At 32.9% G+C, this 72089-nt stretch overlaps 1 protein-coding gene across 1 annotated transcript; it reads left to right on the top strand.

The window, feature by feature from the left end:
- Nucleotides 1–12250: 12250 nt before the first annotated feature.
- On the top strand, nt 12251–49414 carry LOC112128044. The gene is made up of 4 exons (XM_024229803.1): nt 12251–12374; nt 13311–13444; nt 40575–40779; nt 49072–49414. The coding sequence occupies exons 1-4, from the start codon at nt 12293–12295 to the stop codon at nt 49155–49157; spliced, it is 507 nt and encodes a 168-aa protein (XP_024085571.1). The 5' UTR covers nt 12251–12292; the 3' UTR covers nt 49158–49414.
- The last annotated feature ends 22675 nt before the right edge of the window (nt 49415–72089 follow it).

Raw genomic sequence — 72089 nt, 5'->3', positions numbered from 1 at the left:
AAAAGCACACAGATCAATTTTATCATACATAAAAATGTCTGTCTGTCCTGCGGTGAGTAAAAATGGAATTCCATTGCCTACCACTGACCTTGTGCGTTATCTTGGACTTTTCATGGATAAACGACTGACTTGGAATCCCCATACAAGACTAANGATTCCAATTCCCAGAGTCTCCAATCAATCCAATCTAAAATTCTTCGTCAAATTATAAATGCTCCTTTTTACGTTTCAAATTACACTATCCATAAAGACCTACACATCCCGTTTGTACACTTCCTCATCAAAACTCGATATAAAAAATTTCATCAATCACTGAACACACACAGTAATCTATTCGTAAGAAATTTATCACTTCCAACCCTACCTGAAAATCCTCCAAGACGATTGAAGCGAAAGTGGCCCCGAGATCTTTTCATTGTGTGAAGACTGAACAAGATGTAAGTGAGAAGGAGTGTTACCACTGGGCAACTTCTCCTACAAGAGCCTCAAATGATAATTCAACATATACGAACATATGTACTTAATACATCTCTTGTAGTTGTAATACCAAATAAATGTAATAAAAAAAAAGTTTTCTTAATTTCAATTTTTAAACTAAAAAATGCCACTTAGTGCTGAAGATGTTGCGCGTGGTGTGGCACTTATTGATAATGTACAGGTATGTGTCTATTGCCATCGAAGTTCCCAACGAAACACTGCGAAACGCCATTAGCGTTTCGAGAAACTGGGTCCTATCATACATGGCGCGGTTCTGGACAGCCTCGAGTTACAGAACCACAGGACCGTGTTTTTTGACTGAGAATTTTGCGAAACCGGCACCTTACGTTGTTCAAGCGATTCATCAACTTCAGGAAGTTTGAGGTCTCCAAATTTCTGAACGCACTACTAGAAGAAGATTAACTCAGTATGGGCTGACGACTTTTCGCCCCGTAAGAGGACCAGAAGTAACCAGAACACACAGAAAACTTGAGAATTTTCTCGAGAACACAGCCGTTGGTCTTTAGACGATTTGTCTGCTGTACTTTTTATAGATGAGTGTAGATTTACACTACGATCTTCATATAGGCGTGAAAGAATGTGGAGAAGGCGAAATGAAAGGTTCGCTTAGGTTTATGGAAAACCAAGCTTGTATTTTTCCCCAGAGCCACACTTTTCAACATAATTCAGTGATGGTGTGGGTGGGTGTTTCAATGGAAAGTAGCACAGAGTCGAGGCTCTTTGACGGCCACTTGCTTTGTGGATGAAATTTTGGAACATCATCCTATCCTCGATGAAATCAACGAAAATCCTATTCGAAGGCACTTGTCATTCGCATAGTACAAACGTACCTTGAACAGTATAACATCGGTCTTATCCTGGCTAGCCCATTCTCCTGACTTGAACCCCATTAAACATTTATGGGGCAACCTCAAAAGACGAGCAACAGCACGTCCATCACTTCGTGATACTCCGCGATCTTGAAAGGACTGTTCTTGAAGAATGGGCTAACCTCCAGCAAAAAGACATTTCCAGACTGGTAGAAAATATGCCGAGGCATCTTCGAGATTTAATTAAGGCAAGAGGAGGAAATACGCGGTACTGAAATGTTAATTAAAAATCTAAAACAAAATTAAAACAAATTTTATCTGTCCTTCTTTTTTTAATTTTTGATTGTCCTTAGAAATTTACATTTTCTGTTAACGTTTTTGTTAAAAACGCGAAACTTTGATTAATATATAAAAATATATACAAATCAAGTTATATTACAAGTTTTTTGCTGTCAATGTGTGTGTGTGTGTGTGTGTGTGTGTGTGTGTGTGTGTGTGTGTGTGTTTGTTGAATGTGATGTTTATTGTTTCACGAATATACCGCATTTTTTCGACTTTTTTCTTGTCATTTCTTTGGTAGCTACCTTTGCGCCTATGTGTTTTTTTGTATAAAAATTCTGTCACTGATGGCGGTCGAAATATGTATTTAACTGAATGTTTAAGCCAAGTAAAAAATGGTATTTTTCTTTTTTTAATACATATTTTGTACAGGTTTTTTTGTATGGGGTATGTTTTTCTACTTGAGTTAAGCGGTGTTTTTTTGTGTGTTAAGTTGCTGTGTTAGCGTTAGTGTACACAAGTTTGTCCGATTATTGTACATACTTTATTAGTACCTTAACCTGGCTAGATGTATGAAAATCGGAACAATAAAAAAAACCCATATTTAATCCATCAAATACGCCCAAAAACAAAGGTAACGGCGAGACACACGCAAGCTATACCTTTAATAGAGGTTTGAAATAATTGCAAAGACACACTGAAGATGGTAAAGTCGTCTGACCTAAAACTTAACTTACAAATTGCTTAATTACATCCATTAATTACCATCAGTGTTAATTACAAACTAATTTGTTATTAGTTTGAGATTCTTTTTTAAACGAAAATTGTTGTCATTACTTACGAATGGATAATATGGAATACTTAATAATATGGAATAAATACGAATTTAATAACAAATACCTTGCAATTAATTAGTACAAAATATGGAATAATAAAGATATGTTTTTAGCATTACTAAATATACAATACGTTCATAAACGAAAATTTTTAACCAAACGAATGAAGTTTTTTATTTATTTATGTAATTTCAGCAAAGTTTCAAATGAAGTCTATTAATATTGTAAATCAAATCAATTTATGAAAAACCTCATAAAATATCATGTATTTAACATTGCATACGTTGCAAAACTTGATGATATCAGTTAAATTGTCATAAAACTGTTAAAGTGTTTTATTGTTCAACTATTACTTTACAAAATCATTCGTTTAATATAAAGATGTTATGTGTTGACAATTGAAACAGATTGCACTGGCGTGCAGCCAAAGCGTTTACCATTGCCTGGAGAAAAAGGGTAGGTCCATATTGAAAAGCAAAATATCTATAAGTTGGTTCCCTTTAGAGAGAAACAACCTCCGTAGTTACAAGTACCTGTTCAATACGGAAAATTCTATCTCTATTTTCAAGAGCCAATTTTTCACAAGTGTAACTGTTTCCAGAGGAAAAACTACTTATGTGCCTCAATTCCATCTCGGATTTATTTCTTAGGGGAAACGGTCAAGCTTTTATTTTAAACGAGACTTTTTGACAAGTAACTTCTAATTAGTGTCTTTGTTATTAATAAATAGGAAAAAATACCAATCAGCAAAATAAAATATAAAAACTATTTAAATAATTTTTTAAACTTAATAATTGATACAAAATAAAGTAATAAGTTATAGATGTCCCTTCTTGGTTTTAATACACAGGTTACAGTTTATACTTTTTAATATTATAATAATTATCTGACATCATTTGTTATACAAAGCGTTCTGTTATCTGTGAGCATTCCATCGGTGAGGTAAATGTTTGTTTAGCATGTGTGGTTAACATAGTCAACGGAATACTCTCTCTTTCTCTTCCTCTTGAAATACAGGCAGATGAACATAGACGGACACTCAGGAAAATAATCAATCTATATCGAAAAGGTCAAATGAATTAAAACAAAAATAATTAAATAATTCACACTACCAAATAATAAAATATTAACCGAAAGTAGTTTAAACAGTTACATACTGTTTTTTGTGGTCTCAATCATTTCTCCCTCACTATCTCCAACCCTCTCGCTCTTTCTCACTTTCATTTTTTTATTCATTGGACGCTGCATCACTCTCTTGTCCTTTCTCACACTTTTCATTCACTTTTTTGCCAGCCATTTTTTCGTCTCTCTCTCTCTCTTTCTCTCTCTCACTCTCTCTCTCTATGTATCTTTATCTCTCTCTCCCTCTCTCTCTCGCGCGCGTGTGTGTCTGTTCGGAACAAATATAACAAGTTCAAAACCAATTAACTCACTCGACTAGTTGGATCTGGAATGGATTTAACTCATTTGTTTTATTTTTAATCTAAGTAGAGCAAAGGATTAGTACACTCGATAAATACTAAATAATTAAAGATGTGATTACGTTAGGTCAAATAATAATCTTTGTATCTAGTTATTATAGAAAATAAACAAATAAATACAACTGTCCTGTTTTATTGACTTTGAGTGTATTTCCTACTTTTCATTTGTATAAAGTTCTTTTTTAGCAAAAGAAAGTTAACAAGCAATTCTACAAAGTCAACCATTAATATATTTTTTTATTGCAGAAGTGAATATGGAGAAAAGCTCATTGCCTTATTTTTATTTGATTTGTCATCAAGGAATTAGGGCCACCATGGCAAGGATTTGGTCGGTGCTCTCGGATGTCATCGATTTTGAAAAAGATCAGAGGAGACGAGCTTTCATTGCATTGATTTTAGAAAAGATCAGAGGGTATCCAGACGATTTCCAAAGAGGTCTGCCTTAAAGGGCTCGGTGCCCTTTCCACCGAATCAAATCAAAGGGCCACCGATATTAGATCTAAGATAAAATCTAATTCTGACATCTCGACGAGCAAGGTCCTGGAACGACGGACGTTTCCTATTGAAAGTTTTCCTTCATTTGCACCCTATTGTCGCCCTTACTACTCACAACGCCCACCCTCAGAGCACCCTTGTCGACCAAACCCATAGAGATAAGTTGGAGACGGACAATTGCATAAATCATCAGGCAACTTTAAGTGTTTTTGCTTTACATTAGCTATTTGCTTATTAACAACTATAAATTTATTTGATGAAAAGCGTATAAAGTTTAGAGGAAAAAGAAAATGAATGTTTTTTCCCAAAAATTAAACTATTATGCCGATTTGAAAAATAAAAAAAACTGTAAAATTTTTGGCTAGATTTCGAAGAATAAATTCACTACATCAAGACTTTAAGCGAAGCCTTAATATTTTATAAAATTTATGAACATTTACTTAAAATTCTGAAACTCACAGAAATATTTCTAGATATTTGTTCTTTTGTTCCTAAGTTCCCGTCTTGTTTTGGTTTTTCTCTCTTTTTATTCAATTTTAAAATGTGCGGTATCCAAGTTACCTCAGTTCCATTTGAATATCATTAAGTATTCTCCAACAGTTTTAACTTGTAGTGGATTGTATACCTGAATGGCCAAATTGATTTTGAGACTTCGTAATTTATATAACTTTTTTCTTCTTTTTTCATGAAATTTTATTTTCGTCAAAGTTCTTTAAAATTTAAAGTTCGTCTTAATTTAATTCAATAACGTTTTTTCTGTACTGTATTTAAAAACAGTAAAATGGAAAAGTTCAATAGAAAAACAATATTTGTATTTCTTTCAATTAATTATTCTTTTTGTGTAAGGTCTTAGTTGAGATGATAAAGCCAGTGTCACGAGCGGGATTCGAACCCATGACCTTGGGTTAAATCCGCCGCTGCTCTAGCCACATGAGCTATCGTGATTTCGATCCATTCGGACACCAACTCCCCATCTCCAGCCTTTCCAATTTTCCCATTTTTAGAGCACCAGATTTTTCATCTCAACCAAGACCTTTGATAAAATGCATAATTAATTAAAATACGTTTATTAATTTAATTCAATATGACCATTGAATTACTTTAAAAAATAAATTCAAACTTTTTACGATTGTCAAATTCATTAAATCACTGAATGTTTTGTTATTATACTCGACGTGTCTGGTTTTTCTCCTCAAAGGTTTACATTACGTCTAATTTTGCTGAGGCGACCAATATTTAAGTGTAATGAAATAAAAATTTCAAGGTAAATATGGAAAGAACGTGTACTGGGCGAGGAATAGAAATAATACGGTATTAGTATCTTTTTTTATTATTTCAAGAGCCAGACCTTATCTAACGGAGTAAATATTTAATTCAACGGCCCTAGGCGAGCTTGTTTTTGTTTATTTTTGCTCGAACTCGCCGTCCAATTAAGCTCAGTTTGTGTACAGCCGACCTGTGTCGCCTATGCTGAATTTCCACACTGGAAAAAACCTCTTCGCGATAACAACGAAAGGATGTTGTCGGAACAAATGGTTTAATTAAAATTTGTAAATTCATTAGGTGGGTGATCTAAATCTCAAACAGCAAAATTAACCCGGCCATCGCAACAGTAATGAAAACAATTCACTTACCCAATTCGAAGTGTGCGTTCAATGTCGAAATAGAAAAGTCATTCAAATGCATTAAACGCACAATTTTTTGGTTGTATATATAGTGTGGGGTTTTTGTTGGTCGACAAACAGCTAAGGTCATCGTCAGCCCACTGCGAGTTTTCCTTCTTTTTCTGGTCTTTCGTGCGTATTTTGTTTTAAACTACCTTGATTTGAGCGTCTCCTTCTGGTCACTGACTCTCTGCTTTATATGTATACTACGTTGATATCCTAAAATACCAGTCTGTCGTTTGCACCTTAGGTCTCTTTACGGCCAGAAGGTGCCCTTGCGTTATTCTTCTGTCACATACGGGAAGTCTTGTATGGCCTTTTCCATTTTCGACCCGTTTTCTATGGACCAGGGACCGACGTCTTTCTTAACCTACCACAGTTTGGCAGGATTATGTCTATTTTTTACGAACTCACCAGTGTTTTAATTCTCCTTTTACCGTATTTGAAATTATCGTTTTAAATCTGCTGGTTATTTGTGAATAAATTTAGAAATTTATTCATAACGTTTTATTTTCCAGGATATTAATAACAAATTTGGTTTGATGTTTATTTAAATGATTTGTAATAATATATACTCATTAACATTGTGAAATGCAGTGTGTTTCCTCTCAAAAACACTTTTGAATGAAACACTGGACAAACCGTGATCTAATTAAAACTCTAATTTCAACGTCAATATTATGCTAATGAATAGTCGTTTGTAACACTAGCGTAGAAATAAATTGCTGAAGATCTCTGTAGCATGCATATTAACGCCTGCTGGGAAAACGAGCCTGTTTTTTATATTTTCGCTTTTTCACAAGCTGGCTATTTTTTCCGAATAATGGGCAATTCGTGATCAGTTTTGTTTTATTTAAAACGGCCTACAATAATTCGCGACAAAATAAAAAATAAATCATGACATTAGGACAATACTAATTTTCGGTTTGCATTCTAAGTCACTTTTGACAATAAGAAGTACTTCTACTTTCTATTATTTCAAAACCCTACTACGAATTAATTATTAAGCTTACTGGAGAAGTTAGTTCAAATAAGTTTAAACCATTACTTGCCCGCCTTGCCAGCCATTATGTCAATATGCCTATTATTCAATTCAATCAATTTGTCTATTATTTGTTTTTAGTGATTAACTTTTACTGTGTGTTGGTTCCAAATTAATATATTAATTTTAATTGATTAATTAAGTTTATTTTTTACATATTAAACCAATTTTCAGATAATGATGTTGATTGGGATTCGGGTTGTGGTCTTCAAACATACAATGTTATTATATCAACGCCCAAGCTTTCGACAAGTTTTATTGCCTTCTTCAGGGGATCTACAGAGACATAAGTACATAATCATTTAGATAGTTATAAATTGAATAAATCGTAATAAAATATCAGTTTTCTGTTACTTACAGATACAAAGTCAAATCGTAAACACATTGCACATTCCACGATATGTATACAAACAAACTATATACATATATAATAAATAAATAAATAAAAACCTCTTCTTAACAGCCTCTTACATATATAGGCATTTTTTTTAAAAACCAGTAACAATTACTTAATAAATAATATTCTTTTGGTACATAAGTATCACAGGCGTTTTGACTAGAAAATTTTTTTCATTTTTCTAGTCAAAACGCTTGTGATATTTATGTACCAAAAGAATATTATTTATTAAGTAATTGTTACTGGTTTTAAAAAAATGCCTATATATGTAAGAGGCTGTTAAGAAGAGGTTTTTATTTATTTATTTATTTATTATATATGTATATAGTTTGTTTGTATACAACATCGTATGAAAGCTGGTTGATCGCACAATTTTCAGATAGCACTAATAAACGTAAAGTAAAAAAAAGGGGGTTATCATTAATAAAGAATCAGTTGATCCTTTGAGCAAAAAAGAGAATGAAATGTTTTTTCGTTCATACATAGTTGTTGGTATTTTTGTTAAACCAAATTGTAATTTGGTTTTGTAACTTATTACCAATGATTATTCACGTATTGGGCGTTTCTTGTCATTTTCATGTTATCAGGTTTGGTCTTTCAGCTCTCATTTCAAGAGCCTTCGACACTAGATTAAGTTATATATATATTTTTTTAGTTTTGCATGTTTTTAAGAGATTCAGATTTGTATGTCGATATCTTTGATTAATTAAATCACTTATTTGAGGCACTCATTTCGTCAGTCCGTTCAGTGTTTTAATGATCTGAATAATGACCAGTGGTTATTGATTTGTGTTCATAAATCACCTCACCTGTAACTACTTTTTAAAGGTTGTCAATTACCACTCTTTTTGTGCTATTTCGGACAGTTTTATTATTAGTCAGGGTAAATGGTTTTGTATCTCTTGTATCTGTATTATGATTTTATTTTTCTGCCAGAGTGTTTTCAAGCTACCGATTTTTTTAATCAGAAATATTTCAATGCTTTTTGTTGTAATAAGTGCAAATAATTTATATTATTTATTAAGTACATTACTTTTTTAGTATCATACAATCTTACCCTCAATTTAAAAATGCGTTGTGCTGAAATGCATTTGACTAACTAAACTATAAATACGTACACCAATATAATCGAAGATTTCTGTCTGTCCTAACGATTCTAAATATTTAATTACAAACTTCGAAGAAAACCGATGACCACAGATTTGAACTAGGAACAAAACAGTAAATCGATTAGGAAACATGACTATCCTAAATACGCTTTTTTTCAGCTGAAACCGAAATCTGAGGAAACAAAAGTTGATTTATTAAATCGGCCAGTCCATTTTTTTATTCTTTAGCTGTTTGTATTTGTTGTACAAATATACCTTTTAATGTGTCTTCTCAAAAACAATTTTTCCGAAAATTGGTTTTCCTGCGGGCATGGTTATTTTTTTATTGTTCTAAATCTTTTTGCTAAAATTTCTAAACTTTTTTCTGTGTGAATTATAAACACACGAAAGGATTAATTTATTGTTAATTACAGTGCGAATACAGTCACAATTAAAACGTGGCTAAAAAAAAGAACGCATTTTTAAATCTGCATTCAAACATATGGCGCGTATAAAATTTTCTTCCTCCCCATATGTGTGTCTCCGGATAAGGGGATTTAAGCTTCTATGTAATTTGTTGCGCCAGCAAACTTTCCCCTCTTTCGTCCTTTTAGAACGGAAGATTATTATCGAACCCTTCAAATAGGTTGTTGTATTTTATCATTCAGCAAAAATGACTTCGTCCCAGATTTTCTTATTAATTAAGTTTTTATTTTATGTACTAGGTCGAAGTGTTTTACTTTGAGATGGTAATGTCGAGACTTCTAATATAAGGGCCGAACCATCTTCAGTTATTACTGCAATTTATTCAGGGACACTGATTACATGAGTCTTCTTTTATTCTACTGCGACATAAAGTATTGATTTCTTTATTTCCATACATTGTGTTTGGAATTTGTGAAGTTTCTCATCCTTAATTTTCCTTTGCGCTATTATCATCTTTCCGATGAAACTACTTTTTTTTCTGTGAGAGTGTCAACACGTTTCTGTTTCAGTTTTCCAATCTTTTGAGGGGATAATGGAATTAGCAATATCCGTTATTGGAATATTATATGTATATATATCCGTTATAGAGCCCTGAGGAAAGTGAAATAAAACACTGAAAGCTTGGCGTAGTTTCAAGATCAGAACATTTATTAGACCACATNTAAATTGCACCTTTTTTTATAATTAGTAATCACTTTGTTGTCATTCCTTATATCGTTTATATTGGACTGTACTATTTTTCCATATATATATCATCATCAGCGACTCGTCAGTAAACATAACAGCATTCCAATTGGTGTTCTCTTCTAGACGCTCGCTGCACCATATTCTTAGGGATGGTTAGTGTTTACATGCGGCACAAGGTTAAGCGCAAAATGTTAATTTTCGGAAGAGGCAAGAAGGATAAGTCGGCATGTCTGTATGATTAGTCGATGGATGTGGTGGCTTCTACATCGAACCTCACGGTGTTCACACTATACAGTGACCAGAGGTGAGTCTCTCCTAACTTGAGAATCTAAACATGTGAAAAGGCTTATGTGCCAGGTGCACGTTAAAGAATCTCATTGTCTGATGCCATTGCGACCCCCAATAAGAAACATAAATTCACCATATTCTCATGAGTTGCTGGTGGCAAGCTGTTGCTGCACTTGGTCTCGAAGGGTAAAACGGCCAACTTCTCACAGACGATTACGAATGGATTATGTTTATATAGGCCTTGCCAAAATATATTGTACTAAATCTAAATATCATTTACGATCTTGCGGGCGCATTGGAAAGTGTTCCGTCTTGCAGCAGTAATAATACCTTCTGTCCTCCTTTAGCTCTTGATGCGCTGAGAACCACTACTATCCTCCTATTGGGTCTTCCAGCATCTCGGAATCGGGCTAACCCCAGGAGACAACGCACTGAGAAATACCAACTCATTCTACGATATCTACTCGCCTGTCACCTCGATGCCTCATTCTCACAATAATATTGCCAACTTCTAGATGGTCTCTTTCCATGTATTAAGAGAATACAACTGGATTAAAGTGGGAAAAAGAAGAGAAAAGGTGTTCGTTTACAAAATGAATAATCTTCACGTTTACTATACTTACGGAAATCTGTTATTAAAACTGAGGAATAATATTAGTTAGTTTTTTTTCGTATTTTCTATTTTGTTTTATCCAACTAACAAGAATATGTCGTTTAAATTAAATAATTAAAACTAATAGAATAAGAATAAATTATAAATATCCCTATTTATTTTTGAGCAGTTTATACATATTACGCATGTATAGCTACTTAACAAAGTACTTTGTACAACTGTTATATTTAACAAATAATCATCATTATACGTAAAGTCATAAGTTTAGACACCTGTTAGGGTTTTTTATGAAACGAGAATTTGATACCAAGAAGAGAACCATAAGTCCATTAACACATTAATGCGACAGTCAGTAGGAAATATCAAATACCGATTGTCTTCAAATCACAGTAAACCAAAAAATATACATTTTTTAACAGTAAAAAATATTCAGAAGTGCTCCTATATTTTCTAATTTAAATATATGTACCTTTATACATAAATTTTATTTGAATTAAATTGAAAACAATTAGAGGTTTGTACGCGATAAATATCATATTTACGTGTAGGTGTATAGCCGTCATTAAATTTTAGGAGTAACCAGTCACTAATGAAATCTCATCTCATATGACATGAGATACATAAATAATTAATGAATTTTGTCAATACGAGTATAAATATTTTGGAACTTTTGTATGTAACCTGTATTAACATTTATTTTTTCAATCTTGTTTTCTTACGTTGAAAACATTGATAACCGTTTAAACAAAATTGACCGAATGATTCGTATCTTTTATTCTGTTACTCTTTAGTCAGCCGGTTGTGGCTCCCAGCAGAATATTTTTAGTGACTTATAATGCATGGGTATCCAAATTAAACTTTATTTGTGGTTTCACAATTGCACAAATAATCTACAAACTGTACCCAATTGTTGTGTTAGTTACGAACTGTCACTCAATTTATCCCATTTAGGTAAAAATAGTTTAAATTTAGATTAAAAAATGTTCTTTTTCAGTTGTGATGTCGAATTAAGGCAAATACGATATTTTTTATAATCACAAATATTTCCTTCCCAGAATTGCACTTCCCGATTTTCTCCAAGTGATAACGGGACATGGGATGAAGTGGCAACAGCCTGCGTGGATAATAGTTTAGATAACTCAAATAGTAGGTAACAATACCGTTGTTAACTCACTACTATTTATTAAACACAGGGAGGGATGATCTACGGCGTCCGGCGGATCAACCCACCCACAGGACTTTCTCGTCACATGGTATCAATTAGGGGCGGGACCGAGACACGGACCTATGTCCCTGATTTATCGCCCGGGGTACACGGAGGCACGGATTGTTTTCTAGAAACGTCCCGTTCTGAAACATTTTCAACAAAAGAAAAAATCTGGGTTTGGTAGGGTAGATGCTTGTTCTACATTTCCAACAATGATTGTCCTATTTGTTAAAAATTCCACTAACCGTCATATTTAAGCTAATTATCGGTTTAAAATTTGAAAATAGATAGATAATTTGAATTAATCTGTATAGAGATTTATTTACCAGCTGAAATCTTACAAAATCAAAATATTTTTGAAAATAATAGTTTTTCTTGTCAACTAGGGCTTTCTCGCAAAGCTTTCTTTCAACGAGAGAAGGATGGCTCATCGGTTAGTACGACTCTCAGGGATTTTGGTCGAAATGACTCCCCTTCGGGAAAACGTTCTTTCACTAGCTAAAGGTAAAACACGTCTTTTAGCCGCAGGCCTCTTTTATACTCTAATTTGTCGGGATCTTATAAATGGCCCTTGGGAATACTTGTCGGTTGTTCTTTCTAAATTGGCTTTCAAACTAAATCACACATCAGGAAGGTGATTTATTTCTTAACAACATTTTAACTCCTATCTTTTAAATCATTTACATAAATCATCATTTAGCGATGTTAAAAATAGTATAACATGTATTGCTTCTTAATTTGTTTTACAGTTTAAATGGCAACGATTTGAGAGGACTCAACGATAATACGAATTAATTTACAGGGTTTTTTTGTCAACAATATTTATTTTTTCATTTATTAAATTTCATTACGAGAATATTAAAATATTTATAAAATAGTTCATTAAAAAAATTTTAAAAATATATTTACGGCTGATGAAATTAATTACTACAACTAATAATATAGAGAATGGTAAAATTGAAAGCGTCTTAGATTATCGAATAGCAGGTCATTCACAAAACGATGTATATACTACAAGTATTTATTGTTAAAGTAAAGTTAAATGGGTTTTTCGTGAACATTTTCCAATCTACATCGACAATAATGTTTTTCAGGAGTAATTCAGAAATCGTGAGATGCTGTCTGGTGTGTTGTAGGTTTCAGAAAAACATTTTCTTTAACGTGCCAACGTTTCGATCTTTATTGAGGTCATCTTCACGGCTCAAAGTGTTTGTCTTCTGTGTAATTGTGCCATTCTTGCGTGTCGTGTTGAGAGTACCCGTTTTTCAGGAGGTATGGTACACAAATGGAGATATGCTAAAGAGGACGCAAAGGGCCCCGCCACTTTACCTCAAATATGCATATGTACGCAAATTACTTATTGTTAGAAAATATCATGTCAAATAAATAAAAAACAATTTCAACATGTATTTATTTATATGGTTTTTGTTTTGTTTACAGAGTTACCTAAAAGAGAACCAATAATAAAGACTCAGTTCGATCGTTACGACGTGGGCGATTTTCTCAGAGCGAACTGCTCGACAGCGCCGTCGAAACCTTCGGCGAGCCTCAGTTTCTTCCTAAACGACAATCCCGTAAGTTTATTTTTCCATTACGATAACTAATAACCCAATTGTCTTCGTTTACAGCGTATTTGTTGAGTTTTTATCTGGGAAAAGTACTCTGCCTCGCACGGGAATAAAGTCAAGCTTTGGGGCGAAACAATAGACGTCGCAGAGTCTTTGAAAGCACCGCGCTTTTCGCTATGGGGTGGGCCTTTTTTGTGTTTTTAAACAATGAGACCTTAACCTTTGTCCTCCGCAATCCGTTTAAGGAAAGTAACAGTTCAAAACATTTGGGCTCTAGTTGTTGCAGTCTTTGCTAATAAATAAAAAGGGGAGAGCTTGATTTTTACCATGTACTTTCTTCAGCTATTGTGTCAGAAAACCGGAATATTGAAAAATTCTAGTCTAATATTTAAATATCATAGTAATGTTAAAAATCCGCCTGCTGAGCAAGAAAACATTTGTACATAAGGTATAGTTTTAGAAAATAATTCACTGCTTAATAATGTATGTTTTTTTATAATACGTCATTTTGTTACTACAATTTTACAAAATGCCTGGAATATGATTTTTTTCAATTGCCTGCATTATTATAAATATAATATAACAATAATCTCTCCATAACAATAAATTTGAAAAATATATAAAAACGTGAAAAATACATCATCCTAACTCGTCTGTTTTAAAGTTTGATACTTGAGAATTTCGTTCGTGAACCGTCGTCCCGTCTGCCTAAAGCACGTACATTATAATTAAGCCACTTTTCCAGAAAAAATGGACGATTGTTGAAATATTCGACGTGAATTTTTGTTTGTAAAAGTATGGTCGTTTATTCACGCTTTCCTTTGGTTTTAAATTATTGTTTAATCAGAACGGGGGAATGTTGAAGCCAATCGTTTAAAAAAAATTAACGAATAGGAAAACTGAACACAATTTTAACCTACTTTTAGCATATATTCTTTTCTCTGGTTAAAAGAATAATATTATTCTAAAACTAAAATTAAATTGTCATTGTATTTATTACAAAAACGTGAAAAACTCGAAAAAACTGTGCGCCTGTCTCTCTTTTAATGTAAAGTATATATTTCAATATACTAACCACAAAGTTGCAATTAATTTGAGGAACGTAGTAAGGAAAAATCCAACTAAGCGGTATTATTTAAATTTTGTAAAGTGATAACTTCGTTCGTAAATTCCTATCATCTGCCTAAAGCACGTACTTTCAACAAAATACTTTTCGCAGAAAAAGATAGTTGATGGTTTTATAAAATATTCATCGAGAATTGTCGTTAGTAAAAGTAAAATACTAACACGTTTGTTTTGCTTTAATATATGTTTCCTTCTCGGAAACCTACTAAAATGTATATTGGAATGTTTGTACCACACAAATAAATCTTTAATAAATTTTCTACGAGACAAATCAATAGCAAATATGGATGGTTTGCGGAATAATGTAAATACGGAAAAGGTACCTACATAAAGTTTTCTGTTATGTACTACAGAAATAAAATAATTGTTTTTTTATATTTTTTTTTAAGTTTCTTTGCGGTTTATTTTTATGCGAGGGGTTGAGATAGGAAGTTAGTGTCCGAGTGGATCGAAGTCACGATAGCTCAGGTGGTAGAGTAGCGGCGTATCTAGCCGAAGGTCGTGGGTTCGAATCCCGCTCGTGACATTGACTTTTTTATCTCAACTAAAATCCTTAATTAATTGAAAGATATTAACTGGTCAAGGGGACCACGAAAACTAGTGAATTTATGCGTACACTTCCAATTGAAGCTCACATTTTTTTGTTGATAATTTCTAAGTATTTAATCATTTTTGCCGGTATACTTATTTTCCTTAAATTACAATTTATGAAACCGATTTTTCTTTGTTCGTCATACGACAATAAAACTAAAAATTTCATTACTTATAAAAGTGATTGAACTGTGAAATTTTCCCATGTCAATTTACGATATATAGGGTACAACCATGCCGGAATAACGCCGGTATCTTTTATGCCGCTTATATCCTCAAAATAGCGAATGAAAGCAATAAAAAACGTTGGTTTAGGGCGAGATAAAACTCGCTGATCTCCCAGATTGTAAGGGATAGGAGGTTGAAATGTGACCATCCTTGAGATAAACGATGTCGTTTAATGAAGCAGTAAACATTAGCCCAACTTTACACAACGTTCACTCCACCGATTGCGAATGAAATCGATCAGAAGGGAAAGAAATGATAACTCGTACCATAGTAAAAAAAATTATTAAAAATCCTTTTTACACTTTTAGCTGTTTTAAATCAGACAAATAAAATTTTACCGCCGTTATCTTTTTGACTGGTACAGTGTTTTATGTTGTAACCGATCCATGTAAACTGTATTAATTTTGTGTTGATGAACTCTTTAGTATTAAATATGTTAAGTTTAAAGTTGTCCAAGTTTCGAGTATGTTCACGTTGGTTCTGTTTTAGAATACTCGCCGGTATTGATGAGATTATTTGATGACTGTTTGTGGGCAAGTCTATTATTTGTTATGTGTATTTGAGACTACATTAGGACTGAGTCGGTCTTCAAGGAAATGTGAGATCGCTTGTAAAAACTTAAATGTCATTCTGTAGACATATTTTATTAAGATTATTTTACCCTGATGATGACCTTAAAATATGGCGAAAGCTTGGCAGTAACAACTAAATTTGTTTTTTTATTCAAGACGATGTTCGTTTTAAAATGTTCACTGGCTTCATTGTATATATAAAATAATACAATTACAATCTCGTCTTATAACATTTAAAAGTTTGTTTAAAAATTATTTTACTAATTGATTTTATAGTTTTAAACATGATTAATTGTATAAAACTATTACGATCGATTTCTTTAAACCATTGTAAAACGAATTATATCACCCAGCTACTGTCATCTCTTGGGAAGCGGCCGAACTAGCGATTTCCTTTCTACGACAACAATGCCTCTGAATAAATTAAACTTTATACTCATAATTATGTATTTATACAACAGTCGTCAATAATTAGAAAATTGTAAAAACGATCTAAAACTTTAAAAATAAGGTTTTGTGAGCTGTCTTTACATAAATATTCTCGTACTTTCCTCTCTGCCTTCTCCCTCCCTCCCTCACTCCCTCACTCTCTGTCTGTCTGTCTGTCTCTTTGTCTCTGTCTCTGTCTCTCTCTCTCTCTCTCTCTCTCTCTCTCTCTCTCCTCTCTCCCTCTCTCTCCTCTCTCTCCCTCTCTCTCCCTCTCTCTCTCCTTTCTCTCCTCTCTCTCCTTTCTCTCCTCTCTCTCTCTCACTCTCTCTCTTTCTCACTCTATCTCTCTCTCTCTCTCTCTTCTTCCTTCTCTCTTTGTTGAACTTTGTATGTCGGTATGTCGATCCCTTCTCTGTAAGAACTATTATAAAATAGTTTCATTAAATATATTTCATACGTTTCAATAATTTTTTTTCGAAACAATATAAAACTATTTTACTATGGAGTAGATTATTTTCATACAATTTATACGCTTTATCCTTTCACATTTCGATCGAATATAGAAAGAATATTATGTAAATACTCTCAAAAAAGACATTAACTTATTATGATTCAAAGTTGTTAAAAGTTTCCCTAAAAAAATTGCAGGCCTTCTAATCTTGTGTTAAGTAATAACCAAGTAGATGAAGTGTTATTATACCATTAGTGACTCCGGTTCCGACCTCTTAGCCATAGCCATTGATTATGATATAAAGAGAAGAGAACGTTCTGAGTTGCTTCGTAATTAATCTACGGGGGCAGTGAGTCACACGTTAATGTGCCGAGTGGACACAAGCGAGTTATGATTTATGTTTAATGCCCATTTGAGACTAATGCCGCAGGCCGGCAAAGGCCGTCTCCTGATAATCAGTCGGCGACTAATCAGCTAAGTGTTGGGTAGAATGGTGATTAATGACGATTTCCTTGCGTCCAACACCATAAATCTAATATTTCGTATCGTTGATACAAATTATAGCATTTTCTTTATTGTTGTCCGTACTGGTTATTATGAGATTCGAAATAGCCGGGTTATCAATTGTAAAATAATACAGTTTGCTATTTTATAGAATTTAATAGTAGAATATTTATAAGAAATATACCTACTTAACTAACGACGTAGTCCTTTTTTTAGAGAAAAAAATCCAATTCTTTGTGTTCACGATTCTTGCGTGAAGAAAGAGAAAGGTCTACAGTATTAATTTTTTTTTTATATAAGAAAAATCAAATTCTTTGTACACAGTTGGATTAAAAATGTAAAAGGAGCTTTGCCGATGAAATGAAGGTCGTTGTAAAGAAATGTTTGTATTTCTCTAATTACTCGATTGTTACCATAAAAAACCAATATATCGTTCGAATGGCTATAAAAAAATAAATGAATTGCTGTTAACGCATAATTATGTACTACTATCAATTGATACATTAAGGACCATACAGAATATGTTTTTCTGATTAATGAAAAGAATGTGATGAAATCCTTCATCACAAAAAACCTTTTGTTTAGAATAAATATCAATTAAATTATAATAACGTTTGCGCTTTGGCCCCTCAGCATTTACAATTCAATTCAAATCCTCCAAAAAGAACAAAATTAACGATTTTGGGTTTAAGAATCCCAAACAAGGTAAGCATTTTTATCAAAATAAAATAAAAACATGAATTGTGAGAAATAAGAAAAACATTTTTAACACATTCCCTAATCTATGGATTGTTTTAAAATTGATATTCGTAGTGTGTGATGTCAATAAAATTGACTAACAATCCCCCCGGCTTAGAAAAAAATATTATATATAGTTGGAACGGGTATGAAAGCTGCATACTCACTAGCCGGAAATAACAGGAATGTTAATTTTCAACCGTTCTCTACTCAATTACGATTGAATTACGAGTGAGTGCCATCTGGTTTGCATGCTACCGCAACAGGTCAATAATCCTCCATGGGGGATTTAATGATGTTAAGTTTTCAAACCTATTAACCGAACGGGGTAAAAATATGAAAATAATTAAATTAATTAAATCTTATTTATGTTCAGTAAATGACCGTTATAATTAAATTAGTTTGAAGATTGCGATATTCGGACAGGTATACTTTTACCCGTTTTGTACATTTGAATAGAATCTGAGCTGCTGTCTTTCTACCCGTAGCCAGCCTTGAGGATGTAAGTGAATGTGGCGAAATGTCGGCATTCTGAAATACGTAGTTTTTCTTTTCTTTTATTCATATCTACCTGCCAGAAAATCTCAATCTTTAAATGAATTTAATTCTTATTTACTAAATTGCATAACTCTTTTTCTTTTACCAACCATTACGCCTCACTAGATGGGCCAATAATATTATTACCATGATGCTACCAGAAATATATTTTTAGCAGTGTAGTACATTAATTTTATTGTATTTTCTATGCTATCGACCAGCCTTTGCTCAATAATAGTTTCGTGGATCAGAGCTGTGGTCAAAGTTCCTGGACTTGATTGTGATTAGGGAAGGGAAAAAATTATTAACCAAATGGTATGTGAAACGAACCAATTCTGATAGGGGTTACATTATTCATTTGCTTATTCATTCAAAATAAAAACTAATATTGCGTACAACGTGATAAATAGCGCACTAAAACTGATTGATATTTGTTCCTATAAGGAAATCAAAATGAAAATGCAATCAATGGTAATGGGTATCTAACGTCATTAATAAACAGCGTAGTGAACAAGTACAAAACAATCCCCACCAGAAGAAGAAAGATTTTATCGCCCTACAACATACATTGCAGAAACAAATTAAACCGATTATTTTAAACAAAAATCAATAACATAAAATAAGTATTTAAATTTAAAAACAAGTTAGGAAAAAACTTCTATACTAAAGTGAAATGTAAAGAACCACTGCTAAAAAACTCTAATGGTCTGTATTGCACTCAATGTCCCGCTGTTTATTATGGGGAAACCAAGCAGTATCTCTCAAAGGGTGTCAGGTATCATCAGTATAACTGTAATGATATTGAGAGGCCAGAGCTGCATACTCAAAACATAAGCATAGTAGGCATCATAACTTCGATTTTGACAAAGTGGAGATTATGACTAAGCATAAAACAGGTAGTAAAGAAATGATGTACATTCATCAAGATAATAAATCTAAATCCTGAGTGTAACCTATTTATCTGTAAGTGTAATTTATAGTTGTATTTTCGAACAAGACAAGCCCCCTCCTGAAATTGAAACAAGATACATTAGTAAAAAATAAAGGAATAAAGTAGAAATAAGTCCTAAAACTAAAAGTTATTTACATATTTATTTAATAAAAACAGGCTATGACTAACCTTTAGTATTAAGAGAAAAAGAGTTGAATCAGTAGTGGTAGTGTGTATAACCTCCCACAAAGGATAAACCTAAAGGATTATGTTCTAGTTATCGTTCATGTGTCATATCTGATAAATTTATTTTAGTATTTTATTTGTTTATTATTAGAGTTAAGTTGCATACATATGTATATAGTTAAAATAGTAGTGAAGATGTATGTTTTTTGTTATTTAACATGTAAAAAGTTTTTAAATTTTGACTACATACCTGTAACTTAGGCTGTAAGTTGTCAAGAATCTGTTATATATCTGTATGAGTGCAAAATTAATTAAGATGGTTCTCTGTATACCTTGAAGAAGACGGAATTCATCGACGAATTTAAAGAAAGCTAAAAAAAAGACTGCAACCCTAATCGACGAGACCATTATTAATTTTAGGTCACAGAAGCATTAAAAGTTAAACGTAATAACGTAATAAATAACCATATAAAAATCATATATTAACCGTTTCTATAAGTATTTCTAATGTTTAAAATATAATATTACTACAGCCTTTCTAAAAATAGAACCTGTTTTCTAGTTTGTGTAACACAAATACAATGACGAAGGCTGAGTGGACTAGTGATCTTTGATAAACTATTGACAGGAGATTTATCAAACTGCCATTAACGGTCCACCTGTTATCGTTGACAACTTTGACTAAGATGGACTTGTAAGTTAAGTTGTAATGTAACAAAATCGTTTAAATTTATCGCGTACTTAAGGAACCTCGGGCATCATCTGCCGAAAGCCCCCTCCGACAATGGAAAGAGTTGGGGACTCTTCTGATCGAGATTGAAAAGGCTACCAATTTGTGGAGTGTTTACACTTTGGTTTTCTTTTTACCTTATTATTATTATTTTTGGTTTGCATCTTTCTTATTAAAGCATTTTTTTTTAAACTAAATTTTTTTTTTCGTGGAGAAACATGTAAAAATATCCATTCTTTAGGGTGACCTCTTCCTTTTTTTTAATTAATTCATTATTACGTCATTAAGCAAAATTTGCGTAGTTAAATCGGATTTTGGAAGGAATTGGAGGGGGACACGTTTTAGGTGAAAAAAAGATTTCCAGACAAATGACAGCTATCATTTTAGGCTATCAATTTTGACCTGCATAACGAAGTTTATGTATGTATTGTTTATTAATACAAAACAAAACTTTCTTACGGTCATTAACAACAAAAACATTGTTTCGGTCTTTAAGATGTTGGAGTGCCTGAAATAATGATAAAATAAAAATAACCAAATTTTAAAAAAAGCAATGTATGTATTGTATATTATTGCAAAAACAGCGCTTTTACTATGTTTTCCTATTACCTTACCTTTACCTATTTACTAAGGCTTGTTTTTATAAAACTGATTATATTGAATATCAAACCAATCGTACGAGGTTTTCATTAACTTCATGTATAATAATAAACAAATACTATCAATGCGAAATTAGAGACAAAAAACCCACCACATGGTTTTGAACGAAAAATTAGCCAACTTTGGAAATGCATATTTTCCCATCCTTTTAAGTCAAGAAGGGTTGTAAATTGTCCAAAATAATACAATTTGTTATTTAATTGTTAAAGTACTTATTAAAAGTATGCCTACTCAAGTTTTCTAACCGGACCAGCTGAATCTGATGTGGTTAACGATGAAGTCTTTTTTCGAAAAAAAAGATTCCCGACTCTTTTTTTTTTTAGAAAAGTCTTGCGTGAAGAAAGCGAAATATCTAAAGGGTTAAGAAAAAATTAAGTTGATTTATATTTTTTTACAGGAGAAACATCAAATTCTTTGTGCAACATACCCTTTTTACAGAAGAAGATACTCTGCATTTTTTTATGCATTAATCCTTTTTTGTATTGAAACAGTTGGTGTTTTATTTTATTTTTAATATTATTTTTCTAACTGAAAAATCCGCAAAAACCACGTTTCTAGTTAAAAAAAAGTAAGAATTGTGGCTTCTGTTCTTTTTTTGGAAAACCTCGGAACAAAGCTTGTAGAGCGTCAAATTTTCAAAACCACGACGGCTCACAATTTATGCATTCGTAAACATGAGAAAGAGGGTGATCGGATTTTTCCATGAGCACGTAAAAAACTACTTTTTATGCCCAAAAATTACTTGAAAACGGTTGAAAAATCGGGCAAAATGGAAGGTGACCAATTGAAAGGTTATTAGGTTATTTCCTATCAATTGCTAAAAGGCGACGCTCCAGGACGATTTTCGGGCTCCACAGCTCAATTTCGTTTTTACTAAAAAGTGCAAAAATTAACATGTTCTTGAATTTTTGAATTTAATGTTGAATAACTGATGTTAGAAAATCATTTATACAAGCTATCTTCTACTCGTGAAAAGTTTCTAAAAATGAGACCTAGCGCAATGTTGGCCATTTTTCGTGCAAAAACCAGGTTGGTTTTTATGGGCAGTTTATGTATGTTGAATTGGAATTGAGGACCGCTAAGTTTCGAAGCGATGAATCGCCACTCTACCCAATGCAACACGACGCCCCTTTTGTCATCTTTTAAATATATTTTCTATCTTCAAAATGGATGCGTGATTCTTGTGAAGTCACATCACAATTTATAAGTTCGTAGGGGTCGAGTTTTTGTATAAACATTTTTTTTTTTCATTGGTCCGAACAGACTTTTGTACATCGTTCTTTTTTATTTTTAGTTGATATAATGTTTTGAATGTAGTAAAATATATTAGTACCACTATGAGTATTATTTTTGAATGTTCAAATGATAAAGTCAAAATAAATATTTCAGTATTACCTTGCCAATAAGCATTTTTATGATTCAATGAATGCTCCATACGCATTTATCCAACTTTTTAAATATTAAAATGTACGGTTAAAAAATTCATATTTTTTCTTTGTGCACTGTTGTTCTCTGTGACTGATATCACATTTATCAATTCACTGTAAAAATTAAAAATTCCTTTGTTTCCATTCTACCGTCTAAGTTTACGTGATGGTTGATTTAAAAACATGAAAACACTCCAAATAAAATTGTTCCTAAGTAATCTAGAGAACTTATGAAATAGTTTAAATTTAAAAATGGTTTAAACGGACATCAATTTAATTTCGATTATCAGGTCGCGTTATGCTGATTGATAAAGACTTGATTGCGGATTTATCAAACCTGCCACATCGTATGGACTGAATTCTGATTGCTACTATTGTCAAATATAAGCTCAACCCGGTACACCACATCGGTGGGACATTTCCCTCTCCAAAATAAGTCCCCGAAGAAGTACCAAGGAAAGTGCTTAGTCTTATAAGAAAAGCGCACTTTCATAATTACGGTTATAATTTATTGACGTTCCACAATAGATCTATTTAGGTCGCGGTGGAGGAAAGGCTTGTATATCATAATTCTATATCAACACCCTCAACCCAATAAAAAAATATTAAAAAAAAGCTAATCGGCTTTAAGATTTTTTTTTTTTTTTTTTTTAGAAAACTTTATTGATCTTATATTCATTACAGTTTTGATAACAGCAGTATATAGTAGTATACATGTATACTAATTCGCATGTAACATGATCCAAGGTGTAGTTCATTAACTACCCTACATCAGAATATATTATATATTTGCTATAACTTTATAGAGGAACGTATACATATATATTAAACTATAAAATAGAAGGAAGAGAGATAACAACAGCATAATAAATAATTTATAACAACAATAATATTTAACAACAAGGTTCCACCATTTGCTACGGAGTGGTGGTAGAGTCATCTATAAGGAAGTCCTGTGGCAGCTTTCTCTTGAGGCGTCGGCGAGAAGGATGAGGTGGAAGTTGTGTCGCAATTTGAGCAATCAATGGGTTAGCGTGGTCAGACATCCTTGTGTTTAATGCTAAGTATGCGTTTCTCACAACGTGCTCCACCATTGGGATATGTAGATCACGGTGCAATGTGCTGTTGCGCACGTACCACGGGGCGCCTGTGATGAGTCGTAGTACTCTATTTTGTGTCACCTGGATTTTGTTCAAGTGTGATTTAGCTGTCGCTCCCCAGAGTTCGCAGGAGTAAGTCCAAATGGGCCTAATTAGCGACAGATATAAGAGTCTCTTAGTGCTCAAAGTAAGAGGAGATTGAGTGCCTAACAGATGTTTCAGCTGTCTTATTCTTTGGCGAACTTTAGTGACCAATTGCTTTATATGTTCGCTCCAAGTAAGTTTCGAGTCTAATTGGACGCCTAGATAGCGCACGCAGTTGCTGCTTGGGATTGGCATTCCATTCAGGACCATCGTCTCCTCAAAGCTTTTGCGACATATTGTAAATGGTACAACTATTGATTTAGTGGTATTAACTTTAACTCTCCATTTGATGCACCAACTTGATATCTCGTTTAGGAGCAGTTGGAGGTCTTTAAGTACTAAGAAAAATTTCTATATATACTAAAAAACACATAAATCATTCGAGCTTAATAAACTTAATTCTTCAAGTGATAATATTTTTTATTAAAATGTAGTTTGTAGATTAATCTAAACTCCAACACTAATTATACATATATAACTATACTTATATTATATATAACTACTAATATATTTTCTCCAACTACTCCGAATAAATTGTTGCTGCAAAAGTTTATTAATATGATAAAAAATTAATCAATAAATAGACAAATCAGCAATATCTCACTGGCACTCTCAACACGACACCCAAGAATGGCACAATTACGCTGAAAACAACACTTTGAGTGAGTAGAAATATTTTGATTGTATATAATTTTTTTTTTTTGCATTGTATAAATTCACTTTTTTCCACATCGTACACGTATTTGTTAAATTTAAACAACGTTTGTAAATCCCAGGCCCTGAAGATGATCTCAATAAAGATCGAAACGTGGGCTCGATAAAGAAAATGTTTTTCTGAAACCTACGTCACACCAAACCGCATCTCACGATTTCTGAATAATCATATAATATAAAGACGCTTATGTGGTGGAAAACTTGAGACATTAACTTCTTTTGTGTGGTGAACTGGTCGAAGGTCGATATTTTTCACATTGATAAATAATTATGATTTATAGACATGTCAGTAAATTTGTAGGCCATTTAATCCTTGAACTTCACAACAATGAAAAAGACCACGAAATTTTAAAAACTTAGGAAATATATTTAATAAAAAATACATAAAAAACAGGTTCAAAATTGATTATCTTTACTTTGATTTGCTATTTTTTAAACCCGATGAAAGTAAAAAAACTATTCTAATTTGGATCCCTATCTTTCTATATTCTAATAAAGTGAAAAATAATATTTTATGCTTAGTTTATGAATATTTTAAATTTTTATTTCGCTATACTATTAATTCTATTAGAATATAATATAAATATTTATTGTCGTATTATATATTGTGTGTAGACACGTCGAGTCACAAATAAATTAATAAATTTGAATTTAAAATAATTTCCAAATTGTCGCAATAAATTATCAGGCTTTGATATGGCTTTAAGGAACTAAAAAATTCTTTAGATCATAATACAATTTTTCCTGTAAGTTTATCTTCAAATCCCTTCAGAACTGAGCAAACTAATCGTTTTGATACTAGCAGGGAGAGAATTGAAAATGTAAATTCCCACGTGTGAATCACATTTATTAGACCATCGGCTACTATTATAACTGATTTATTAGACCTAATCTACAATCATTCTTGCAGTGAGTATTGTAAGAATGAATTATCAAATTAGCAAGGAAAAGAATTTGATCTTTTTAAATGAATATGACATTTCTATAGATGCTCGAAGAAATAGAAATAACCCTGCCAAACTGTGGCAGATTAAGAAAGAAGTCGGTCCCTGGTCCACGGAGAACTGTTCGAAAAGGGAAAAGGCCATACAGACAAGACTACGCATAGGTCATACAAGAATAACGCACGGGCACCTTCTGACCGGAAAGCAACCGCGTAGGTACCCGTTATGTACGGATAGAATTGTAGAAGGCTTGATGTATAAAGAAAATATTTTGGCATCATCGGACCTGTGCGTAGTCTTGGGGTACGGCAGCGGGCATAGATCGCTGTTCCGGTACCTTAGGGCTATAGGGAGTTTTAAATGTATATAGTTTTGTTATATGTGTTTGTGTTGTGTCTGAGTTTGACTTTATGTTAATTTATTGGAATGAATTAATTTATTGGCATGAAAGTAAGGGGTGATTTAACCCGCCCCGAGGAATATCGAGTACTCTGGGGTGAGTGTGTAATGTCTGGAGAGTAAAAGTAAGTTATTAGCGAGAGTGGAGAGGGTTTACCCCCGCCCCGAGGAATATCGAGTACTCTGGGGGAGTGAATGTGACCAGACATCTATGTTTCTATCGAGTGTTGTGTTTGTATTAATTTATTGTAAAGAATGTAATTTATTAGTATAGAAAGGAAGGGGTTGCTTTATATATGTATACGGTTTAAATAAACATTCTTACTGACCCGGCCCAAGACAATTCCATATTCCATTTACATCGAATCTAACATTGATATCTTTTATATTCATGTGTTGTATAGATGTTTTATTATAGTTAATTATAATAAAAAGATAAAAATTGTATAGTACAATGTCTCTTCTTGCAAAAGGAGAATATTCCAGAGCCGGGGGCCCTTCTCAATCTCAAACATCAAGAGCTTTCAGTAAACTCAATTAAACTATCTCTATAACCGGCGGTAACTGGATAGCCGATATTTCATTAAGCGTTTAAACAAAGGGGCTATTGGCAAACAATGAAGGTTTGTCTTCCGGACTCAGTTTCCCTTCCTCGACATAAATCATTAGATGTTGTTAATTGGGCTAATTGAATGTGTAAAAAATTGTATTGTTATATAAAAGAAAAACATTATATTTATATTTCTGTTATAAAATGTATCCGTTGAAAAAGTGAAAGTGTTATAATAAAAACAACTGTATATGTGGAACAGTTTACTCCTTCAAATTACACACTCCTTATAGTCCTCATAATATTTTTTAACTCCAATCTACTCACATATCTTCATTAGAATCGTTGTGTTGATTTTGATTTTGCATTGCCTTTTTTGAATTATAATTGGAAGTTTTAATTCTGTCACTGCTTAGCCAAATACAAGATTGGTTCTGAATGCTTATTATATATTTATAATTAGTTAATGTTTATATTTATTTTTGTACTCTTTAAATTGGTTTTTAATTATTACTTTTTTTTTAATCTTAGTAATTGTGCAATTTTCTTTCTCAGCTAATTTTCCTTTTTTAATGTATATTTTATTACAAATATAAAATTTAAGTTTTAGTTTTTTCATTTGAACAAATTTGTATTTTTGCTAGCACAATATTTTATCTATTGTCGTTTGGGCATCTGCCAGTTTAAATAAATAAATAAATAAATTACAAAGCCGAATAGATAATGAACATAAACTTTGTTAATTTAATAGAAGAGATACTAATATAAAATATAGCATTGGTTAAAATAAATATCATACATGTTCATCTTTTCCATAATAAGACGGTGGCTTACATCACCTGATTAATCTTTGCTGACGTTAATGGTTGACCGCTCGCCTTCATATCATCATTTGTTTTGACAAATTGAAGACGGAATAGAGGAACAATTTTACTTATACATGTTTATCATCATTATCTTTTATAGCATTTGTGTAAGCAATTAAAGATATGTCCTTAGTAGTTAGAAAGGCTGTAGCCAATAAGCCAACTTATACTATTATATTCGTTATCTTTTCCAATGAGAATCTAGGTCAGCATTTTATATCGGCCACGTCCACCAGAGTTTTGCTTCAATTGTCGTGGCTTACATTTGGAACAAGGGCGTTGCTGTTCCGCACAATCATCTCGCCTTGAAATCTCTTGCTAATTTGATAGTCGAAGGGTCAAATTGGTTGCAAAACTCCTTATCGCAACACAATTGACGCTGTCGAGGAGAACTACAATTTCGCTTATATCCATCCGACATTGGAATATGGCTAAGCAAATGATTGACTCTGGTCTCGGAAAGTATTCTAACTTTTTCTATACTTGTTATTTCTCAGATATTCATATCGATTTTTCATAATGATAATGCTTAAATATCTTCCATCTTAGAATACAATTTAAATGTAGAGCATTCAGTACTTTTTAATCAGTTTTTTCGTGTATAAGAAGCAATAGTAGCAAAAAAAAATAAAAACCGCCTGGATGTGAGGTTAGGGGCTCCTCCTATTTGCCAATCTTGCATTGTTCAGAGTTCGATTTCCTGCATAGCCTATGACTTTTTACTTGAAAATAAGAAGAAAAATATTGTAAAGTGATTTGATCTCGTTTAAAGTGATTGCAATGTCCGCGACCCTGATGGGAAATTCGTTTCTGATCACTGATGTTTTGATAAATCAGATCTCTATTAAGGAACTGGTTTTCGAAATACCATATATTGACCGAAACCACTTGGATGACATTTTGATTAATACGGTTTTTATAATGTATTTATTGTTTAATTTGTTATCATGTTAATAAACTGTTTTGGCAACAATTTTTTTGGGAGAAGATGGAGACAACATTATCAGTCATATATAGTATAAGTATATAATTCGAATTTAGATTAATCTACAGACTAGATTTTAATATTTATTTGTTTTTCAGTAGACATAACTTTCGATTAACAAAAAGCTTTTTTTATTTGTGTTTCAGAATTTTTTTCTCTTTTTCTGCAAAATTCCCCTCATGAAGAACTGTTTCTGTGATAGTTGAAATCTGTTCACTAAATACAACACATTTCTACACGAGAAGAACGAAGAACAACATGGAATTCTATGAACAGATTTCAATTACACATGGACACCAAGCAGAATATTCTGAAGCACATCGCTAGCAATGAAAAGAAACTTGCATCTGCTATCAATCAGAGAACCTTTTTGTTGAAATGCATCAATGTAAGGCCCTGAAGATGATCTCAAATCAAAATGTTTGCAAGATTAAAAAAAAAGTTTTTCTAAACCTATGACAAATCAGACCGCATTTCTAATAATCTCTAAATAATCGTAAAACATAATTTTCAATAATTTCCTTGTGGGGTCAATACGTTTTACATCAGTGGCAAGGAGAGTGTAACAGCCAAGCGAGCATTTATGAAAATTAAATTTTTAAAAACTGTAGACAGTTGTAATATAGTGTTCCTCCAAAAACTATATAAATAATTTGTTTTGTATCTAAAAGTTAATCAGGTAAAAATTAATTATATACAAAATACCATTTTGTAACCTTTTGACACAATACAATTAACTTCTTAACTACGAGCGCGATTCAGCTTTAAAAAGATACAGTCGATGAATTAGACATTAAGGGAATAATTGAACAAAATCGTGTTTATAACGGGCTAGTAACGAACAGTAAGCAACGAATCGATTTTTTGGCCTAAAGGTCAATTTTATTCAGTTATAGCTTTGAAATAATTTTGCTGAATTTATACCAATTTACAAAAATAAAAAATAAAAAAAAATAAAATAATAATTATTATTATTACGCGTTTTCTTTCTGATAAAACAAGTAATTCAATAAAAACTTATTTTTATTTTATGAAAAAATTACATTTTTTTATTAGCCAATTTTTGTTTCACTTAATGCAATGTTAATAGAACAATCGTTAGTTGTAACGATGGTTCACAACATTTTTTTTTTCAAATATTGTACATATAAATGCACTAATTAAAGTATTTATTACTTTTAAGAAGAAAACAAGGCTAGCATCATCTTATTTAAATTAATGTCAATCTGTAAAGCCATAAAACATAAACATTCCTTTAAGAATAATAAAAAAATTAATTTGCGGTTTACTAAATTAAGTTAGTGGGCTAGTTAAACGCAACATAAATTGCTATGTTACTACGGAATATTTTGACGAATGATGTTTTTTTAAACACATTGTTTTAATATGTAATTTATTACTTTTGGATGGCGACTTGTACGTGCTTAAGTACAGCTTATAATCATTCCATGCTTATAAGGGTTGATGTGAGGGATGTTCATGTCTCTGTGTATGCGTACATAAAAGAACATCTACCATATTTCGTAATAATTTACTTTTAAACCGTTCTAATATGGTAATATTACTTCTTTTGACACAACCCCAGTATGTCAAACATACATATAGGTTATAAAATATATAATTTCTGTAAATCATGATCTTATTTTGTGTTGACAACTAAGAATTCTTTCGCAGGATAGAAAGTTGCCTGTTTTTGTAGTCAAGTTTTTCCAATTTGATATACTACCTAACGTCTTCTCTAAATTTGGGCTAACCTGTGGGATGGAACTGTTTTACAGTTGAAGGCTATTTGTTTGTTTATTGCGATTACCTAATTTTTCGTTTATTGGAGGTAAAATTTACGAATTTTATTTACTGGATGGTGTTCATCACCATTTACTGTTCGATAACTATTTCCAAAGAGGGTAAATGTATTTTAAAAATGGAATCGATCCTTTGACCTGGGTTAAGGAATTGACTAAAAAAATATTAAGTTTAAATTTAAGGAGTTTATATTTTTATTTAATTTAATAAGAGTTTCAACTAAAACGCCGACACATTGACATTTAATCTAGTAATCATTAATGAACATCTGACTTGAACCCGAGGCGATTTTGATATTCTGATTTATGATTAGTACGGCGTCTTGGATTGTTACAATAGCCTACTCAGATAAATTACAAAATATCCTATTATGAAACTGTATAAAATTAACGTTTTCCAACAGTATAAAATACGAGTGAATCTTTGGAAAACTTGTTGTTTTAGGGGTCTTTGAAACGGAAGAAATTTAGTTTTAATTAGGACGCAAAGAAGAATAAGTATGGGATGGCGAGAGGGGATGAATCACGATCGCTGCCTCCCCCGCAGATTCTTGAATTCCTCCCCATTCACAAATCCTTGAGAAAAGCTTAATTACAGCTTTGGCACTGGGGGAAAGGGAAAGCGCAATCCTCCTGTCAGAGGGGTTGGAATGTTATTTGGCCAATTAGTATTCTGGGGTCACTTTCTAATTAAACTGAGGTTTTTATCTTTTTCCAGCCTCGCTCCCTTTTCCCTCAGGAGAAGATCTTAATATTTGCTCCAATAACATTAGCACCGAAACTGTTTGTTCACCTCCCGTTAATCCCTAAGAGACCTGCTTTAACTTTTAATTCGGCGTCCATAATTATTAGATTAATTTAGTTTTTGTTTATTTCTACTTTTGTGTTAATTTTTTTAGAAGCCTTTGCATTGAAGTTTTATTTAGTTAATGTACATTTTAAGTTCAAAATAATTTAATCACGTGGTAAATTAGAAAATAAAACCACATAAGAGTCCAAATAATAGCGGATAAAAATTATATCTAATTGACGTATTTGTAATGAATTTCATTCCAGAGCATGAGAGAATATATTAAAGGAGTTCAGTTTTTATTCTCATTTAATTCTTAGTCTAAAACCTTTAAGCATTTATTAATTTTTGTCTTATTTTGCGCCGGAAATAAATCTCAAAAAATTTAAAGGTATCAACGAATTTCGTTCGACTACGGTAGGAAGTTCTTGAAATATTCTGCACCACTTAAAATTCAACGTTGCACAAATTGCCGTCTTATGCGTCACCTAGAAAACCTTTGGCCGCACACCGGTTTCCGCCTTTATTGAATCTCTCAAAAATAAACGGGATCGTTCCGGCTAAGGAAAGCCCCTCCATTTAAATGCAAATTTAGGGTAAGCTCCTGGGGACCTGGACATCCTTAATTGGTAAGAAAGGGAGGCCTGGGTGACAAAACAGTGCGCTTTGTCTTAACATTTTGAGACCATTATTAAAATAACTTAGAAAGTTAAGTTAGAATCTTATAATATTCCCAACAGCGCGTACAGTACCTAGAAAAAATATTACAATACAAAGCAATGAAAGTTGTATTAATAATTAGGGTATAAAATAAAATCAACGCTGTGTTAAAGATTAGAATATGATTCAATCTTATTTGAAGGTAAACAACTAATTAAACCATGTAAATTATTAAAAAAATTACCATTAAAACCAAATATCTGATTTAGATGCATTGACTTGTAGGAACGTTCTTTCTCGTACATAAGCTCATTTCCATAATGGTACCCACATGGGGCTGCTAAGGTCATTGGAATACCGATACCGGTAACACTATTTTGATGACATTAGGTCAAAAATATTGGGCAAGTGGGGGTTCTGTCCGACACGGCGTTGTGGACCCGAGAAAAAAATATTTTAAGTAACTTAAATAATTTAAAAAATAGAGTTTTCTGCCTGATTTTAACATTTATTTCAAAGTTGTCATATATCAATCGATTTATGTTGTACATAAGATGGGAAGATTATATTTTGTATCGTATTAAATGAGATTATATACTTCAATTCGGTCTCGTTTAAAGCACACTTTAATGCTCTTGAATAGGAATTTTTATATTAAAAAATAAAAACCACGTCATTTTTATCTCCGATTTCCGGTGTTTCTCCTAAAAAGCAATAACTAGCCTGGAGTTTTTCAATGTCTTCAGTCAACCCGAATTACATTACGACCTTTTGAAATCTGGAGTTTTCTACTATGACTCGATAAATGTGAAAAATTAGGATGAAATCTAAAAAGAGCAAAAGGTTTTATTTTATATATTTGGTTGTGATTTATTTACGTACGTCTGGGTTTGTGCGATTACCTCTAGGTTGTGGGCTTCAAAACACTTCCAAAGTTTCTTGTCAATCGGTGGAGTCATTTCATACGATCACCACCTTAGTTAGCCGATATTAGTTCTCCGTCTGTTTTGTAACCAGAGTTCAAACAATTTTTGTAAAACTTTTTATATAGTGTGTAGAGATTAGTGACCGTTAATCGATAGTTATTCAGATATCGTGAGATGCGGTCGGGTGTGATGTAGGTGTGATGTATAAATTCACTTTTCCACATCCTAAATGTAATTGTTAAATGTAAACATTGTTTGTAAATCCCAGGCCCTGAAGATGATCTCAATAAAAGATCGAAACGTTGGCACGTTAAAGAAAATGTTTTTCTGAAACCTACATCACACCCGACCGCATCTCACGATATCTGAATAACTTTTTGTATAGTACCTTATCTCATATAATACGATTTTATAGTACACATTATTTCATAACTTCAATACATCTATCGACATGTCACGCGATTTTCATATTATTTTATTACCTTATATAAAAATCGAATCGGTTGTATATAGTAATCTTGGAATATATACCGAACAAAAACATAAATGTGAATAAATATTTTTTTCTAGGATCGTAAAGAATCTAGTACCAACAAAAATGTTTAATTAAATGTTTTTATCCCGCGCCAATTGCTTGTCAATGGTATTTTCCCCAAAATGGTTTTAAAGATTTCCATAGTGATTCTTTACAAGATCCATGGATAGTTCTGGTCGGCAATAGATTCGAGCATTGCCTTCCTTGAATTTTTTTTTCTTTTTTGTTTATTTTTTTCACAAATATTTAGATAAGATGATTCATTGTAATGTCACATTTCAATCCACATCTATTCCTGAATTTTTATTTCAAATTAAACACTACGATTGCACAGAATACTCAGATGTCAGAAATACAAATTAATAGTGTCTTATAGATTCGATTTAAATGCAAATCGAACAAGATTTTCCACAAGGTACGAGCGGACCGAACAAGTAAATCCAATTCGACAATACTACAAACTACCCAAACCGACAATAGCAACTGGCTATTAACAAAACATTCAAAACTCTATTTAATTATATGGGGTATGGACTGCGACATTTAATTAACCATAAAATGGTTGGAATGATAGTTTAATTGTATTAGATCTATTTAGAAATATAAATCTATCGTTTATTCAATTTAGTTTGTAAGAATGTAGTTTTATACCACGAAAGAATAATAGTCAAAGTATGATGCGATAATGCAAGAGATATTGTATAGAGATTTATTTTATAATTGACAAAATCCATTCTTGATTTACTTAAATTTTGCGATATACAAATGTTTAAATTAATTTGTTAAGTTGTACTGAAAATATGTTTATAATTATTGCTATTATGCGTTATTAATATTACCAATAATACACCCGTATGGAGGAAAATGAGCAAAAATTAAATGAAATTGCTTCCATTTAAATAAAGGATATTCAAATTTCAAAAATAAACTGTACCAAACTGGCAAAGCGATGCGCTCAATTTATATGCAAATCCATGTTAATATCCAAGAGCCCCTCTACAACGCTTTAAACCCGTTAATTGATAAGAACGAGATAGCCGACAGTAGGGAAGAATGCCCATTTAGCGTATAAAGGATCTGAAAATATTTAAAATAAAAGGATTAAATAGAATAAAAGAAAATGTATGTAATACAAATAAATCAATCGATGGGTTTGGTTGTGCTGACTATCTACGGGAGTGATTTTTTTAAAATTTCAAATTTCAGTAGTTTTATACATATCATCCCAACTGCCAGCTCATATTATTTACACTCGCCTAACTTACTAACTGAAGCAAATATGTCAAATTAACTTGCACTGTAGTTACTCCCAAACACTTCTACAACCCCTTCATGTTTATTAACAAGCGAAAAAGATTAATTTGTTACACAAATTTTTGATGCATTTTCATTGACAAATCAAGTTTCTCTTAGTTCGGATGCTGACTTTGATATTATCACACTTTCACTTTACCTCGGATCTACTTTTACATTGAATATCTAGCCATAACTACGTGCTAAACAATACAAAAGTAGCATTATACTGTACTTAAATTGTCATATGCAAAAATTCTTTGGACGTTTTATCGCAATACATCTTACATTTTATGATATTTCAATTAATTAAGGTTTTTAGTTGAGATGAAAAAATCATTGTCACGAGCGGGATTCGAACCTACGATCTTCGGTTAGATACGCATGCTGCTCGACCACTTGAGCTATCGTGATCTCGATCCAAACGGACACTATCTTCCCATCTCAACCCCACCTTTTGAATTTTCCCTCCTTTCTGCCATTTTTCGAGTGGATCGAGGTCACTTTAGCTCAAGTGGTAGAGCAGTTGCGTATCTAGCCAAAGATCGTGGGTTCGAATCCCGCTGTTGACACTGATTTTTTATCTCAACTAAAAACCTTAATTAATGGAAATATCTTAATTGGTCAAGCGGACCACGAAACTAGTGAATTACAATTTATGTTGAATCGGCACTCGATTTCTTATTCGGTTCGTCTAAAATGGCGAGTGTTCATTTTTGGTTAAAGATGAGACAAGGTATATATATTTGTACAAAATATTGAATAACGATAATACTAATATAATAATATAAGTACTAATCATTCTAGATATCCTATTTAAATCAAAATGTATTACATAGTCAATTACTCCTCCTCAAATTATAAATGCATATGTTAGATGGATGTTAGCGTAAAACTATTATCAATTAAATACACTATTTTACCGATTATTCGTCATGTACTGTGTAGTAATGTCCGAATGACTGCACTTGTTGCAGCCGCGGGAGTCGATGGGACAACCTGGCGGAAAGTCTCATTCTATTTGCATTTAAATCGAATCGATAAGACGGTTTGCTAATTCGGATTTCTGCCTGTTCTGTTCAAATGTCTCGTATATTTGGAAATAAGGAGGCCTGGCGTAAAAGAAAATATTCCCCTTTTAAACGTACAGTCTTCTTAAGAATTTAATGTTGGCAGTGATAATTGTTTGGGTATGATGATGATATAAATTATCCATGTTACTTTATTACAACACATTATTGTGGTTTTTGCACTATTTGACATTTCTACTAGTATATTGCTACTATTGGTGGTAGAATGTTTGTAATATAATCAATAGGCGTATTCACGATGTTTTTTGGGTGTTCACTGGAATAAAGATATCTCCAATGAGATCGTGAACGCCCCTTTTTTTCTTAGCAAGTTAAACCTTAATTTTTCCGAAATGTTGCGCCTGGCGATTGGTAGAACCAAAAATAAAGTTATAGCAGTTCTTGAAGGCTTGTTGCTGTTTGTTTTGGTTTTCTCTTGTGTTAAATTGTAAGATGTCAGAAGTTGATAAAAAAAGGAAAATTAATTATCTCTTTAATTCAAAATGCTATCTATGCATTGGAAATATACTAACAAATGACACGCTTCAATTCGTGCCGGCATACCTACCTTGTATACTAACGTCTAACAGCCTACAACTTTATAGGATAGGGGATGTATCTATTATGAATGGGAGTATAAGGGAAGGTCAGAAATTAACAAAAGAAATGTATTGGTCTGATTTAATTAATGCGCACTTAAGAATTAAAGTACGTGTAAACAAAAAACAGCTGTTAAATTCATGGCTGCCATGTTGGTTATGTACGCCCTAACGGATAGCAATGTGACTATATTTTCAACCTGACATCTAACATTGGCCCTGGCCTGATAGATCGAGCAACTAGGCGATTCTTACAATTCTACGTCATCATTTTTCTCGATCTAACAGGACCTAACAAAGTTAACAGGCTTAACACAAAGTTCGTGAATACCCCTATTATTGTATACTATCGGAGAACAAGTTGTGTTGTCGATGTTACTACGTGATATAAAATATTTCGCAAATTTTCCAGAATAAAGATTTTTTTGGATCTAAATTAGAGAGGTAGCAGTTCCACTTAGTGTTACGCCAAGCATGGACTTCTTTTTTCAACGATGTTTTGCAGCCGATTTAACAAGTTTTAAGTAACCGAGACCTACGATTTTTATATAGATGTTTAATTTTGTTTGTAGAGCGTATAAATATTTTAATAGAAAAGGGGATGTTTCTCTTATGAATGACAATATAAGGGCCGGTCAGAAATTAACAAAAGAAATGTATTGGTCTGATTTAATTAATGTGTACTTAAGAAGGAAAGTACGTGTAAACAAAAAACACTGTCCAATTCATGGCTGTCACGTTGGTCACCTACGCCCTAACGCATAGACTACATTTTCAACCTGACATCTAACATTGGCCTTGGCCTGTTAGATCGTGCAATGTTAACTAACCGATTCTTACAAGGCTACGTCATAATTTTTCTCGATATAATACGAACTAACAGATTTAACAGGGTTAACAGAAATATCGTGAATGCCCCTAATGCAAGCGACCGTAATATTGTCTGATTTTTCTCAGCAAATAAGTGTTTTTTTTGTTTAGTATAAATAAATAAAACCATTCAATATTTAGACTATTGTAATGCCCTGTCATTGGGTGTATTTCAACCCGTTGTTTGATTCCACGTTAGTACAACCCCTTGGGAAAAACTTGTACACTCAAATTTCTACTTCTGCAAAATTAATACATTTTCCCTTGAACAAAGTTAGCTGTGGATCGAAACAAGTAATAATCTAACTGAACAAAGTTTAGCCTACATGGTGGGTATGGTTGATCTCATGAATACCTAACTTTTTCTTGGTCTGACGGGCAGTGTAGTATAGCTGAATGTTACCTTGCTTGAAAAGAACTTCTTTACGTTTAGCCCGAGGTCGGATAATGCTGTAACAATTTCATGAACGTTATGTCTAGTTGCAATCTAGTTTATGTTTGATGGGACACGAATCAAGAAAAAACGCGTGGAACGGTTGTGCTAAAAACACGCATACCATATTTTTTTAAACAACCCTTTTAAAGCAATTTAACAAACCGTTTGAACACGCTAATGCCGAATTCCGATATCAATATTCGGAAGGAATCTCATTTTTTAAATCTTTTGAAAATGTCATATAATTTTTTTAATATTCTTTTACTGCCAGTATGCTGTTGTGTTATGCTCTTTTGGCCTTAAATATTTATCTATTCTATCGGAAATATACTACCGATTTTCCTGGAAGATTTCCTTTTATTTAAAAGGAATATAATTCCGCTCATGTGTATGTATTCTATGGGTTTATGTAGTTCACGAACGGTTTTTTAGGTAACTTAAAACCTTTTTACTTGCTCTTTCATAACATTTGTAAAGGATCTGTTCTGTTTTCTCTCTTCCACATTGTGCATCTTAAAAGACGTATTTTACTGGAGCATATCATGTAAATATACATGTAAGGATTTTTAGATACTTTCTGTAGAGTACGAATTTCACTTTCTCCTAATAGATGTGTCCCCTAGTAGTCATTCTGCATGCCTCACGGCTTGTATAAATGGCCATAATTTCTTGTGTACATTAGCGGCCAAACATTCCAGTTCTTTCTTTTTTTCCAGTTTCTAGGGTTTGAGTCTATGATTCCAAAGGTCCGTGTTGCTTTGGTGCTATGATGATTGTTTGACAAAACCCTGAATCTCCTTTGTAGATACGAAATCACTGACCATGATCTCTGGTTTCGAGTCTCTTCAGAGAATATAATATATTTTGTACACAAAGGTGATTATAGCCCTTATATAGCGGTCATAATTGACCATATTTGTTTGAATCAATTATTCTTTTTACCTAAGGTCTTGGTTGAAATGTCACGAGAAGGATTCGAACCCACGGACATTAGGCTAATACGCCGCTGCTTTAACCGTATTGAGTCGAAGGTCGTGGGTTAGAACCCCGCTCGAGACACTAACTTTTTCATCTCAACCAAGACCTTAGATAAAAAGAATAATTAATGGAGTTAAATTGTAATTTATAACGTACAATAAAATTTGATGGAATATATAATAACTCCATAGGAGATTTTTTCACTGGGTGTCCGGGCTGAAAAACCTGTGGTTAGGTCGTTTCCAATTAGTTGTCTATCTATCAAAACTTACAAGTTTAAAGTATAATTAATTAATATTGTCGTACCGATCGCACATGAAAACGAAAAAAGACGATTCATCCAAAGCTCCAATCTTGAGGTGAGAGGTCTTTCTACCCTAGGTCAAATTCATTGGGTTCTTTTATTTTGATGGTAGACCACTCGAACCAGGGACCTTTACCTTACAGTGATGAACGCAGGTTATTTTTTTCCGTCTTGTTTGTATTAGTTGTTGTGTTTGAGCGACGCAGAAATAGACGAAATTATTTATTAATAAGGGTCTTATGACAATTTTTCTTTGAGGTTGCTTTGGTTTTTATTGACAGTAAATAATGTATCTGGACCATACAGCCACTTCTGCATGTGTCAGGGGTCAGCGCTCTCCGAAGGTTCTAGCATCGCAACTGGTGAGCCAGGATATAAGACCGGCCTGTACCACGGAAAAATCAAAATGAGGAATTAGTGAGGAGGTGAGAGTATTGAGGCACAAAATGACAGACAAAGTTGTTATGGTTACAGTCTTGCGTTCGGGATACTTAAAGTGAGAGTAGTGACATGGATCTGGAGTATGAGTTCGTAGGTGGATTTCGAGGAGTTCATCATCAGAAGAATTTGCATCCAGCTATCCAAATCTACGACCCAGCGCGATAATCTTGAGTTTGAGCGCGTTTGAAGGCTGAGCAATAATCCTATGGCGCCACCATCGAAGTGGAACGCTTATTTAATTAAACCCTTTTTCTCATTAAGGCCTGTGTATCTTTTTGAGTAAGATATCCCGGGGCACAAGAGAAGCGATATTTGTGCCAATAAAGCGAACGAGACTGTAATTGTTGTTAACACTGCTGAACTCATTGAAATCATAAAATCGCTAATATGAGAGTAATTTATTACTTAATTCTTAAGAATTTTCTACGAACTCTCAGATCGCGTCTTCAGGGCTGCTAGGAGCTTAGTTTTCGTTTTATTGCGTTTTGTTTGTGTCAAAAACATGAATTAAAAAAGGAAGAAAGAACCATTTTTAGCGCAAAATCAATGACATATTCACTGCAGATGCCTGAAAGTTACATGATATTTTATAAATAGAAAAACTTCTTCAAAAAGATTAAGAAAAAAGCTTTTGAAAGCACAAAAAAGAAAGTAGAATAATACTGCAATTCGTTGCAGCGTTACTTTCTTATTGGTTAATGGGAAATGATAGGAATATAACGAGTTCATAAATTTATACGTTTACAAAGGATGGTGGATAAAAAATTGAAGATACAAAATATTTCAAGACTTCTAAATATTTTTTATCTAAATATTTTGAAGCAGCTCTGGGGGAATAATTCTGCAGCAGGGAAAAGTAATGAATTGAATGAAATATTCCTAAAATGTGTCCTAGCTGCTTAATTCACATTGTTTTTTAGCCATATAAAAATATTAATTTTTCTTATTACGTTCGTATTGCGTCATCTAGGTGGCTCAAAGTCATCATAATAAGTAATAACTGTTTAATAATTCAATCAATCAATATCAATATTTGCGATAAATGCAATCGTTATTTTTTGTTTTAAATTTAACAATGAAGACTATTTATGGTTTGATTTTATGAAAACAAAAATTAATAAACAATTCACTAGTTTTTGTGGTCCGCTTGACCAATTAATATCTTTCAATTAATTAAGGTTTTTAGTTGGATAAAAAAGACAGTGATACGAGCGGGATTCGAACCCACGACCGTCCGCTAGATATGCCGCTGCTCTACCACTTGAGCTGTCGCGATCACGATGAACGATAGCATTTTATTTATAGCTAACTAAAGAAAGTATATATATAAATTTAATTATTTTTTGTTTTTGATTTTTTGTCATGACAAAAGGCCATATAATATGATTTTCCATTTGGAAGCAAACGTTAATCAATTGTACATTAATGGAAAAGTAGATTTTGTTTGAAATAGCTTGTTTTGATATCAAACTTTTTCAAGAAACCGAACGTTTCGGTCAGTATAAATGACCTGTCGTCTCAACAAGTTTTACGGAAGAGGTTGAAAGTTTTCCTGTTCCAGTAGAAACTTCGTTCTCAATGTAACAATTGGTAAAAAGTAAAAAGTTAACTTTGTTTACAGGTGGGTGTGCCAGGTACAAGGGTGTACGATTCCGGTAACGGCCTCCAGCACTCCATCCTCAATTTGGACCTGACAGTAGAACCTGCGCATATGAGTCCAAACGGCCACCTCGCCCTCAGGTGTACTGCGTTGATCGGGACACTCTTCAGGCAATCTTCCGAGATCAGCCTCGGCCCAAGGACGGCCGAACCTGTCCCAGAAAGAGGTGAGGTCATCTCGAAGATTTAATTAGCTGATCTTTCTCCATCTGTAACTTGGGAAATCTTCAAAATTACTTCTACCAAGTTCGTCATGACTTAGATAATCTACATTTTCATACTTTTAATTAAATTAAAGTCAGTTCATCCCGTGTTTAATTGGTTTTAAAAAACCCTTCCTCATCAGCTTTTTTCTTTCTTATTACTAGAATACGTTTTAAAATTTACTGCCTAAATTTAATGCCTGGAACTGAGATTCATTTTAGACTGGCTTTTTTTACAGTTTTATAATGACCATATTCTGCAGAGTCTTGGTTAAAATTATCTGGATAAGAAAGACTTTATTTCAAACGTAATAGATAAAAGAAGTGAACTTTAAAGTTTTATTCAAAATTTAACTATTTCTATTATTTTGTATTACCGCACCTTAACAAGAAAATGTTGATAGTTACAGCGTGTGTAAAAATTTAAGAGAACTAATTGAAGAGTGAATTGTAACAATTGACGTTCACACAAAACAAACGAAAATGTTACTTTACAAAAACATAACATTCATAAAAAAATTCTGGATCCTAACTCGTGTACCAAGTATGAGGACGAATGAAAATGCCAAATACACTGCCAAAAAAAGACAACCTGGTTTTTGCACGAAAAAATGGCCAAATTTGGAAATGCATATTTTCTCAAACTTTTACGTCACAGACCTGCGCTAGGACTAATTTTTTTAGAAAGTTTTACGCAGAACAACATGCCTTTGTTAAATGTTTTCCTAGCTTTAGTCATTCATCAGTAAATTCAAAAGTTCTTAAACGTGTAAATTTTTGCCCTTTGTTCATGGAAAACCCCATTACTCTCTCTCTCGATTTTACCATACATAAACCTAACGCTATTCAAAACCAAACGGCCATACAACGTCTGTGAATTTGGATGCAAAAGTTGAATTTCCGTGATGACGTAAACAAGTGGTTATCGACAGCAGAAGCATTCCGCATCCCAAAAGGTCAAAGTAAGAAAAAGTGAGAGTTGTCACATCCCTTGTCACTTTTGGAAAAAGTACTCCTAACAAACGTTGTAGAGCGTTTTTCCAATGAGCACGTAAAGGACCACGTTTTTCCCCCAAAAATCGCGAATAACTCGAAAACGGTTGAAAATTCGTGCAAAGTTGAATGTGACCAAGAGTAAGCTTATTAAAATTTATTATCGATTGCTAAAGGGCGTCGCTCCAGGATGATTTCCTGGCTCCGCTACTCACTTTGAAGTTTTCATGCAAAGTACAAAAATTGTCACGTTCCAGAAGTTTTGAATTTACTGATGAATGACTAAAGCTAGGAAAACATTTTAAAAAGCCATGTAAGTAAAAAGTCAACGTATCATTTTCTACAAAAGGAGACCTAGCGCAGGTCTATGTCTTAAAAATCTAAGAAAATATGCATGTCCGAAGTTGGTCATTTTTTCGTGCAAAAACCAAGTGGTCCGTTTTTTTTTAGTGTAATATAATGAAAATAAGTACCTTCAAATATTGCTTTTCCATTTACAATATTAATTTACAAAGCGGGTAGATCTGTTTGAATTGAAAATCTTTGATTAAATATGCAAAAGAGCAAGTTTACATAGCCAATGTGACATATCATTTACAAGAGTGGCTTTATCATTCTTCTTGCAGCTTAGAATTATTAAAATAATAAGGAATATTGTTACATTAGACTCCCCAAACGGCCATTCATAAAATTTCCCAAGACCTTTAAAGCTATAATTATTAGAAAAGCCATTTCATGACCTGGCTCGGTAACAGTATACTTTAGCGTCGGTCTTCCCATAATGCGAGAACGTATGATAAAATTATAAAGCAATATCCCACTCAGCCTAGGTAAACGTTCAGAAAACAAGATTTACATATTTTAAGGGAGAAACCCAATTACCCATTTAGCCATTATACAGAAGAAAAGCGTTTCTAACAGCCTTAGCCGCCGCCAACCCCACGGGTTACCGAAACTTTTCGTTAAAACCGTTCGCCTTCTTTTCAGAACGTTCATGAAGGCGGCGCAAATTACTTAATAAAACGACGACTGTACTAAATTTTAACGCGTGTCTCTTTAAAAGGTGCGTTTCTAGACCTACACATATAAATCATAGAATAATTTTGAAAAGTTTCACCCCATATATGACATCTATTCGCTTCAGCTCTACCCGTAAATCAAGTCTTATTAAAAATTAAAAACAAGGCATGATGTAATTTCAATACAATTGTAAACTTTTTTATTTAAACGACAATATTAATTAAAAACAGACAAACAACTGACACGGTAAATCAATAATTACTAACATTATTTTTTTATATGTTTCCTAAAAATAATCGAACTTATTAAAGTTACAATGTCGATATCATTACTATCTCATGGTTCTAAAATTACTAGTACTGAGAAATGACATATAAACAGCATAAAAGCACCTCACGAGATACAACGGTTTATGGTGAATTGTAGTTGAGTTGTAGTTGTTGACTCGACAACTCAACACTAACACCATCCACTATTACGAATAATACTACATTAAGTCTATCAAATACAAACAAACCGGCATGCATTTCCATGCCATTTATTCAAGGCTTATCACATAAATTAACCACATTTCTCTCGTCCGATAACTTCAAAATAGCTTTCAAAAATTAGAAAACAATCCAAACACTTTTTCCAAACTTACAGATCCCACACCAATAACAAATAAATCTGACGTAATCTACAGGATCAACTGTTTAAACTGTCCGGCAACTTACATAGGCCTTACATACCAATATCCGGACAAGAGAGAAAAGCAACACATCTATGATTGCAAAAACCCAAGCAAAATCCTACAGTACTCGCCCACCATTTTGGATACGAACACAATTTCGACTTCAAAAATCCAAAAATATTACATACAGAACAAAACAAACATAAACGTAATTTCTTAGAAATGTTTCGACTTCAAAAATCCAAAAATATTACATACAGAACAAAACAAACATAAACGTAATTTCTTAGAAATGGTTTATATCAACAGAGATAAACACAGCATCAATTATAGAACATATACATGTAAACTCAGTCGCAGCTACGTCAAAATCATTAATCAAATTCAATATATATAACATACATATATCATTACATTACATTCCACACATCAAATATTTTTCACATAGTCTAATTTCCCAACAATTTAGCTTTCCTTTTCCTATTTATCCCTTTCTATATAATCCTGAAAGGATAATCTGGCCGAACCATTACCAACACATTGTTTCCCTTCGTCGGCTCTTTTCACCTCAAAGAAGCCGACGCCTTATACAAAAATGTCTTTTCTATACCGACTTCCTTCCCCACCCCTTCAAAATCCAACGTATATAAACATAAAACAGCAAAATCTCACTGGCACTCTCAACACGACACGCAAGAATGGCACAATTACACAGAAGACAAACACTTTGAGTGAGTAGAAATACTTTGATTGAATATATAAAAAATATATTTTGCATTGTATAAATTCACTTTTCCACATCCAAAATGTAATTGTTATATGTAAACAATGTTTGTAAATCCCAGGCCCTGAAGATGATCTCAATAAAGATCGAAACGTTGGCACGATAAAGAAAATGTTTTTCTGAAACCTACATCACACCAGACCGCATCTCACGATTTCTGAATAAGTAAGAATTATAGACGAAGTATATTGGTGTGGACATAGTTCGCATCACTGTTTAAGAGTTTCATTTTAATTTTAATGAACCCTGCTAAATCTTCTATTTTTCCCATAAAGACGATGTGTCCTACTTCTTGCTTCTTAAGGTATTATTTTTAATTATGAAAACAAAGATATATTTGTTAATTAGAGTGGATAATATCATCGATTTGTCTTCCTCTCACACAGTGGGCATTACTATAATAATTGGCTACACCTATGTTAATTTATTATGCTTTTCTGTGCCTTTAAACTTTCAATCCCTCTAATAATTCATAGTGTGGAGAAAATGCGTATTTACTAATATTACTAGTTACAGTTCAACCTTTAGTTCTATGTTTACAAAAATTGTGTATGGCAATCGGATTATCGTATTCTAGTAGTTAAATTACTTATTGTTTATAATTCTTTCTTTTATTTAGGTCATAACGAAGAAATGTATTATTGTGATTTATGATTAAGCCTTTTATTCAATATGCAGCACTTAAAGGGCAGTTGAATAATAGAAGCGAGAGTTTTTATAGTGCTTATTTTTTTTTTTAAACTTTCAGCATAACATAATACGCCTTTTTTGATATTACAAATAAATAGTGTAGTAACAAGTAATACTATTTCATCATAAACAAACTAACCAAAATAAAAATCCTGTGCAAATTCTTTAAATAGTGAAAGTTTGTTTAAATAATAATCAACTAAGGTATGAAGAAAATAGGGAATACGTGTTTAATTTTGTCACATATTAAAAGAAAAAATAAATCTAGTAATATTTTAATAAATATTTTATCTAAGCATGAACCTATTATACGACGTACAGAAAGGTCGAAAAATTGAACGCTGGGAAACTTTGAAATATAGAAATAACGCATTGAATACTAAATCTCAAAACATCACTAATTAACAACAGGTTCACATACATGGTTTACAGTGTCGAAATACTATAGGAATGAAGGAAGGAAGGAAGCGAAGAAAACGGACGAACAATCATATTGAATTACCGGAACAATTTAATAAATAAAATAAAATGGTGCATATTTAAAACTCCATAGGTACGGAAAAATAAAAATAACGCCGTCACATATACCATTGATGAACTGATAGAAAGTTAAAATAACTTTCTTTTCCAGAAATTGCACAACACACTGAAGATAAGTTTGAGCCACAGGTTCGTTCCTTTGTTCCAGCTGTCAATCGACTCTCGAATATTTGTTCCCAACTCAAAATTATAAACATCTACATTACTAGTTAAATCCCGCTTTCCTTTCTTAGTTATCGGATCGTATCCGTTGAAACCATGACCGGATAGGTTGCATATCGCATCGTCAAGGATCCAAGCATGATAATACTTAAATCGAACTAGTGAGGTGGCCAAGATTATATAGCACATCTGGTATGAAATGCCTTTTGCCAGAAAATCCTCGTCTTTTAGCCTATCAATTGGGCATGTGACAAGTATAAATACTAATGCACAAATAACACTAACCATCAATTTTTGCATTGTTAGTATGAAAGGGGAAGGCTCACAGTACAAACCGGGATCCTTCAAGTCTTTTAACATGACATATTCATATTTCTTGAAGTTTCTTCCGGTTATAAATTCCTTGAAGTCTTTAAATAGTATGAAAGGTCCTGCCATTAAGGTTTGGAACTGAAATATATAGCTGACGTATTCAAGCAAGACAGGTACTTCCTTAATAGCATAGTATTTCTGCGTGTTAGTCAACGAATCCTGTGATTGAAGACTGCCGTCTTGTATACAATAAGCTAGAGAAATTATTTTCTGTGTCATTACTATCATTGGGCCTGTTACGTCTAATGATACAGCTCCATACCACAACCGATGGATGTGTACCAGAGAAAGATAGAACATAGCTATTGTTAAAACATAACAGGGCATCAATTTTGATTTCATGAATTTCATAGGGAAGTAACATATTGAAGGTAATAGAATTAAGTGAAATGTTTGCGGGCCAAATGTGACTACTGCTATGAAAAAACCAAACACTAACAAGTACCACAGACGTTTTTCGTAATTATCCGGTCTTGGCTTTATGTACATCCCAAATATAATGGCAAGGATCCCAGCCAGTAATTGTGACGCTACAAAGTTTATCTAATAATCTGGGGAGAAATACGATCGACAGCACAGCCAAAATATGAAGGAAGAAGTACATATGCCAGAAGACAAGCAGGCTCGCCCAGAACTCAAGTAGCACAAAACTGAAAGCAAGGTAGCCCATGATGATCCTTGTAATAAATATGGTCTGTACGTTGTAAAACATTATCTTGCTTTGTGAAGTACGGAAATAAGGCCTGAGACTTCCTCTCACAACTCTCGCAGCCACTGTGAACAATGCTCCACTCAAGAAAGTCATATAATAGCCGGGGTAACACACTGAAGATAGCGAAAAATCGCGTCTGAAGAACAGAACCAACGATGTTAGGCATACCAAAATGATCGGTTACTACCGACTTACAGATTAATCACCCCGCAGAACTCACTCAGAAATCTCACAATACTTTTATTGTAAGTTATAAAATGAAATGGCTATGGTGGTGAACTGCACTATTTGGGAGCTTAATAAGAAAAGTCATGGTTTTTCTCGATTTCGAAAAGGCCTCTGACACCGTATGGCAGGAGGCTATAGTGTACTGGCTGATATGGTAAGAGTGCCCGGCGTAACTTGTTGGCTGGATCACTCATACCTAAATAAGGGTCCCTTCAGAGTCTCCCTCAATGAAACCATCTCACCCCCCTACAGCATAGCAGCAGGAGTGCCACAGGGATCCATCTTAGGACCCTGTCTTTTCATTCTCTTTCTGAACGCTATGCAAAAAAATAAAACATGTCAATCGGACTGCAGACGACATTGCACTGCTAACCTCCTCCTGGAGAAGCACTTATCGCAAATAGACTGAACTGAATATATTACAAAACAAAAAAACAGTCGTTTTTGTCAAAGGTGCAAACTAGTGATCAATGTACCAAAATGTGAAGCGATTCTGTTCACAGAGAGGCGCGCTGTTATAAGAGAAACGATTAACCTAAATGGACCTGTCATCCCATGGTCCGACAGGGTAACTACCTGGGAGTAACTCTGGGCAGAAGACTCCACTTTGGCCCTCACATAATGGACACAAACAGGATCGCTAAACCTGCTATAAGAGTTTTGTTCCCACTACTGTCCAAGAATCAGGGATGTCAGTGTGCAACAAGCGCCTTATTTATAATGTGGTTGTCAACCCCATGCAGTTATATGCATGTCCTGCATGAAGTATCACCTGCAAATCAAATATGTTAAAAATTCAAAAAATCCAGAACAATGTTTTAAAGCTAATGACAGCATCTCGCAAACGAATCAGGTTAGAGCAACTCCATGAAAAGTCCGAAATTTCTTGGATCTACGAGACGGTGAAAACCAACACCAAAAAAATTTTATGATAACATCGCCTCAAGCCAAACTCTCCTCTGCAGATTTATAGGAAAATAGGACACCCTGATTCAATGGAAGGAAAAACGGATAAAAGCTATCCCTTGATAAATAATTTGTATAAACACAATATCCATTTTTTTATTCAAAGCATATTTATTTCTTCGTAGAACAATTTATTTATTCACCTTTTGTCTACTTATTTAATTGTTGTTACTTTGCTATAGAAGTTCACATTTACTTATTCCCTATTTATCAATATACTTAATTATAATTTATGTACGTATTCACCTATGTATATACAAACTATTTATATCTCTTATGTACAAGTCGTACGACTTCCACAACAATTTTAACTTTCAATTAATTAGGGATTTTAGATGAGATAAAAAGTCAAAAATATCTACGAGCCATTTTTTACTTGCAAAGTGTGCATTAAAAAGTGATGTGTGAATTAATATCGAAAGCTATCTTGTGTTAGATACAAGGTAGATAAACACTTTATTTGAAAAAGAGCAATTTTACATAAATTATAAATTACAATTAATTAAGGTTTTTAGTTGAGATAAAAAAGTCAATGGCTCGAGCGGGATTCTAACCCACCATCTTCGGCTAAATACCTCGCTGTTCTACCACTTGAGCTATCGTGACTTCGATCCACTCGGACACTAACTTCCCATCTCAAACCCACCTTTTGAATTTTCCCTTCTTTTTGCCATTTTTCAATTTTCTTTTTTTTATCTCAACTAAAAACTTTAATTAATTGAAAGATATTAATTGGTCAAGCGAACCACGAAAACTATTCAATTTAATCATTTTAACTCCGAATTACAAGGGTTAGCAGGTTTTTCTCGAATTTTCCGCGCTAACTGTACTGCCAACAAAGAAAATAAAGTGAATAAGCTAATGTAACATAGCCACAGAAATTTAGTTGAATGTCATAAAACGCAGCTGCCTTTTGAAATTCATCGTAAAAGAGGCAGTATGCATATATTTGGTATTGTGATAATTATGATGTTAATGATTGTTTAATTATTATTATTATTATAAAATGAAATGAAATTAAAATTAAATTTAACAAATGAAGATGTAAATCGCCTGTTAGTATGTTTTATTCTTTTAAGGATGTTGCCTTACGTTGATTTGTTTTTGTTGTTTCAGTTACATCTCCGTCAAGTTGTCCAAGATGTTGGTTAGTCAACGTCTACCTTATCGGACTTTTGACGTTGGTTCTGGAAACTAGGTAGTAGACAGACGTCGGTCGATGAGGGAAATTTCACGACTTACCCAACTGAAAGGAGATCTCAAAATATTTACAAACAGAATTATAATTACGTTTAGATTCAAACCGTTTCTTTCGAATGACTTTGCGTTGCTCAAATGATGTACAACATTTAAGAAAAATATTGGTGTTTATATAAGTATCAAAGTTTGTAAATCGGTAAACCGAATTTGAATTTTTGTTTGTTTTACCTTTAAAAAAAATATGTTTTAGATACCTTATGTTAATATTAATAATTGTGAAATATAATTCTTGTAAATAATTGTATTTAAATTGTGTAATTAAAAAAGTTATAATGACATACCTGAAATTTGAGAAAACAAGAAACCATAGATGTTTTAATATTATAAAAATTATTATAATTGTTGTGAATTGTAAATACATTGAAAATAAACAAATGGTAGTTTGTATTTTACCTTTGTATAGTTTCCTCTCGTTCGCTATTACTGCCTGGCTTTCTTTATGGTAAGCATTATTAGGTGATGGTGAAATCAATCTCTAGGTTTTCATTGTCGGTCTGTTTTCTATCCAGGAACCAGCGAGCGTAGGCGAAGGTAATTGCGAATGTTGGCGTTTGAGAAAGCCTTTGGGGTTACGCATGAAGTTTGCACTACGAATTGCCACTCCCCATCAGCATTACCAGATGGTCTAATTAATTTCAAAAACAGACACAAGGCGATTAATCTTGCACAAGAATTAATTTATGAAACTGTTTGTGTAATTTAACACAGAATTATAAAATAAACCGCGGGAAAATGTTCTCCCCCGTGAAAAACTGTTGGAAAGCATACAAATTTAACAAAGGTTAGTATGATTTAAGAGTTTACGAATTAATAACGTTTTATTTTTGATGAATTACCTTATTCTAAGGCAGGGGTCGGCAACATTTTTCGGACGGCGGGCCATTTTCAAAATACAATTTTTTATGCGGGCCGCATATTCAAATGTAACTTAAATAGTGCTTTTATATCATATACGAGTATAAATATTATTATGAGGAGTGGGGATTAAACTTGCGCAGTAAAATAGGTTTGCCACTGCTTCTGTTAGCGCGCATTTTTGTCACCGGGCACATTTCGGCACGCTTACGCTCTAAGTTTGTTGATTTTTCCTAAAATTATATTGGGCTTTGGCGGGCCGCGCAAAAAGTTGCAAAGGGCCGCAGGTTGCCGACCACTGTTCTAAGGTGTAAGTAGTATAAAAAGAATCTATTTTTTTTTTTAAGTTCATAGCGAGAGTAATTTACAATATGTTATAAAAAAATAACACAAAGAAAATGAACGAAAAATAAAAACAAACATATTTTTTTTTATTCAAATTTTATTTTTTTGACTAATGAACATTATCATATTAGCCAAGAATGACGTATGTATTTGACGATGAATGGGGGGAAGGGTAGCATAAAAAAATTACCAGGGGCGACCGTAAAAATCGAACCCACACACAACGGTCTATGGGTCGAGAGTTTTACACGCTAATGACTGTTACAGAGGTCCTATTTCATGGTCTTATTCATTTAAACCGTTAAATAGGCAGCGGACCTACTTCTAATTTAGGTTTATATTTCATTTATAAAAAAAAATATATTGCAGAAGATAAATTAACAAAATTTTTGAAGTTTTAAAAAAAAACACTATTATCCACGCCCATATAAATTCGGGAGTATGATTAAACAAATTCAGGTTTTCGGACAAGAATTTTGAAATGCTAAAGGGTCATGTCAGTTAATAAACCCAAAATTGATTTATGCCAGAAACGAAAAGGAGTTGGAGTGTGTTGTGATTAAAGTAATATCAGAAGGAGAACAAGTAGGAGAGGTCGCAGCAATAAATCTCAATGTTTCTCCTCGCTTTGGCTTGAGCATTATTGCGCAGTGTGAAAGAGAAAAAGGAAGAGGCTCCTTTTTTAGAAATAATGAGTCGTCATTTTCCGTTGGAAACGCTTGTTCTCTAACATCTCAGTTTTTCTTGCCGTTTTTATGATGGTCGACAAATTTTGCATTCCAATTAAATTATTGGTCTCTCGTTTCATTCAGGGATGATCAAAAGGTTAGGGATTTTATTTCAAGGGAAGTGAAATAAAAATTACCCGGACAGTGGGTATCAAATTTGTCAAAGGGTGAAACCGTATCCGTACTTAAATCTAAATATAAAAGATAAACGTTTAGAACTTGAAAGTATTTAAAAGTATGGGGCGATTAGGATGCATTAAAGAATATGTACTAAATTATGGTTTCAAAGCCTCTCTAGTACAAAGAGGTTACAGGTAATTTGTTTAAATTTTAAAATGTACATTCACATAATCGACAATATTGAAAAAGAAACGAAAATAAACATTCGTCCGATATATTTGATTTTAGCCTTTAATATTATAATTTTGAAATCAAACATCCGGGATAAGATCAATTTAAAAGATTGGGAAACAGTTTTCAGGGATTATATCCGCTTCAAGACTCTTTAACTAATATTAATATGTTTATATTTGTTAACCTTGTGTTTTATAATAGCTTCATAGTTGCCATGAAGGTAATATTTTCTTTCAAGCTTGGTAAAGGACGTATTTTCTGATCTTTCTAATTAGGCTTATCCCTGATTTTTGGTACAAAACAAAAAAATGAAAAACCTAAAATACGCTTCGGCAATGAGCTACATATTAACTCCATTTGTAAGGGTTTGAAACTACTTGGTAACTAAAGTAAAAAACTACAAGATGTAAAAAACAAAAGAAAATTTGTACATATGCAAAAACTTGGTAATTTACAAGCATAACAAATTAAACATGAAAATACATATGAATACACAAGCTAACAACAACTCTTATTATATACAATTTACCCCCAGAAAAGATCCGACTATGGATGGACTAGCGCAATAAGGTAAATCAGACAGAAATAGTAATGAAAACGGATAGAAAATTATTTAATTTATAAAGGATCCGACTAAACCCGCACGACATCCGAGTATTGCAAAAGTGTTAGTATCTAGCGCCGGTCCAATCCGGCCGCTGGAATCAAACCCCGACCTTTACCTTGCAGAGATCAGCACCGTGTCAACGCCTAAACCGTTACGGCCATCGCCCCCCTCAAATGAGCTTAAACAGTTTAAAAAAATAACGGAAGAAAACGAATTTATTTAATGTTTAACTTATTTTATAATTAATTATTTATTTTCAGTAAAGGTCAATTTAATATTACATAATGGGGAGTACTTTCGTCAAGCGTTATCTCGTTTGAAAAATCAAAATACTTTTATAAGGAGTAAATTTTTTAGCATGGTAAACTATGCACTTTTTTTTATTTATTTCTAAAAACAATTTGAATAAGTTTTTTTAATATACATTTTCGTAAAAAATTGTGTTCCACTTTTTTTTACAAAGTTTGTCTCTAGTACGGTCATTTGACTCTTTTAAGATGTTCGCAGAGGTTATATCAACCCTCAGGGTGCCGGTGTTTTTGAAATAAAGCCCATTTGTAAGTATGTCGTGTTGAAATGCAGGTCACCTGGATTCGAACCCTGGACCTTTACCTTACAATGATGATGGCCGTGTCAACGCCTAAACCGTTGCGGCCACCGATGCCCATTTAATGCATTATTTTGAGCAAAACTATGCAATAAATAGTTAGTTAAATTTTATGACCACACCCATGTAACAAATTGTTTGTTAAATTTTATGAGCACAACCATGTAATAAAATGTTTGTTACATTTAATTGTTTTAAATAAAGTTATTCCAATGTTTTGATAAATTTTCTCCCCAACCATCATAATTAAATAATTATTATAAAAACTCGTGAATTATTGACCTCGTTTAATTTGGTTTATGTTAAAATAAGAATGTTGCAATTAATATAACGACAAAATTACGTATACATAGTTTGAAACAAACTACAAAAAATATGAGTGTCCTGTTCTAACGCTACGTTCTAATTGTACGAGTAAAACCATGAAATAAATTGGTAGTTAGATTTTATGAGCAAAACCGTATAATAAATTGTTAGTTAAATTCGTTACATCAAAAAATGGTATTCCGGTGTTTTGATCAATTTTCTACCAAACCATTAAAAAAAATTTTAAATAAAAACTAATGAATTTTTGATCTTGGTTAATTTGGTATATATTAAAAATATGTTTGTTGTAATTAATATAACGACTATAACCATTACCAGCTGATTGGTATAGTTATAGTGTGTATTAGGTGCTCTCTCGAATTTAGACGATTCAGCCAGACATCAGAAATATTTCAGGCCTCTCGTCGCCGCTAGCGGCTGAAGGTTGCTCTCCCGGTCAATTTGAGCGTTCAAGCATAATATTTGATTCAGGTGAGTTCCTTTTATATTATATTCATTGCTTGGCCAATGTCGGCTGTTGCCGGCTCCTCAAGTACTGAAAACAATTAGTCGCAATATTAAAAACCCAGAAAGTGTTTGCAGTGGGGGAAAAAAATGTCTCCAAGCAAAAGACCTGGTACTACGAAGAATCTTCTGCCTCCTCTAAAAAACGAAATGTTGGTAACCATGTTGAAGAAATAACAGACCAATCCGAAATTAGATCACGATCTGCGAGCCGTGAAAACTCAAAAATGGAGTCAAATAGCCAATCATTGTCAGCTGTTAATAGTGATCTGGCAAATGTTAATAGAACTTCTACCTCATCCTCCAATCATCCAACACATACTCCTAATTTTATATCACCAAATAAATTTTGAGTTCTCGCTGTAGATGACGACGACGAAATTCAAAACCAACCAAAACAAATAACACCAACTATGAATGCAAACTCACAAAATAACACCTGCAAACAGCCTACCCCGATCTTCGTTCGAAAACTAGTTAACTTTACCTTATTTTATAAAAGCATAAAAGAAGTTCTTGGGGAAAATTATTTCCAGTTTCAGGCAAGAACAGACTGCACCATTGTTCCGACGATTATAGAAAACTAATACACATATTTAAAGCACAAAAGTGCGACTTCCACACCTATCAATTAAAAGAGGAACGAGCATTTAGAGTTGTGTTAAGAAATCTTCATCCCTCCATCCCGCCAGACGAAATAGAAAAAGAAGTAGAAGAACTCGGTTTCAAAGTTCGAAATGTTACGAACATCCAATCTGCAGAAAAAATCAAACTGCCGCTTTTCTTTTTGGACCTCGAACCTTCACCAAATAATCAGGATATATTTATGATTACCCATATCTATGTTTGTCGTATACGTGTAGAAGAACCGTTCAAAAATAAGAAAATCTCGCAATGTAAGCGCTGTCAAAATTACGGACACACCATTGCAACCATGCACCACGGTGCGTGAAATGCGCAGGATATCATTGGAGCGAACATTGTACAAAATCAAAAGAAACTCCAGCTGTTTGTTCGCTTTGTAATGGTAATCATCCAGCCAACTACAGAGGATGCATCACACACAAAGATTTACAACGGCTAAGAAGACAGAATTCCTCCGAATCAAGATACCAGTCTAGTACACCTCCACCACCACCACAGCAAGTAATATCTGACCACGCTCGTCGAACCAGCGTTAGCTACGCCCAAGCCGTCCAAGGACCATCTCAGTCACAACCACAGCCAAACCCTACTCCTTCTTTCATCCCTCCTCCTTCCACTTCTTCAGACCTAAGTTCAATGATGTTCACCTTTATCAACGAATTCCGCTCTCTCATCAGCCCTCTAATCTCTCTTCTTACAACGGTCGTTGAGAAGCTTGTCTCACCCGTTTCGCGAACACACCCTTAATGCCATCTCATCACCCTCTAACTCTCCTCTTATGGAATGCAAACGGCTTGAACTCCCGCTTCAACGAACTAGAAATACTTCTACAAGAAAAAAGAATAGACATAGTACTGGTTACGGAGACACACTTCACATCACGATCTAATTTTTACATTCGAAATTTCAGGACTNTCACTGTTACTTATTACCTACTTTAAGGTAGTTGTAATGTACAAAAAATTAAAAAAAAATATAACGATAATAATACATGTAGTTTGAATAAAAATTTAAGTGTCCAGTTCTTTTATCTTCGACTGTACTCGATGCAACCCGACGAAAATCTGGACAGTAGGGATCGCAGAGCGTAGAGTGGGGTAGCGTTGCTTTGCATTGAGCAGATGTGCACGGGGGTAATACAATCTTATGGAAAAATGGCCTTTGGAATTGCGTCGGGTAGCATCAGGTAGCGTCTCATGGCGTTGCATCGGGCGTGTTCCCGGCTTAATATTAGTAGTTTGTTTATTTATGGACAATAGCCACGGTCAACTCTGGTCCCCTCTGTACAAGATAATTTTCTTTTATGACATGTTTTTCTTTATCCTATAGTATACGTGTCGAGTCATTCAATATAGAAAAAAGCCTATGGAATGAAATTGTAGCAGCAACAGTCCATGACCTAATACTTCTGAGAAGAAAGATTGAGTCGATTGCACTGAACTAGGAAACTAGCCAGATAGCTGGAGTGCCTGGGGAGCACAAACTCCACTTTTTAGTATCTTTACCACCATCACCAACACCATAGGTACCATTCGCAATCAAGCATTTTTATATTTAAGTCGTTCAATCACTTTTTGCTGTACATTTGTCTTCATTTACTATGCCAATCTTTATTTGCTAAAAAATATAAAAATGCAAATATGCCCACCCATACATGCACTCAGATTCGTATGCGCATTTATTTTTTACATACTTATACATACAAAATACACAGAAATCGTCGGCTTCCCGGAGGGAACTAATATTATCAAAAAAAGAAAAAATCAAAAACCTTGAATGCACAATAAAATTATAACAATGAAATAAAAATAAATATTTTGAAATGTAATTTTTCCTTTCATTTTATTTTTTAATTTCTTTTTAATAGTTAATTTATAGTATCGATTTCAAAATGAATAAATAATTATTGTTCTCATCTTTTCTGCTATGGTAAACCGGGAACCTCTGAGCACTGCAGCTCTGTAAAATTTATTTTACTCCTTCCTGGCCTCCTTTGGGAGGTTCGCAACACTTGTGTGAATTGAGACCTCGGTTGATAAATAAAATACATACATATTAATCACTAAGATATAATTATTTTCTTACAGTATTTATTAATTAATATTTATGAAAGGTATTGATCGATATAAAAAAGTCAGTGTCACGAGCGGGATTCGAACTCACGATCTTCGGCTAAATACGCCGCTGCTCTACCACTTGAGCCATCGTGACTTCAATCCGCTCGGGCACCAACTTCTCAACCTCACCTCTCGAATTTTCCCTCCTTTTTGCCATTTTACAAAGTGAAACTTTTATCTCGACCGATACTTTTCATAAATATTAAATTAATTTAAAAATGTTAATTGGTCAATCGGACACGAATTGTAATGGATTTAATTATTTATTAGTATAATATTTAGGTGTGTTATAATTCCGGCTTTTCGCACGTGCAAAATTGAGCGGCATTAAGTAATATTTAACAGAAAAATTTTGACCACTGGGTGAATTATCTTTTAAAACATTTGCCCTTATACAACTTTTTTGTCAAGTTTCAAAAAATACGTACTTTTTATGTTTTATATAACTCTTCATTCATTAAAGACAAAATATTTTAAAAATATAAATCAATAGAGTGAACCGGAGAGAAGTGAGACACTGGTTTTCCAGTAAACTTAAAGGAGCTAAATCCCTAACTTCGAAACATACTCAATTGGGGATTACTAGTCTTTAATGTAAATATGTATTATTCACTTAAATATGGTGTGAGTGTAATCTGGTATAAAAAATACACAATTATATTTTTAAAATTATTATGTCATTTATTGTACCCATTTTTGTTACTTATTTCCCTTAAAACTAATTGTAATGTACTCGTCTAAAATGTTGGGGGATGATCTGGTTTGTCTTATTAAAATATTTTCTTTCAAAACACATCTCTAAAACCGAATCGAAATTCCAATTCACCATTTTCATTGCGTTTGTTTGAAAACATCCTTTGAATGATAGTACGAGACTAGTAGTTAAATTTGCACTCGGAGATATCAGTCCGGAAGGAGGACGGATGAACTGTCGCAGGCCACTATTACATTTTACCCTGTAACCAAGGATGTAATTTATAGAGGAAAGAGAGTCAGAATATAGAGGCAGTTGATTTTAGATGACCAGGTAGAGGCTGAATCTCATAGAACACATTCCATTAATGCATACAAAGCGAATCATGAAACAATTCTCCTCACCTGTAATGAACAAACTCACGGTTGATATCACTTTAAAAGGAATTCTATGCTACATATGTAGCATACATGTTACGATGCTTACATTTGACGTTTGATAACAGTCACCTTTATCCTAAAAATATAGGAGTCAACGTATTTAATTGTAATAATTAAAAAATACAACTAGAGCAAAATATTATTTTTTAAAACTACATAAAGCACTTATGTTTATATGTTATTATCATCTGTTAGCAAAATAAACAGTATATACTTGCTATACACAACAGTTGCTGATAAATATTTTATTTATCTACACTATGATACATGAAAAAATTCTTAGAACATTTTCAAAAATAGAATAGAAAAAATCCCTGGCTTGCTTCAAAGCTAAGAAATGTGAATAGAATTGGAGTGCAAAGTGGAAATTTAGGTTAGCAGGCGATCTTTCATGAAGAAAACAAAAGCAAAGTTAAAGCGCCTTAATCGTGATTAGTTTTTGTGTGTGAATAGGAACAATAGGACATAGGTCAATTTGTTATTTGCTTGGCTCAATGAATGTTATTTTGAAAACTAGGCAATACTCTTTACAAAACTTTACCAATATAAATAATAAAACAACTCGATTATACCTAATGCCCAACAATACGGAGAACCCCCAAAAATGAAATGCCCAGATGGATTTGGAACAAAGGCTTTTTCGAAAAGTAAAGATGTTTTTCTTCAATTGATTGTTATATACGTAGTTTAGTGTAAGGATGTTACTATTGAACTATTACGACTTGAAACAATTTATTCTTATTCAAGCTCTTTCAAAGTATTACCCGGCTTACTCTTTAAGCAAAGGTGCCTTCATGGTTCGGATTACCATGAAGAATCAGTAACCACCTCCAACTAGTTGCTGAAATCATTACTGGCCAGAAATTTAAAAGTACTTGAATAAGAATAAAGTATTTTACATCTTAATATTTATATTAATTCCTTCAATTGGAAGTTTCATTTGTATTAAAAAAACAAATGAAAAGAGAGTTGAGCGATTCTTCATTACTTCAAAACAAACTCTTAATGCATTATAACATGTTGAATATGAAGATTTTATCACTGTTATTGTCACACTCCAACTAAGGTGGAAAACGCTGGTTTTCATTAAACAACAGTTTGACCCTAGAATGCCTGCTTTTGGATCACAATTCGACTAATTTCAGAAGAAGCACGTTGAATCAATAAACGCGACCATACTTAAGCAACAGTCAATTTGAATTTCGGCTCTGATGTTTCGTAAAACAGTTATGAAGCCTGCATAAGTACCTCAGTTACAATTGTTATCTCCGTATCTTCGTGTTTTCTTATGGCAGTCGTTAAAATGTTCATTTTGTTTAACTAAACGGACAGTTTTTGAATATAAATACCATAATGTAATTACAAGAATCAATTTCACACTAACAATAAGACGTTTTGTTGTATACTTGCTTCCAATTAAATTGTAAGCTGTTTTTTTAACAATAAACACGATATTTATCAAAATAAATAACGATATGCTGGTCTAATTAAATAATTATTATTTTCAATCCAGTACTTAAGAAATACACACTTGCAAACATAATTTCTGTTAGTTGGAAAAATAAATAATAATAATCGCATTGGTAACATCTTTAATTACATTTTTAGTTATCACCTCGATCCGTTTGACCTATTCGCAAATCCGTATCAGTTTTACGTACGGTATTTTTTCATTTATTATTATCATCTCCCAGGTCTTTAGATGTTGCTTGTTTTTTCTTTTACTTTTTACAGCACTCTCTTCTTGTATTTTTTTCCCTGCTGTGCATGTTCTTTTGATGTTTCTTCCAAATTTAAGGGCATGTTGCCGTTTTTGCGGTTTTCAGTAAGAGTGTGAACATCATAATCGATCTCCCCTCCTCCGAAATTTGGGATCTGTAGCTTATTATTTGAACGTATGCGAGTCGACCTTGCCTAGATAAAATATTGTACCAGAAAATAAAGAGATTTAGGAACAGAACCTTTTATTACGGTGCGGTCTGTTGTGATTTAGGTTGTAAAAACATTTTCTTTATCAAGCAAACGTTTCAATCTTTATTGAGATCATCTTCAGAGCCTGGGATTATAAACATCCTTTCAATTATATAAATACGTATAAGATAATAATAAGAATGTATACAATGTTGTATAAAATATAAAAATTTTAGGTTTAATCAAAGTATTTGTACTCACTCAAAGTGTGTGTTTTCTATGTACTCGTGTGTCTTGTTGAGAGTGTTAGTCCAACTTTACATCGAACTTTATATCCATTCCATTCGTTAATGGCCTATCACACAAATTAAACACATTTCTCTCTTCTGATAACCTTAAAATAGCCTTCAAAAATTATAAAACTATTCACACTCTTTTTTCCAAAATTTTAGATCCCACACCAGTAACAAATACATTTGATGTATATTACAAAATCCGTTGTAAAAATTGTCCGGCAACTTACAAGGAATTACATCCCAATATCTGAATAAGAGGGTAAAACAACATATCTACGATTACAAAAACTCAAACAAACTTCGAGTGATACCCTTACTGATGAAACCTAAACGTTCTATATTTTGTACAACATTGTATAAATTCATATTATATCTCATACGTATTTATATAATTGAAACGATGTTTATAAATCCCGGGCCCTAAAGATTATACCTGTAACGATCAAAACATTGGCAACATAAAGAAAATGTTTTTCTAGCCTACGTCACATCAGACTGTATCAGGATCTTTAAAACATCATTAATATCTGTCAATAAATATTACTCTTTATTATTTCTATCAACATCTGAACACTATGGGGTACCTCTTCTAGAAGAATAAAAGGAAAACTTAGTATTATATAGAATTGTAGTTTCGATAAATAAACGTAATCTCAACAAATTACCATTTGTGTTATAAAATTTCTATCCCAATAAACCATTTTAATTATATTGAATTGTACAAAATTCAGGTATGTATTGTTAAATGTTTGTTACAATATAAATCCGTAATACGTTTTGTATCAAAACATCTTGATAAACAAAAGTCATCCTAAATATTGGTATTTTCAGGAGACCGATGTAGCCGAGTGGTAAGCTGATCCACAATCTAGGGTCGATCACCCTCCCCCCCACGGGCCAACCCTAGAATTTTCTGAATGCTGCCCTAGAATTTTCTGAACGTTCTCCCACAATATAATTAAATCGAATAAATATATATTAATATTTTTGTTTTGAAATAATTTTACAAAAAAAAATCAATATGTATTTTGGATGGCTTTCGGGCCAGATACACTATTTATTTTCCTTTCCTTCTCGGAGTTTATTTTCACTACTTATTTTTTCTAACGGTGCGACAAGTTATATTAACGAAATTAGGCTTTGGATAGTAAGGTAAATCACTCTCTCATTTTATTATCTTATTGGCAACCTCCGGTACCTCAAGGGCTTGTTAGTTAATTATAAAAATATACATATTTGTAAAAAAACATAAAATATTTTTCACATATAATAAAAATATATAAATTTAAAGAACAAGTTAATTTGGTTAGAATACATGCTGCGTCAGAATATTCTATATTTCTCGGGGTATTTGGTGAAGAAACCTCACTTTTCACGCTCATAAATCATAATTGCATACCAGACATCTTCCAAACTGCCCTATAGTACTCTTGCCTTATGAGTGTTTTTTGTGGATAAATTAAATACCTAAAAAAGGGGGCCATAGTGGCCGTCTGGTTAAGGAGTCAGACTCGTATTTACGCGGTTCATGGTTGCGATCCCGGCGTAGCCCATGCTATTTTAAATGATCTCATCATCACCTCATCTCCCTCCAAACAGAGGCAACATAGTTCACAGTATTATTTGGTGCTTTTGCTACATTAAAAATTTTCTCTGTTTTTATGTTTACAGTTTGTGATCATATTCGCATTAGACAGAGAATGCTTTATTACTACTTTTCCTTAAATATTTATTATTGCTAGTATTATTAATAGAGACTCGTTGACACGTAGTGTAAAACAGCTTGCAAAAATTTGTTTTTTTCTATAAGTTTCAGGCCGTTTATGGCTTTGGAACTTTGGAATTAATATAATTGCGAACTTTGCTTTTAAACTCTCTGGACATTCTGAGTTTCTCTGTTCACTGCGATTCAAGAATGGATGAAGAACATCAAGAAACGGATTTTGAGGTTAGTCCCTTAAACGAAGAAGATTTACAGATGAGTGGCACAAAGTTTTTGTGAGAAAGCGACCTGGTCGACAAATTGCTAACAGGGACCCGAGGAAAGTGCCGCGTATCCAAACTACTGAGTGTACTCCAATCCCTACAAGCAATCAATATCAAATATTTTCTGACACTGAAACCTCAAATAAAAATAGGACAGANTCTCTCTCTCTCTCATATCGTAAAAAAACCCACGTCTGAGGTGGGTACCCAACAAGTAGTCGGACGTTATGATCTCTTCTTTGTAACAGGAATCACTTTAGTTTCATTACTTAATGGTTTATAACATGTTTAAATAAACGTGGTAACAGTTTTATTTCTACACCCTTGAGACGAAACTAGAAGGACATCAATTTTCAGAATTGTGAAGTTTAGAATTTTGGTACAAATTCAATTTTTGTTGTAGCGAATTTCCTATTCCTTCTCCTATTGTGAGAAGGTTTCTTTTTCAATTATATTAATATTTCATCCTGTCTGTCAGCCTGAAATTTATTATAATATACACTTCTCATTTTGCCAAAATTTCAAATATCACGTTTTTCTTCTACAATGCAGATGTATGCTGCATTTTATCAATTCTGGTTTACTATCAGCTAAATTTGAATTTTGTGTCTTTCTTAGTGACCAGTTGTTTAATTATCTTTTGAAGTCGTGAGGAATGGTCAAGAATGAGGTAGTTTAGAAAAGGACCTTTTTTATTTTTTTGCTGATGTTTCGACATTTATTCGGGTCATCTTTAGGGCCTGAGTAAATTACAAAACATATGATGATTGGAAAAAATACAACATAAAATGTGAACATAGATTTTGCACCAAGTGTTTCATTCTGACATAAAGAGGTGTTATTGGTGGCGTCATATTGGTTTTGTGTGAAAGTGTTGAGAAACGTGAATTTGTATTCTGCTGTTTTTAAATGACTATAACAGGGTGGGGGACGCGGTAAATTTGGGAATATTTCTTTGTTCATAGGCGGTTTTATTTAACTCGGAGTTCGGAATGTGAATTTTCTGGTTTGGATTTGTGATTTGGCATTCAATATTGGAAAGGAAGTTAATTATTAAGGTCGATAAACGAAGGAAAGAGTAAAATGAAATTAAGGTTTAATAGTTTATCTGCTTTATGATGTTGGCGTTGCTACGGCTGAGTTTGCATGTATCTGTTCTGTCATTGATGCTGTGTGACCTCTGGCTCTGTTAATGTAAACCATGTCTAGAAAGTTGCGATTATATTTGGTTTTTCCGTGTTTAGTATTCGTATTTTGTCGAAATTAAAGTTGTGCTGTTTTGCAAAGTGGTGTATGGCTAATACTGTGGGACTGGTTTTGGTGTTTAACATTAATAAATGTTGTTTGCTCCGTTTTTCTAGATATTGCGATGTAATTCCAATGTATGTCGCTGAACAGATCATCCAATTAACTGTATAAATTACATCGGACTTTTGTCTGTTGGTGTTAAGTCTTTAACTTTGGAAAAAGTGTGTGCGCTGTTTTATGGTTTTTAAAAGCTATTTTAATATGTTCTGAGGAGAGATTAGACTTAATTACTTAAATTTTTTAAAATTTACTTAAGTGTGACAATGTGTGGATTGGTTTGTGTTTGTGATGTGTTGTGTAATGTGGAGGATGTTGTTTTGTGTAGTGCTGGGTTTATAATTATGCACAAGAATAGTACCACACTTTATGTTAGTATGAATTACTTGGTTCAAAATTTATATTCACATGTTAAATTGTATTTTTTCAATCAACATAAATATTATAATTTACTCAGACCCTGAACATAACCCGAACAAAGTTCGAAACGTCGGCAAAAAAAAATATTTTTCTAAACTATTTCATTCTTGACCGCTCCTCACGACTTAAATAATGTGTAGATCCAATTAACTTATAAATTACATCGGACTTTTTGTCTGTTGGTGTTAAGTCTTTAACTTTGGAAAAAGTGTGTGCGCTGTTTTATGGTTTTTAAAAGCTATTTTAATATGTTCTGAAGAGAGATATTTACTTAATTACTTAAATTTTTTAAAATTTACTTAAGTGTGACAATGTGTGGATTGTCTCAAAACGACACTCAAGAATGGCACAATTACACAGAAGACAAACACTTTGAGCTCTGAAGATGATCTCAATAAAAGATCGTAATGTTGGCACGATAAAGAAAATATTTTTCTGAAACGTACAACACACCCGACTTCAACTATTATAAATTTCTATTGTTTTTAATTTTTTTATATATATAGCATGTGAGTGATATATTTTCCCTTAAGCCGCACAATAATTTTTTGATGAAAATAATGACAATCAGCGATTAATTCTGTTACCCTTTTTGTCAAACATGTTGATGACGTTAGAGACGGTTTATCTTGTAGTTTAATACTGGCACCTACAGGCACTTTCATTGTTTTGGAAAGGTATTGTTTAGAAGTGGTCAATATTGCCGTATTTAACATGTCAATCGTTAATATTTGATAGCGGTTTAACGTTTTACCTCATCGCCTCTGAAGGCAGGCAATATATCAAGAGGACAAGGCGTATCCAGCAAATTGAAATGTCACTCAAATGGATTCATTCCATTTCAGATCATGAAAACAAAACACACTTTTAAATCCACAGATAGCATTTCATTTTTTATTGAAGCAAGAAATTTTTGTAATAAACTGACTAACAACGATTTTATGTAGAATAATGACAAACTGCTCTAATAATGATAAAATTAAAATAAATATTTATCTTTTTCATTTCGCATTTCTCCATATTCAGTGTTGGACCTGGGTGATTGATCCTTGGTGACTATAGTTACCATCCTATACACCATTTACGAAGAAAGCACGAATTTCATAAGCAGGTTTCGTCTTCAGCTAAGATGGGATTGAACAGAATTTGTCTGGCTTAATGTTAAATTCCAACATTCCACAGAAAGCTAAGAGTTTAAGAGGGCCCTTCTCTATCTGCAAAAGTGGACATATACTGTGCTCGCACTGGAGAACGTAAACCCGTATTATTATTATTATTATTACTATTTTCATTACTACTATGATTATCATTACTATTATTATGTCATTTACTCTGATGATAAGCCAGCTGTAACGTCCAAACTGCAGGTTGATTACCTCACAGACAACACGAAGAAATCTCACACTGTAAAATGTTAAACGGGAATTTTATGACCGACCGGGCTACAGTGTGAAGATTATGAAGGGGATCTAAGTAAACGCCAAATTAGACGTCAACTTTACAAGTGCTTTTTTCCTGATTTTTTTTTACATAGATGGAATGTATCTTTCATACAGATACAGTTTCATTTTTTCAGTGTATTTTGTAGTTTTCTTTATATACAGAATGGTATAAAGTAGCAGGTTTATGGGTCGACAAAACAGCTAAGGTCATCGACAGCCCTCGGCGTATTTTGTTCTTTTTCTTTTCTTCTTCTTTCTTTCGCGAGTATTTTGTTTTAAACTGCAGACATTCGAGCGTCTCGATCTGGTTACTGGACATATAACTATGTCTTAAAATGCTAGCCCCGATTGTTCCTCAAGTTTTAAATACAGAATAGAAACACAACATACAACACATATGCACATCACCGCAAGCATAGATGCCTGGTCCCATTTACTCCCACAGAATACTCGATATTCCTCGGTTAGGGTTGAACCCTCTCCATTCATGCTAATAACTCACTATTACTCTCCGCATGACACACACTCACCCCAAATATTTCTCGGGGCGGGATTAAAGGACCCCTTCCTTTCACGCTAATAAATTACTTTCATTGCAATAAATTACCATAAATTTAACACAGATACAACACTAACACTACATCGATTTAAAAATCCTAGGCCGGAGGTACCGGAACAGCGATCGGTGCCCGCTGCCGAGCCCAAGACTACATACAGATCCGATGATATGCCAAAATATTGTCTATATATGTCAAGCCTTCTACAATAGAAACGGTGCTCGTCCGTTATTCTATCCTATACACAGAATGATTTTTTGTTTTACAGAATTTATTTATTAATACATTTTCTTACTAAATTGGAACACTCTTCCAGTGTTTATAAAGAAAATCGTTTTAATTCAAAAATAAGAAGAGCCTATTTTTCCTATGGTGTGTCTCATAATGGACCACCCTGTAGGTCCAATCATCGTCCACAAACCAAACACTCGTATTTTGTTGTTTATTTCAATCTATATGTAAGTATTTGTATCATAATATTCATTGAAAAAATTCATCAAAACACAGGGAAATCATTTAGAAAAATAAAATTTAATGAATAATTTATTCTAGCACTAAATGATTTTCCGGTGTTTGGTTGAATTTTATTTCAAGCCATCATACTTAATAACATTATTACCACTCATGAATTGCTGACATCCTTTAATTTGGTTTACGTTAAAATAAGTATGTTGTGATTAATATAATGATTAAAAAAATATATAGTTGGAAATAAACAACAAAATACGAATGCCCGGTTTTTTGTCTTTCAGTATATATTGACAATTTTGAAAATTGATTGAAATAGATTTTACTGTTTATTTATTGTTCTTAGTTTTAGGATGTTTTACTAGCATTTTGAAAAGCGTAAATTTATGTTTTACTTCTGAAAATTTGGCTGATTCCAATCGAGTGAAATGCAAATTTAAACTATTATATGGCTATACTTATTTAATTTCTTGTATTCAGAAGGGGTAAAATTTAGACGTAAAATGATTCGTAAAGCTTTGAAATATTTGCAATGCCAATAGGCTAGAATTTAAAATAATTCTAAACTGTTATAATTATTTTATTCCCGTCTATGTGTTGTTTTTTCTGCGAATCGGGACGGACAAAACCGAATCAACTGAAGAAAAAACTGGACAAAAAGTTGTGAAATTGTGCTAGGAGCGAGGAAGAGCCGTCAGTGCCACGTGGAAAGCCAGCTGGAGAAACAAATTTCTAGTTTCATAACAAGTTCTCGCGGGCGCGTATTCCATGCACATAATTCCAAACCCGTGAACTAAGAAAATACAAGCGATTTTTGAGGGGCGGTGGCCCAACTTTTTCGTGTGGGAACTTTTAGATTAATTGAATCCTTGAGTCACGTCACGTCTCGTCGGGGGTGGCTGACCACCACAGGCCAATGGGCTGCCAGTGTATACCCGACCCACCGAAATCGAACAATCTTCCAATCAGCGCTCAAATTCATACGTTTCCTCCACTCAGTTCTATGATAATGGACCACGATTGTTTGCGGATTTCTGAAGCCGGCTTTCTATGAATATCAAAGGAGCAAATATTCGCTGAAACGTCATACCAACCAATGATTTCATATCATCAAATAATCTTAGCAAAAACCAATACAAATAAATAATCTATAAAATATGATACAACCAATACCAAGTCGAATCGACTATTTTCAGGGATTCGATTTTACTTCATTATTATTCTAAAAAATAAAATTGAAGGAGTTGCAGATCAATTTATGCGTTTTCGTTTTTCTATTCCCATTGGCTACGTTCGTTGGGAAATGGAAAAAAGAAATAAATAGTTTAAAACTTTTGATTTATTTCAAGTTGTAACAAAGTGTCATTTTTGAACTAATGGGCTTTTCGAAACTAAGTTAAAAATAGCTTAAAGAAATATCTTTTGAAGGTCAAATATTATATTTAAACTTTCTTTAAAACAAAATATGTGAATCAATGTAAAGTGTGCAAATGCGCTTTGGTGGATAAGTGTGCTGATAATAAGCTGGAATATCGTAACTAAAGCCTTATTGATAATTTGTTTAAAATATTTTACTTTAACCTAACCTTGTTAAAAAATAAGCACTCCATCGTAATTTTGTTTAAACATTAAATTCTAAAGTAAACTATCTTCTTTTTCAAAAGAAAATGAAAAACTTTAATTGGAAAACTTGTTATTTTAAAACAAAACCATACATAGATTGGGATAAAAAGACAGATTTGGAACGAGTTCAGAATGGTATAGAAAAAGTTGGATTGAATTCCAACATCGATAGGAAAACAATATTTGATTATATAAAAGTTCAAATTAGTTAAGAAAAAAATTTATTTAGATTTTGAAATAGACGAAATTATTTTCGTTTCAAAAAATTTGAATAATATTGTTTTTAGGAAAATGTACTGTGTTTTGTAACAGAAAATTTCATCTTGGTTTACAAAATATCAATTTTCAAAGGTTGATTTTTGATTTCAATTTAATCTTTATAAAAAAAGTATGATTTGGTTGCACAAATGTTTTATGGAAAAAAATAGAATTTGTTTTTTAAAATGTTCTCTTTATTATAGAAAAAGCTTCACTTTGATAGATAGAAAAATTCTAATTAGTTCGGAAAAAGATACCTCATTTTGAAAACGTTCCGTTGTTTACAGCATATACAATTTGAAATAGTATAACACGAGTAAACAATCAAATTATTTAGCAAACGTTAAATTTAGTTTAGAAACGGATCAATCTGATTAAGCAAAAGTTGATTTCATTTCTAAAATTAATTTTAGATCTAAAATTTAATTGTAGAAAAATTCAATTTATTTGGAAAAAGTACAATGCTACAACATTTGGAAAAACATAGGTCGATCGAAGAAATGGACAATTTGCTGTAGAAAAATATTCAATTTGAATAGGAAAAGATTCGCTCTAGTTTGGAATACCCCATTTTGATTTTGAAGGCACCTTTTTTTAAGTACAATTTTGTTTATAAAAGTCCAAATGGCGTGGATAAAGCGTCAGCTTTAGAGGAAATGCTCAATTTGATTGGAAAAGATTGAATTAGAAATTGAAAACCTCTATCCACCTTACCGAATTATCACTAACTAATCATTAAAATTTGAACTTTGCAATTGCAAATTTAACTTTGCAAATGTTTGAAATAATTTTCTCAAATAAATCTACTTGAAAAAATTTAGTCAATTTGTACTATGAGTAAACATTTAATTCAAAGAACCATTAAAAATATAGTGATGTAATAATTAACGTTAAATTATTATAGTAAATGAATGTGAACTTAATAATTAAAATGTAAAACAAAACATTTTTCTGAATTTAGAAATGTGCTGCCTACTGGCTACATGTGCTGCTTTTACAAATGACACACCTAAACTATCAGAATCAATGTTACATTTAAAAATAAAAACGAATCCGATGAAATATACGTATTTGATTTATTTTGTATATCTTTATTCAAGAAAACCAAATATAATTTAGCACATCACTTGAGGAACGATCTGTTGGAATATTAGCACTTTAAATATCCCTGTTGGATGAGGTTTAGGTCAGAAAATTCTCTGCAGATAGCAGGGAATGCTAACTGGGAGGAGGGTTATGCCTGTTCAACTAGGACGCCAAGAGAATGCGCGTAAAGTTCAAATGCTTTCTAATCTTTAAATTTTGAATTCGTAAAGCTACATGACTTTAAAAAATCTTTCTAAATGAAGGCAATTAAATGTGTTTCGTATGATAGTTGTTTAAATAGTTTTATTCCTTTTCAATATATTTAAAAGTTTGATGTAATTGCATTTGTCAAGGCTGATCTAGTGCGTTGCTAAATGTTTCTAGTCCTTCTTTTCTTGGATATTAATGCATTATGTAGTAAGGAAGATAGTTTGGAAGATTTTGTTTTTCAGTGTAAGGCAATGAAGATTCCCACGCTGCAATTTCTACTGTTTTTGTAAATAGATCAACCGTATTTTTTAGTTCTCCTGGTGTTTTTAAGCTAATTGAGTTGGAAAGTTTGTCAACAAGGAAGAAACGAAATGTTTACCAATTCATTGATGCAGGACTTAGAGTAGGACGATTGCATTTAATGAAAGGTTTTAATTGAGCTTCAAAAAAAACAGATAGATGGTCAGAAGATACGTCGGTGCATTTTGTTTGAAAAGGAATATTAGTTATTCCATTCTCTAGTTTTCGTGGTCCGCTTGACCAATTAATATGTTTCAATTAATTAAAGTTTTTAGTTGAGACAAAAAAAGTCAGTGTTACGAGCGGGATTCGAACCCACGATCTTCGGCTAGATACGCCGCTACTCTCCCACTTTAGCTATCGTGACTTCGTTCCACTCGGACACTAACTTCCCAGCGGACCAGGAAAACTAGTGAATTTAATAACTTAAAATGAAGTACACTTCACTAAAGCTCTCCGTGGCCATTTCATTTGTCGCCGAGAATCAAAAAGATTAGACAGCATTTGAAAAATGGCAAAAAGGAGGCAAAATTCAAAAGGTGGGGTTGAGGTGGGAAGTTGGTGTCCGAGGGGATCGAAGTCACGATAGCTCAAGAGGTAGAGGAGCGGCGTATCTAGACGGAGATCTTGGCTTCGAATCCCGCTCGTGACACTGACTTTTTTATCTCAACTAAAAACCTTAATTAATTTAAAGATTTTAATTGGTCATGCGGACCACGAAAACTAGTGAATTTAACAAATGATAATTATCACATGCAATTAATTTTGTAATAGACTTTTTTTCGAACAAATTTAACGCAGTCCACAGTTGATCTCAGAAAAATAAGATAAATTTGGCAGCTGAATGGCAGAGCTTCACTCAGCATAATAAAGTATCAAAATGTTTTTACTGCTCCACTTAAAATTAAACAAAACTCAGGATATCTGCCTCAAAACTAAAACACACACTGTTATTAAGTAGAGAATTAACAAGAGTTTCTTCAGTTCAGTTTTTATTTCTGGTTGTAAATATTTTGCTGATAATCAACAGGTAACTCGTTCCTCTTTAAAGTTTGCAATAACAAAAATGACATTTCAATATGTCAGACTACAGACTATGTTAATTTTGAAACAGATATATTTCATTCTTTTCTAAATTGTTTTTAATTTGCAGTGTTTGGAATTACCTTCATAATAATAAAGACCCATTTTGGGTACATATGGCTATTAATCTTGTCAATAATTACATTTCTTTGTAAACAAATTGTTGTTTGAAAAATTTACCGATATTTTCATTAGAGGATTGGAAATTGGAATTAATTGGAAAAACAGTATTTAATTTGTGCTGCTTAAATCCGTTTGATACGTTGGCTGATACGTTTGTTAAATACTAATTGATCAAATAGCCGATAAACACATTTAAGTGAATTGTAAAGATCTTCAAAATCAATTTAAAGTTTAAAAAACACAATAGGTAACAATTTCCAACGACAATTTAACAACAAAAACAATTCACTCATACAAGGTCCAGATATCTGTTGGTTGCTCTCCCTAAAAAGCCATTAATAAATTGTTCGGACAAATAAAAAAATTGATGTTTCCTACAATTTTTGCTTCCTCAGAATGGTAATAACTCTGAAATGACTACATTCACTTTCAGAAAATTAAACAGGAGTTTAGTAGCTTTTATAATATAATGACATAGCTTCCCTAAATGATGTTGAAATGTTAAATCAATGTTTCATGATGTCAACATGTTGACTTCATTTTATTTTCTTACTTATACTGATGTAAAATCGAAAGGTTGTTAACATAGACTGAAAGAATATTAGTTCCAGTGTGATAAACAGGGTTGACAGTGGATAAAGTTCAGAGGATTTATAAATTTCTAAGTAGAATGCTAGACATCAGAAAAAACAAAATTGCCTTCGCCGGATCAAGATCAAAATGTTTATTCCTGTATAAATATTTAAGGTCTTTGAAGAGTGCTCAAAACGATTCCGATTTGTTTTGTTTTTTGAAATTGTTTCTTTGTCTTTCTGTACAACAAGAGTGCTTTGGTTTGTTTTACTATTTATATATTCAATCTCATTTAGTACGATCCTCCATATGATTTTCATATACTTAAGTAAAAAATTGAACTAAAATAAAAAACAATGATATGATAAACATATAATAAACTTAAAATACGCGCATAAAGAAGATGACTAAAGACCTAATTAAAAGTTATTTTTTCTCGTCTCTTAGGGCATGTTGTCAAAAACGATCAGACACGTTTTCCACACAGTATCACACTAAAAATATTTCATTAAAATCGGCGATCCAATATCCGTAGCCTCCCCTTGTATGTTAATACATACATTTTGTACAATTACATGTTTTATCAGGCCTCGTTTCATCTTCCGTAACGGAATAATAAATAAAATTTTTAATGATGGTTTTTCACAGCTTTACAGCCACTATTTGGTTCGGAAGTAAGTTGTTTTAAATAAAAAAGTATATTTTCCCATGAAAACAAAATGGTCGTTTCCGTTCCAAATTTAACAAAACAATAATCAACGTCCTTTTATTAAAAACTATATTTTCTACGGGAGTTCGAATTGTTAAAAACGATTTGAAGAATGACACGTGGAGAAGGAAGCCATTATAAAACTTGTCGACGTTTTAAACGGAAAGCCGAGATAAAATTGTATAAAATATTATTTTTCGCCCTCGTTTAAACATCTCGCTTGCTTATAAATTAGTAGCAAGATACGACAAATATTTGGTTTTGTTAATCGAATTTTGCTTTCACCGAATTGACCCCGCTG

Source organism: Cimex lectularius, unplaced genomic scaffold (genome assembly GCF_000648675.2).
Source record: "Cimex lectularius strain Harlan isolate CLEC.00 unplaced genomic scaffold, Clec_2.1 scaffold469, whole genome shotgun sequence".
NCBI lineage: Eukaryota > Metazoa > Arthropoda > Insecta > Hemiptera > Cimicidae > Cimex > Cimex lectularius.
The sequence above is the reverse complement of the archived record's forward strand: the minus strand, read 5'-3'. Positions and strand labels throughout refer to the sequence as shown.

Bases quoted from the DNA above. Each gene is read 5' to 3' on its own strand.
- LOC112128044 (XM_024229803.1), top strand. From the start codon at position 12,293: ATGGCTCATCGGTTAGTACGACTCTCAGGGATTTTGGTCGAAATGACT. The intron at 13,445-40,574 runs GTAAGTTTATTT...CTTTGTTTACAG, and splicing joins TCTTCCTAAACGACAATCCC to GTGGGTGTGCCAGGTACAAG. The intron at 40,780-49,071 runs GTGAGGTCATCT...TTGTTGTTTCAG, and splicing joins CGAACCTGTCCCAGAAAGAG to TTACATCTCCGTCAAGTTGT.